The 72,089-nt window shown below is 26.8% G+C and overlaps 4 protein-coding genes and 1 non-coding gene across 23 annotated transcripts in view; 2 read left to right on the top strand and 3 right to left on the bottom strand.

Moving 5' to 3' along the window:
• Window positions 1-4,923: 4,923 nt before the first annotated feature.
• Trnap-ugg (transfer RNA proline (anticodon UGG)) lies at window positions 4,924-4,995 on the bottom strand. Its single transcript has one exon. It is a non-coding gene; the product is annotated as a tRNA-Pro (tRNA).
• Window positions 4,996-30,539: 25,544 nt separating this feature from the next.
• Window positions 30,540-43,446, bottom strand: LOC126904224 (BTB/POZ domain-containing protein 9). Of its 13 annotated transcripts, none has more exons than XM_050683017.1 (13): window positions 43,328-43,446; window positions 40,864-41,026; window positions 38,054-38,285; window positions 37,407-37,490; window positions 36,794-36,923; window positions 36,461-36,691; window positions 36,122-36,398; window positions 35,832-36,048; window positions 35,523-35,761; window positions 34,833-35,022; window positions 31,242-31,428; window positions 31,078-31,182; window positions 30,540-30,971 (listed from the first exon to the last, which is right to left on the bottom strand). In XM_050683017.1, exons 2-13 carry the CDS (start codon window positions 40,877-40,879, stop codon window positions 30,912-30,914), a joined length of 1,968 nt encoding a protein of 655 aa, XP_050538974.1. In that variant the 5' UTR covers window positions 40,880-41,026; window positions 43,328-43,446; the 3' UTR covers window positions 30,540-30,911. The 13 variants fall into 13 exon arrangements, with proteins under 13 accessions (XP_050538974.1, XP_050538975.1, XP_050538984.1 ...); XM_050683018.1 differs by having other exon boundaries at window positions 38,054-38,282; XM_050683027.1 differs by lacking the exons at window positions 40,864-41,026; window positions 43,328-43,446 and adding exons at window positions 38,517-38,599; window positions 39,068-39,086.
• A 3,321-nt stretch (window positions 43,447-46,767) lies between these two features.
• Window positions 46,768-64,599, bottom strand: LOC126903921 (uncharacterized). Of its 2 annotated transcripts, none has more exons than XM_050682495.1 (23): window positions 64,018-64,599; window positions 63,713-63,952; window positions 62,241-62,383; window positions 62,095-62,168; window positions 59,584-59,648; window positions 58,365-58,757; window positions 57,956-58,055; window positions 57,708-57,775; window positions 57,595-57,648; window positions 56,496-57,010; window positions 56,050-56,211; window positions 55,804-55,977; window positions 54,174-54,353; window positions 53,953-54,110; window positions 53,830-53,888; window positions 53,319-53,429; window positions 53,032-53,238; window positions 52,176-52,282; window positions 49,791-49,879; window positions 49,289-49,383; window positions 48,430-48,655; window positions 47,865-48,364; window positions 46,768-47,316 (listed from the first exon to the last, which is right to left on the bottom strand). In XM_050682495.1, exons 2-23 carry the CDS (start codon window positions 63,907-63,909, stop codon window positions 47,076-47,078), a joined length of 3,918 nt encoding a protein of 1,305 aa, XP_050538452.1. In that variant the 5' UTR covers window positions 63,910-63,952; window positions 64,018-64,599; the 3' UTR covers window positions 46,768-47,075. The 2 variants fall into 2 exon arrangements, with proteins under 2 accessions (XP_050538452.1, XP_050538453.1); XM_050682496.1 differs by having other exon boundaries at window positions 46,771-47,316; window positions 62,104-62,168.
• A 1,034-nt stretch (window positions 64,600-65,633) lies between these two features.
• LOC126904697 (mitochondrial ribonuclease P catalytic subunit) lies at window positions 65,634-70,103 on the top strand. Its single transcript, XM_050683918.1, has 7 exons — window positions 65,634-66,057; window positions 66,496-67,021; window positions 67,082-67,454; window positions 67,704-67,947; window positions 69,325-69,461; window positions 69,539-69,731; window positions 69,858-70,103. The coding sequence occupies exons 2-7, from the start codon at window positions 66,520-66,522 to the stop codon at window positions 70,005-70,007; spliced, it is 1,599 nt and encodes a 532-aa protein (XP_050539875.1). The 5' UTR covers window positions 65,634-66,057; window positions 66,496-66,519; the 3' UTR covers window positions 70,008-70,103.
• A 1,526-nt stretch (window positions 70,104-71,629) lies between these two features.
• LOC126906109 (afadin) overlaps window positions 71,630-72,089 on the top strand; it is a 53,227-nt gene continuing 52,767 nt past the window's right edge. For 4 of the 6 annotated variants that reach the window (XM_050686389.1, XM_050686388.1, XM_050686387.1 and 1 more), the window contains exon 1: window positions 71,639-72,022. The gene's annotated coding sequence lies outside the window, so the exon portion shown is untranslated. Of the gene's footprint in view, window positions 72,023-72,089 lie in introns of all 6 variants that reach the window. The other 2 variants (XM_050686392.1, XM_050686390.1) reach the window with 1 other exon arrangement.

The raw sequence follows: 72,089 nt of genomic DNA, 5'->3' as shown, positions 1-72,089 counted from the left end.
GGAATTTTAACTAGCAATTTAGTTTTATGAATGAGAGAAAAACTTTTCCCGCCTTTTTATTATTATTTTTTTTGTCCCTTTCTCACTCTGAGCGATTATTTCAAGTTCGCCTCACGACCTACCACTACTATGTGTACAACAGCAACAACGCAGATCATGTGCTCGCGGTAATTTATTATTTCTGCGATCTCACTTAAAAAAAGGAAATCTTCGATAAATATTTTTTCATAACCCAACTTATTTACTTGCTTTCGCAAATCTTTTTTAGTTACACACCTGCAGGCTCTGGCGCTCATAATTTCAATCTTCTGCTTGCTTAACCACGTCGCTCATTTTAAATAACGTTTACTTCCTGTTATGCCCATAGAACATTCACATAACTCTTTACGAAAACTTATGTTGTCATCTTGAATTTATCTTCAGCCATTTCATAGTAAACTTACTTAAAACTTTCGTCATTTATCAAAAATAATAGAGTGGATTACGCTTATTTTTTAAAGGTAAAGGTCTGTAGATTTCAAATGTGAAAAAAATCTTGTCGTTGTATCAGTTGACTTCATTTTTGCAACCATAAACCGTATTGTGATGTCTCGTTACGCGGTCTTTTTATTATGCACAAATTTTGAATACTTATTGGCTAAAGGGTTTGTCACCTAACGAGCGGCTCTATAAAAATAAAACATCCCGTAGGGACGAAAAATATAATAATAAAAAAATACAAATAATGAGATACACAAACGGAGAACTAAAAAAAAAGGGCAAGAGACAACAACAAAAAAACAAAATTCACCCGTAGTTTCAAAATATTTCCGGTCTAACGATGGCCTTGTATGTTTGGATCCCGTTGATCTTTTTCACACTTAGATTTTTGCATACAAAAAAAAAAAAAATCAGGGTCGACACATAAAAAATGAGGCCTACCCTGGCACCGTTGTATCCGATTTCCATTCACTGCAAAAAAAAAGTACAATAATAACCTAGTTATCGTATACAACCCTTAATTTTCAAAATACATTCTATTCAAATTGCAACCATCCCTTTTTAGGTAGTTTATATTAACATACTCCTGGGGTCGTGTGTGTGTGTGATGCATGCATTTTTTTCTCCCTCGATAGTCTCGCGATGTGTATATAGTTTATGTAACCCTTTCGCAGGATGTGTGACAGTGGCATGTTTTTTCTTCTCAAGGAAGACAGGTTTTTTATACCCTGAACCCTTTCATTTATATGCGTATATTATGTATATAATAACATCGACGGTTGTCTGCTTTTTTTTAAATAATAAAAGGTGTGTATGCTGCAACGGTCCATAAATCGATTCCTTAGATAGAATGTTAATAAATAATAAAGGGAAATAAATATTGAAACCCTTTCGTGACTGTCTGCGGGTCCAAGGGATCGACGGCAGCAGTACAATACCGGCTCAAATTTTATGAAATAACCAAATAACGGTGTATTTGAACATTTTTATTTTTTGGTTTCCTGTGCATTATTCATGCAAAGGATATCCGTCACAGTACGTTAGTGTCTTAAAAAACTGTTACAATGTTTTTACATCCGATAGTTGTACTCTGCTATGTTAAAAATCTTTAAAGTTTTTCTCTTGTAGAAGAATACCATTATTTATTGAATACATATATATGACTAACTTTTTTATAATAATTTTGTAAATTCCTTGAAAATTATTACAAAACTTGAGTATTCAAAGCACATAAATATTAAGCAAAACAGTTTATGCAATAATCGCGCAATTTTGTGAAAACATAACGTGCTTAAAATTATCCTTGTAAATTAAAAAATACTGTTGAAAATGTCTTTCCGTCTTCATTCTGATGATCCCGTAGTCCGCAAATTATATCTAAACAACGTGTACGATTATTTTTTTCACTAGCTTTATGTGAAAGGTAATACAATGTACGTAATTTAAGTTTCAGCAGCCGCTGTCAGCTACTTTCTCGCGTCAATACTATAAATGACGGTAGTTGATAAGTTCTCTGAAACAATAACTCAACATTTTGGCGAGCGCATTATTATTTTCTTGAATTATTCATGCGTTATAGTGGTTTGAAAATTGAATTTCTTCGTGCTCTAGAAGTGTTTCCTCTCCGCCACTCGCGCATTTTACGTATGGCCGGTAGTTGTGTGGGGTGCGGCAGTGGTAGTAGTAGTTTTGTATGTACAGAAGCTTAGGGGTGATATGCATATGTGTTCGTTGCGGTTACATATATATATATATTATATTCCTATACGTATATACACAGAATTGAACTTTCCGATGGCTTCGGTTCCGGTAGAGGGTCCGGCTGTCGTTCGCCACGGTATCCATGGTAACCAAGGCAAAGGCCTCACGATAGTATTCGACCGATGAGAAATACTCTCACCCCTCCTTTTCTTCTATGTGTGTATGTGGTATAGCGAAGGAGAGAGATGAATTCCCCCTCAGCTTTTCCCGATAACACTACCAACATCTCCTGCAAGCGACATTCTTCCGTATCGCTTTTGGCTGCTATCCAAGTCAAACACCGTATCCGGTCCTATGTGTTTATTCCCAGTCGCTTCCCCCATTTATAATCACCTCTGTTACCGGCAGCCAGCGACTTCCGACTTGGACTTCCGGCGATTCGCCCTATACTACCTACAGTATAGTCGCCGTGTAATTTAATTTATTGATTATTCCTGAGAGAACTACTTTTGTATTAACTGTTTACAATAAAGTGTCAGAATAATATAAGCTCTATTTTGTATATTTGAAAATTGCAATTTATCATTTGTAGAAGTTTTCCGTACTTTGAATTGAAAATTATTTATTAGCAAAGCTCGATTAATAATTATAAACTTGAAATATTTGATGTTATAAAAAGTCTTGGGTTTCCAAAATGTGACAAATTACTTCAAAAGTGTACTTTGGCGAAAACAATAGTTTTTCAAGAAGGTGAATTATTCATGTGCGGCTTTGACTTTGACAAGTATTTCCGGTACTAAGTTGCAGATGGTTTTATCTTATCAAAAACGACCAGCTGCGCTACCGATAGAATTCCGAAAGCTCAATTACGTCCCACGGTTAGCTATTTCGTACAATGGCACATGACAATCATTGCGCATCAGCTGCCTCTAGTTCTCGTCTATCTCGTTTCTACTATATTTTATAATAGTCAAATGTAGAAATATTATTCCTGTCTTAGTCATTCAACCAAAGTCTGAAAAACATTGTTTACAATAAACACCAAATTAAGCGTATTTATGTACTGTCATCCATCTTTTATTCAAAAAATGGTTTACATCTTATGAACTGTAACTTACTTGATGAAGAGAATTTTATTTCAATTTAAGATGGAAAAATCAATTCTTAAATGTATATTCAATAAAAAAGTAATTGATATATCGATTAAGCAATGTAAGTGTTTTAAGTGTAATTTACAGAAAAAAACTGATATTAAAAATATTTAAGGCTCAAAAATATGGTCTTTTCATCCAATTTTACAATTGGATTAAACCAACTACTCATACATAATTATTTCACAATTAACTAATATTTATTTTTGATGTAGCCACTTTCTCTTTCGTTATTCCAAAAAATACACATAATTTATCAATCCCATGTTTGACGTCAACGGTAATTAAGGTTGGTAGATTATTACTGAAATTGCACGTTTATATGGTATTGTTATTTTATCGTGACATCAGAAAATGTTTTTTTTTTTTTTTGTTGAAAAGCCGATAGTGTCGTTGACTTTGTTGTCGATGTACAGAGGGTTATAGATGAAAATTTGATGAGGATGTTTGTGGTCTGCAAGCAGATAAAACAAGAATTTAGGGGACGCGCAGCGAAATAAATCACCAGTGCGCTATTGTGTAGATACTTGGTAATAATGGTATAGGAAGAGAGACAGAGAAACACCTTTTTGCCACTTCGGATTAACGAGGGATTATATTGCGTAGTTTTACGGACCAATTCCAAAAGAGGGTGTAAGAAGAGCACTCTCTACAAAATAATACATAATCTCGATGTTTATCTAATTTCCGTTGTTATTGTGATTGAAATTACAGAGTTTTCGAACCGAAAATTTAATTGCCAATAACACCTGCGTTACTCTCGAGTTTTAACTGAGGTCCAATTTTTGTTCTTAGTACTATCTAGAAGCATATTTAAAGGGGAGAACTTTTTGTTTAACAAAATTTTAATGGCAAGACTCAAAATACACCTAAATTACCAATAATACTTTCTCTCTTGGCTGATAAATTTTATTATTACGTTTACCAATGATATCAAATATTAATATTATCAAAGTCAATTATGCAAAGATTTAAAAGTAATGAATATTTGAATAATTACAAAATTAAATGTGATATTTTATTTTTTTCAGTTTTATTTTACAATGAAATTACAATATGTTTAATACATAGCTTAATAATCATAGTTTGTATATTTAAATGTAACTTGTGCATTTATCGGAATTCAACCTTAGTTTATACATTTATTTTAAATAAATCTCAAAGTTTTAATTTTCCTGATAATTTAATTCGTTTTGAGGTCAACTAATCATTTAATAATTTGATTTAGTTTTGACCTAAAAAAATTTAATTCCACCGAGATAATTTATTAAAATTTTGATGAACCATTTCTACAAAATTAAATAACATTTCATTAAATACATAAATTATTTTAAAAAAAATTATGACAAAGTATATCAAAAGTTGTAAGAGTTTTCAGTTAGAACTGGCTCGCTATATATAGACTTATGCAAACAATCATAATTAAGTACATTACAGTTGTTTAATAAAACATATAATACGTTTAAATGACAAAATTATGTTTTATAAATCTTATGTAACATGTGCATTACTTGAATTATTTAAATTATTCAAAGTCACTCAAAAAATAATTCAGTTCATAAACAAGCAAAGACAAAATTAATAAAAATTTGGGCCTGTCCGGGATTTGAACCCGGGACCTCTCGCACCCAAAGCGAGAATCATACCCCTAGACCAACAGGCCGCGGTATTCAAGTTGAGTGAAATAATAGCTGTTCATTTCAATGATATATCGTATTGCAGTATTAATGAGTAAAATAAATACTAATACTTACAACATTATTAAAATTTATTATTCTCATAAAACTTAATATGCAAATCAGATTATTTGATTATACATGAATATAGATCTATATTAGTAAATATTTTTCATACTTGCGAATTAAGAACTAATAATTATTAACTCTTTGCTTTTGAAAATTAATAAACTTACAAATTTGATTTTACGCATTTTTTATGTGATAATTAAAGTTTCTGGAAGAAAAATAAACATTTCCAAAATGTTCAGACAAAATGTATTTTAATTTAAATTATTAACAATTTTTTAATTGTTTAATCTTCATTATTTATTTGGTGTTAATTTAATCAGAACACATTTTTTTATCTAGAAATTAAATTTTTGTTTTTATTTGGTCTGTTACAAATATTTTTAGTATTTGTAAAGTATAATAATAAAAGAATTTTATATACTTAGAAATTTAATTTTAGAGTATGAAATAATAAATACTCTTTTATGGAATATTTTAATATAAAACTAACATTTCATAAAATATAGTGTACTATTTTTTGCCTTTGTACTAAAAAACAGTTCAATTTTTTAAAAGTTTTCTTTGTACAATTAAATTTTTTTTTTTTCAAATAAGTAAATAATAAAAGGTTGACAAAATTAATTTAATTAATCGTTGCATATTACTTGTTATATAAATCAAAAAATTTTTCGCAAAATGTTATCAGTCGTAAAATGTATAACAATTATGTTATCAAAATTATATTCTAAGTACTTTTACAAGAATTAATTTTAATTTACTTTTCAATAATTTGAAAATTTATTTTATATTTAATAAAGATTTTCTGGATAAAAATTAGTTATGTAAAAAAATATTTTTCGTTTAACATAATAATATTCTTTTCTGATTTTTTTCAAACTTCAAAAAAATTTAGTTAATAACTAACAATGGTAAATATTATAAAAACATGTTCATGCTTTAGTGAATATTATCATAAATTAAATGGTATGTAGTTGTTATATAAGACGTTGTCAAGATTGTTCTCTCATTTTCGAGTTTTAAATTCAATAGAAATATTTTCATACATTACATTAATAGATTTTTTTTAAAGTCACATTATTGATAATAATTAATTTTGGCAAGAAATTAACGCTGTTATGCGATTGTTAATTTATTTAATGTGTTTATCATACATTGTAAAAATAATACTATAGATATTTGTTTATACTACGATAACAATATTAAACTATAGTATTTTTTTTTTTTTTTTTCGTGTATTTCGACATTGTGTTAACATTATACTTATTATAAAAATTAAATTGTCAACTATAAATTCAAAGTATTACTTAGACACTATGCGGTTTATTATATCAATACTTAATTGTGTACAAAACAAATTTGTTTTTCGTAAATAAAATAATGTCTATATAATCAAAATCTTATGTAAAGCACATTAAGGTCCCGTTTTCAAATTTTAACTAATGTTCAAAACAAGGTTGTGTATTTTTTTAATGCTTACAACTTAACTCTATTAAACCAAAACTCCGAAATTCTTTTTATGCATTTAAAATTAAAGCTATGTTTTCGATTAAATATTATAAATAAATATCTTATATTAAGACTTAGTACATATAATATTTTTATGCGAATTCGTTTACTTGAAAATTATCGTACTAAATATATCATTTCCGTTCAAATGGTTGATAGAAATGCTAATCATATATTTATATTTATTTTTTAAACATTACAATACTTATGGTGACAAAAAAAAAATGTTTAAATAATTTCATCTTGTGATTCTTTTAAACTTTTTATTTCTGAACAAATAGCGGCATTGAGTTTCCAGATAAACTTGCGTTTTAAAGGACTTTGTGCGTGTAAACTAATGATGTCCGGGTGTGTGGGTTGGAGGAGATAGGAACCGAAAAAGTACTTTGCTTCCCTCTTGGAAGAAACCTTTATGCACGCACGTGCGTCGGTCACGTCTGTGGACTGGCAAGGAACACCTATATGTATATATTAGTGCGTATACATATGCACTACACACATAAATCAATAAAACGACTGGAGGGACGTTTTCAAAAGAACACATACACACGCTATCGGCACACCCGCGCCCAACCACCCTTGGGGGCATTTGTTATTTACCGTGAGTTAAGGGTAAAACACCCCCACCCACCCTGTCGAACGATCGGCGGGTGGTGTCCGCCGCCGCCCATATATCATCCCCTCAGCCCATTGGGCCCCGCAATCCCGCCAATCGGCTTCCTGCACTAGGTAAACGCAAACACATACGCTCTTGTATGGATGAATTCTAGAAAATTGGTTTTACCAACCTCTCCAGAAAAAGCAACCGCTATGTCGTCGACTTCTACTTTCAATCGTAAAACGATCTTCATGCATTCATTTTTTTTTTTATTATTACATTTTTATCTTTAACCGATTAAACTTACGCTGCACACGTGTAGTAAAATATAGTTGAATTCAAAAGAAAACAAAATATATTATTCTCGTGTTAAAAAGTAATAACGACATAAAAATAGAATATAAAGTACTGTAACATTAAATTTAACGATGCCGTGTATCAGCTATTCAAATTTAAAACATATAGAATATAAAACATTGTTATTTTTTAAGCTATTAAATATTAGTAAAGTATTAAATTGTAGTAAATTATAAAAAGTATTTATGTAGTAAAAAAATTAGTTCATTTATAAGATTGTCATGTTCAAATAGTGTGAAAAGACTTTAAATACCTTTTTAATATCGATTGTATTTTAAATACTGTAAAATACATTTTTAAGTAATCAAATTAATGAAAATAAATATTACTCAAATGTATTAATTAATTTTAGTCTATCACGCCTGTTCATAAAAAATTATGTTCATTCTACTTGCTATCAAAATGATTTTTAGATAGTTTATCAAAAAAAAATCAAAGTTAATAAAACATGTTTTGTATACATTATTATAAAATTAGGCAATTCATTTTGCGCTATAGGTTATATTATAGTTATTTTGTTCTTAGAATTTTTTTAAAATTGTTTTGTATATTTTTTACTCTAAACAATAATTTATAAGTTTTTTTAATCAAACAATATCTTTATTTTAAATTTACTAAAAATCGTTGTAAAATTATTAACAAAATAATTTTTCTGTATAATATGTGGTTGTGATTATATAATTTATATTTATTATACAAATAATATGCGCAAATTTAGAAGGGGCTAGAGATCTTTAAACTACACTAAATTTCTCATAGATTCCCTAAAATTAAACAAATATTGTACGTGTTGTTCTGTACTTGACATATATTTTTTATTTAATCTATGTAGGAAAATGACAATTTTAAGGAGTTTAAAAATCTCTAGGACCTCTTGAATTTGTGCTTATGATTGTATAGCCAACAACTTTAATTTTACATAGTTACGCATGTTTATTTTCTATGAATACATAACAGTTAGTTATATTTGCGCTTTCATATTTTATACAGCATTAACTTCTTCGAGAATTTTTTCTTAAATCCTTTAAATATAAAATTAAAATGGTATTCGAGAAAGATTCTGCAGAATCGTCACAATATGAATACTTACCGCGCTCTGTGGCGATAAGATGTTCTCCTATTAGTTTGTCTGTATCAACTAACAGTTGCAGTTCAAACGAAATAGATATTACTCAAGTCAAAAAGGAAAAGAAACTCGGAACTAATCTGAAAACGACAAAGTTCAATTACCCACCGCCGTTTCCATCTGTGCCACCTTTTTTCAACAAGCCCCTGTGGAAGAAAGTTCCTCCAGCGCCTAAAATTATAGTGCAAAGCGACGGGCTATTTGCGACCGTAATTTGGGATTTAAAACTGAAACGGTCACATGCAAAGGTAAATGCATTTGAAATCTATGTGTATAAAGAAACTGAGTGTGTCCCTCATGTTTTTATGTGGGAAAAGCTTGGCCGTCTTGACTATTTAGGTTTACCCATGAGAAGCCGTATAGGTTTAAACGAGTATGGTCGGAAATATTATTTTGCAATAAGAGCTATAGATGAACATAATAGACGTGCGCCTTTTGGCTTACAACATGTTTATGTGGACGACGTTGACCAAGCCAAGTTTTCCCAAGGCATCGAAATGTCGGGTGACACTTCTCAGAATAACGTTTCGCATCCGTATAACGAAGGAGATACTTCAAATCAAAGTACAGCGGCTCCTCCTTCGTCTGATTATAAATCTCATCTAGGCTCATGTCAAAAGGATGCAAGTAAGTCAAGTTGCGAAGATCTCAAGGCAAAAATCAATCGCCAGAGAAACAAAAAAATTAATTATCTGCTAATGTCGTCTGAGGTACAATCTGTCAGAAAACTGTCTGATCGTAAAAAAACCCCGCCAGTTTCTAAAATCGCCAAATCGAAGAAAGATAATACAATTTTGAGTTCACGGAGTGACTCTAAGCAAAATAAGAACGGCGAAATGTGCGAAATATTTGATTGGTTCGATGTTCTGCCAGACAACACAATATGGAAACAAATTTTTATACATTTCTCAGTTTTCTTTTTGATTATATTTGTGTTATTTGTGTACATATATTTATTTTGTACGTATGTTTGTTACAAATGTTTCGGTCTTCTAAAATAAAATATTTGTTTGTCGCGCTATTCCACTGTAATAAATATTGTTGTAGCGTGTCTTTTAAAAAATTCAACCCTCGGGATAATTTTCGAAATTTTGCGCAGTACGGGGTATTTAAATAAATAAATTATAAAAGGGCACACGGTGTTGAGTTGGTCAACTATACACGAATGAAATAAAATCAAAATTATTAATACAGAGATGTTAAAAACGAATATGGTATACAATCAGTTGAATTTTACTCGGTTAATATTTTTTTAATCGATGGCACATTATAACCGCGACCCCTTGCAACGATTAAAAACCGATTCCGGTCTATTCCGGAAATGTATTACATAGACAGTCGGCCGGTGCTTTATGTGGCGGCACAATAAACACGACGGTCGTACACAATCGAACGGACAACTGTTTGTGTAGTCGCCGCCGGACGACTTGAACTACACACCGTCTCTGACACGGAGACTCGATCGACCGGTTCGGTCAGAAAATCGTCCAGCAGCAATCGATTGGGGCGTCCGGCAATCGAGGGGCACGCGTCCGCCAGAGGCGTCTCTGGTAATTGGACGGTGGCAACCGGTCGGGTATTTATCGATCGGGGTCAGCGCCGTCGGTCGCGTGTATCTCCTGCCGACACTACAATGCAAACGGTCATCGGGTCCACCGGTAACAATGGACAGCGCGAGATTTATGGCGTCCGGTTCTTCTCTTCCGGGAACAGGGCCAAAGGTCAGCGGCAACACGGGCGCAAATTGATATTGAACGTTATTTAATTGACATTGGACACGCCGACTGTAGACAGTCGGAGGGGCTCTATTAATACGTTAATGATTTTATTAAAACCAACGGCGTTTCAATTGAGAACGAAAAACACTCGATATTTCAGTTGCGTTTTTACGGTGTCGAAAAAACGAAAAATGTTAATACGTCGTGCGATTGCCTTAATTGTATTTCCGGCGGAACGGACGAATGGAAAAATCGATCACACGCGTCACATGCCAACAACAAATTATAATCGTATTCAATAACGGCATTTCCAACACCCTTTTCGTTGATTATGTAAAGATCCAACACCTTGCCCAACGCAGCAACATCCGCATCCTTCACACACCGTGCGCATTCTCAGGTACCCGACGTGTCGTTTCGTCAAATACGTTCAAACCCTTTTGTACTAATACGTTTCTACATAACAATGTGATTGACGATAACAAACATTCATTTCCGCATATTCTAATCCTTTCAAACAGAAGCCCCGGGGACCGTTGAGTTCAATCGCTAACATTACAATACACTTATATCACTACGTAACAACGAGAATATCGACACGTTATTTTAATGTAACGCGCACGTTTTTTTTTTTAAACCGCACAAGGCTTTACACATAAAGAATGTTGACAATTTATTAGATGCTTCCACTACTCTCAAAACTTTAAATATGCTTTGAAAGTTGTAGAAAACTCTGACCTATCCGACTAGTCTTACTACACTCAACCGACTAGTTAAACATAAATTACTTTTATCAGACCAAACTAAATTTACATACAAGTGAGCTTTGTGCGCTTTTACTTCCCACTACTCATTATTTATTAATAAACCTAATGAATTATTATCTATCTGATTTATCGGCGAGTTAAACATTTTAACAATGTGGATTATCAGAAAATTAACAAGCCTGGATAATCAACGACAGATATTGAATTAAACATGCTATTGGCTGAGCAAATGTTTCGATAAAACTGCTTTCCGGGTGTTATAGAAATTTAATAATAAAAAAATATTCGGTACTGTCGTTGGGTTTTTAATAAACTTATGGATAGAAAAGATGATTGATACAAAAAACCTATCGCAAGATGGGAACTGTAAATATCCTATTTCTAAACTAATATAGCTGAAGCACACGATGACGAATGGCTATGTGAAACGAATGGAATTGCTTAGTACATATTAACTCGGGTGTAGTTTGTCATTCACAGGAACACTATTCACGAATATGAAACTTAAGGCTGGCATTTCACTAATGAGATTCTTTTTTAAATTTTGCCTCTTTCCGAAAATTGCAATTTATATTTATTTATGCGAGTTTCCATTGCTAGAGTTTATTTTTCGTCGCTCGAGTAGATTGTGTTGTTTCGCTTCAGTGGGACCTGCCGGGGCCGGAGGTGTAAACATTTTTCCACTCGCGTCCTCGTTTACCTCGTTCGCCGACAAAAAGCGTCAATTTATATGAAAAGACAGAACGACACACATCGAGTCTGAAACACGTACGCTTTTATTGGAATAATGAACGCTCAGGGGAACTGACGTGGCGTGTGCGAGTCTCTCTTTTATTGTCGAGTCAGGCCAAATTAACTGTCACTGCCGAAAAATATCGGAACAGATGGCTGCTGCGGTGCCCGTGTGTCCTCCAATACTTCTTCACGCGAATGTTTGGCGTTATCAAAAAAAAAAAATTTTTTATTTCTGGCAAACAAAAAGTTAGACCGCGACAAATGTGACGGAACGAGGGTAGCAAACGAGATGTGTGTTTGAGCTTTTAAATTGACAATCATTTTGCCTTGTGTGTGTGCAAATGTGTGTTTGAACTTTTGTTCGCCCGAAAAGCCCAAATTCTCGTCTCGTTGAATTATGTTGTAATATAAAGAGTACTATTTAGGGACCGTGCCGTCAACGTGTCACGCGTTTGTATGATTTTATGCACAATTGCTTCACATATCCTTCAAATAATAACACAACACTTATTTTAAATGTGAAAAACCGTAACACAAAAGTGTTCTGTGGAAAACTAACAATTTCGACGTCAAACGGTTACTTAAACAATTGAACAAAAAGTTTTCTCCGTCGAATTAGAAATTACAAACTCAACTGTATAGCGTTTCACAGAAAAGTGATAAAATACCAACATTTTAACAGTTATAATCGACTCAATATGCAAATGATAATTATAAGAAGTGTATTCATTTAGGTTTACTGAAATTATGTCACTCGCCTAATGATCCAATACCGCGATGAACTATCACTCATAACAAACATAATCAATGTAATGCATTTATTATTATGTTTGCTATACTTGTTTATCCATTTGGATTAAAATTTTTTTTTTGCCACACATATTAATAAAAGTCCAATTAGAGAAGTGTCTAAAAATTAAACTACTATTACTATTATTATGATTAATTAAATAACTATTATTTATTTTTCAGACTCAAACCTATGCGTACTGAAATGCAGCGATAAACTCGATTTCGTCGTATAAGACTAATAAAAAAATATCCAAAAACTACTTTAAACGAGTACATTTCATACTCAACATACTTCAACTAACACACAACGTAAAAAATATGGTAATTACGACTTTATTATCGTGTAATTATGTTAACATGATAATTCCAGTAATAGCGTATCCATTGCAATTATTACTTTTTAAATGATATAATTGCTGAACAAATAATTTATTTACATTATTCTATCTATGTTAAAACTGTATTATGATTTCCAGAAGACCTCTCTAATGAAATGTTGTCAACCAAATTAAAAATGAACTGAATGATGCAATTGCGACGAATGACTTTGGAAAAAGTTCAAATCCAGTCAATAGTCTAGGCGGCCATCTCGTTGGTTTGCGAGATAAATCATCTCGTATTTACATAATTTATGTGGTTGAACTGCGTTTAAGAGAACGTCAATATTATCGTATCGTAAAGATTGGACTACAAGTGCAAATACTCAGCACACCTACTGGGAACTTTACCGAGAACGAGTAGATTAAATATCAGATCCAAAGCAATACAACTGGGAAAATGTCAGTAATGCGTTTTTATGCATGTAAAATGAATACTTTTTCAACATGATGTGTGCAGAACACTTTTTATGTTTCAAATGGTTACCGCGCACACCACCAGATGCAATGAATGACTTTGGAGTGCACTCCGCGCCCATATAAACTAATGAAAGAGCCCTTTGACCAAACACCCCCGATGATATCGCTGTCGGTTGGCTGCGCCCAAGTGGTTTATTGACCAATTAGACGGCCCTTCAGTGAGCACTTGACTTGGACTCGTAATAACAATCTCCTTGAATTTTATCTGAACACCAATCTAATGAGCCGAACAATTCAAATTATTTTTTATCTCGACAGCATCGGTACAAATATAGATTGCAAGAAGCATCTACAGAAAAATCATGAATACTTCAAAACCGACAAATTTAAACAGTCGTAATAAGGGCAAAATATATTCACAAAGTCAGGATAATGGTTACACGCGGAGATAATTTTTTTAAGGATTACATTTATGTACATCCCTTCGCCAATTAATTCTGTTCGAGGGTCGTCGTCGTCAACAGAATATAATTAAGATGTTTTTCTATGAATAAAAAACCGTCATTAATAAATTGAAAATGCTTACAATTGTCAACTAGGTATGCGTATTTCGAACTCTAAAGATATTCTTCAAATCCGAAAATCCTCTATTTTATTAAACAAACTACAGAGTACTTAATTATAGACATATCGGAATCACTAAAATCTGATCATATTATTTTATATAGTTAATTATATCAATTCTTTTGTGCTAATTTTTTTTTGCAAACAAATTTTTATTCCGTAAAACTATAAAAATATTCCATTGAAAGTTTATATGTGAAACAATATCATACATTGAAAAAAATTCATATTTTCATAACAGATAATTTTATATATATATATTTTTTTTTGTTATACTCGAGGCTAACGAAAGCAAATAATTTCTACTTAATGAACTGTCGGAAAATTTTCTAAAAACTTAGACTTTCTTTTGTAAATTTACCTTGTTGATAAATTTACCATTGTATATTACTATTTCAAATAATATGCAAAGATGTTGTTCAAATAAAAAAAGCACACAAATAGCTTCTGAAATTGATAATACAAATACATACCCGCGTAAATAACTTTGGTTACTATTATTTGATTCAATGATTAATAGATAAGAGGTGTTTTTTATAAGAGTCCTTTTAAAAATTAATTTTTCTTATTGAGGTACATCTGTCAGTTGACGTTCTTTGTATATTTATATTCAATATATTATTTACACGTCTCACTAGCTCATGAATTCCAAACTTGTCCAATTTTATATTATTTAAATAGCAAATTCTTTATGTATAATATTTACATACATTTATTATTATTATTATTATTATTATTATAATCTTTATATGATGAAATTTACATTTTTTGCGTTAAACCTGTTTTCAGAACTGTGTACAACGGATCAATACTGCCGTTTCAATTTATCAAAGGATATTATGGACAGTATCTCCCTCGATACACATCCCACCCCTACCTTTTACTGCCCGGAAACAAGACGTTGTAATCAGGGCACAGAAAAGATCAGAGAATGGAGGCGTAGAGGGTCTTTAACGGATTAAAGAGAAACAGTATGGAAAGACCCTGCAAATGTAGAGAATCGAATGATTTAGAAACGACACGAGGAAGAGGGTAACCGCCTGTGGGCTTTGGATTGTATATAGAAGAAATATGGCGTCCATTAGACAGCTACAGCGACCGGCTTAACTTGGGCGTTCAATTATTTCACCCGTGACACTGATAAAGACTAAACTTTACAAGGTTTCCGGACTAGATTGAATAACGACTATAAACTTGTGTGGCCCCTCAAAAGCCGCTTAATGTTCTTTATAAATCCTTGCGTGTATAAATTAATTTCGTAACAATATTTTTAAGCAGTCGATAAGCGAAAGAGGTAGAAAAGCTTATTGTTGTTAGATTAAAAAAAAAAAAATCTGAATATTTATATGCACGTACTGATTGTTTTTAGCGCATACGATATTAGAAACACAATTTTGCTGCATATTAAATGCGTATTTTTTATTTCGATACTTTATGTCGAAATTACACTACTTGTGTGGAAAACTGACTTTTTAGATCATTTCTTACAATGTCGACTGTGAAGAACGACTAGAATGTGGTCAATTATAAAGTAAATCATACAAGGAAAGTTCCATCAGTTTCAATGAATTTGATCGTTTCAACGTTTAATTTTACTCATAAAATCTGAAAATTAACGTTATGAGTAAAATATAAAAACAAAGATCTGATTTTCTGACGAACCACTAATATTTAAAAGCACATTTTCAGTACAAATATTATTTCTGAACTTAACATATCCGCAGTGATATCTTATACAAGACGATCACTTAATAAGGTTCAAAAAAGGAAAACCGGAATCACTGAAAACCGGTACGAGAGGGTAACAAACTATCGACAATGGAGTTCATCCCTGGGGATTATTGGGGTCACTTTGGAGAAAAGGTTGAGTTGCACGGGGTCTGTCTGTTAATACGGTCAATATACATATTATACGTGCAGGTGTTGCTCTGGAAAGGGCTATCAGGTTCTTCCGGGTTTGCGCATACAACTGTGACGGTACTTAGACCCGGAACCAAATATCAATCCCGAAATGTTCCAGTTAAACACATTTAACGGCCATAAACGACACTATCTGCTTTATTGTCAAAAGGGAACAACCCGCAGTTGGTACTGTGTAAAATATGCGCATACGTTAAAATCATTACAATTGTCGGAAAAAAATGTCATTTACAAATTCGATTATTTTATACAATTCACGATAATGCAATGTTTGTGTCAATGCTTTACTATTTTGTTTATTTTTAATAATTAAAATAACTTATTATTTAAATATACTATATTCTACGGTTTAATAGATATTTTGATCCATTTATTATGTTTTTCATTATTGTATCTTATAAGTCTTTAAGTATCGCCTTACATCTTTGCAACAGCACAGCAACAAAACTGTCGTCAACTATTATTTTAATCAAAACGTTTTCACTACAAGACAATAAATAATTAGAAACTTCATTTTACTAACTAAATTCCGATTCAATTCACAGCACAACTGTAATATGTATTAATTTTAAATTTATTATTATTTTAATGAGCGTTCGTGAAGTAAAATGCGATATAACGTTCAACATAAAAGTCAAAGATTTTTAAAAACCTCGCGAATCATTATCAAGAATTTAAATTAACTGTATTTTGTGGCATAGATTTTTACATTTAACGTAGACATTCATCCTCAAAAAACATGACATTAAAAGAGATTAGTTAATTATTTGAAATAAACAGTCTTAGTAAGTTGTTATTTGCTAAGTACAGTGCATTCATTAAGTATAAACTATTAAATTTAGCTCTTAATTGTATTTCAAGCTTATTAAATCAATATTCCATTGACGATGCACTACTCAAAAACATACGGGAAACACTCACGCAGCATTAAAAAATATCAATATACGAATGCAAAACGGCATCAAAATACTCTAGTAATTATTGTATTTTAGTCATTTATAATTACCAGAACTACTGGTGTACAATAAATTTACTGAATTTTATGAAAAATTTCAATTTTTTGAAAAATATTGCAAAAGCGATGCAAAATGTTCTGTCATTCAAAATAACGAAACAATAATAAAACAAAAAAAATTACTTTATCCGTGGCAAATTTTTTTTACCATCGATCAAATGTCATATATTTCATGGAAAAAATATTACATAGCTGTGATTAATATAGAGACAAGCCAATCTCATATAGTTTAGCCAAGTCCAACTGAAATTACTAAATAAACGTAGTTATAGTTGGTTTAACTATATGAATAGTTCTCTTAACTATATAATTGGTTTGTTGCTATACTAACCATATTTTTTTAGACTAATTCTGGATTAAAGTTTTAATGAAAATATGAATAAATGTTAAATATCGTGTCAAGGGGAAGTTTAGGATGAACCCAAGTAATTGAAATAAATGCGAGGAAAAAGAAGAAGAAGAAGAATGAGATGGATAAATGCGAACTAGTCTGTACAGAAACCATTTTGGACGTCAACTTAACTGTAATTCTCCTACAAGAATCAAATTCAAGTTGTTTAATACATTGTTTAGCATTGATATTTTAGTTGATTATTTATTTAACGATCGAAAAGCAATATTAATGGTGTATACACAGACTGAATGAAAATTCCACCACCAGCGGTCAAAATAGAAAGCGTGCGTGGCAGTCCCATCAGTGATTTATGACCGAGGGTCACAGGCGCTGACCAATGGGCAAGCACCCTTTAAATTGCAAACTACGGCAAAGGGTCGAACCCTATTGACTATGTTTATTTCCTTGTTAATTCAAATAAGGATAATATTGTATGCAAAGTGGGCACGTCGCCTCCGGCAGGGGGACACTTGAAGAGAGCCGACAGTGGCCAAAAATGCAGGGACCACCATCTGAACGGGGTCTCCTCATTTGTCCCTATTGTTTGACACAAAACGGCGTTTCCCTTTTTTTACGACAGCTGCGGGTCAGCGCGTACGACATCGTGAACCGTAAACATGCAAAGGTACGTGTGCTCAAACCCGTTAGTTTTACATTATAATAAACTTACTGAACTGGCCAAATCCTAAGGTTGTAAAGAATTTTGAACTGTGATAAATGATAATTTAATGTCTAGTAGACCAACTAAACAGTGTATTTACAATTAATAATTCAAGAAATAAATTACATATAAATGATCCATTAAATTCCTTGAACTTAATTAGCGAAAAATAATATCGAGAATTTTTTTGTTTTTCTTCAAGTAAATGGTTTTCTAATTTATCAATCGTGAAATATTTTTTATGTTTATCTCTTATCTTTTATAAGGATGGTAACTTTATTTTTGTAGATGGAAAAATACGTTATTAATTTAATAGATAATGGTCTAATTAAGAAAATTATCGATTCATAACAACTTTTGGACTGGTGTTTCGAAATTAGTGGCAATTGAAAATACAGACTAGAGGTGAGACGCGGGTGTTGTTATTTTTATCATTAGTAATTTGTTGGCCGCACTTTCTCTCCCGCCTGGATATAAAAATGTCAATAACATAACAAAAAAATTAGATAACTACGCATGTTGTCATTTGAAAAAATAAAGTCGACATTTTTATAAGGAATATGAAAAGAACATAAAAATACTTCATGATTGATAAATTATGAAAAACGTGTACCCAAAAGAAACCAAAAAAATCATAATGTTACCACCTTGTTCGAGAAACTATTTTTTTTTAATACATCATTATTATGGATGTGATCTGCTAATAAACTCAATATTGATCCATTTATTACTTCTTCGCCAGATAGTTTTATGTTAAACTTATGTTTCGTGATATTTTGTAAGCCTTTTACGTTTTTTATTGAAATGTTTAATTATGATAATTAATAGTAATTTGAAAACTACTAGTTGCTTATCAATTTTTGATTTTGTATACATAATTAATGCTCTATTGAAACTGCTGTACTTAATATTTTTAAAAACTAAATTTCATCTATTGTAATTTCATAATTTGCCCATTTATAAAATAAAGACATATCATTTATATTTTTCGACTAATTAAGTGGTTCGTGATTTATGAATCGCTCTATGTGTAAATATAATTCAATTTAATTGAATAATTATTACGATTTTTTATAGAAAGATTTAAATAAAACTGTATAAAAGTTTTTAAAAATATATTTTAATTTTCTCATTAAAATATTGTGCCAAGTGATAGTAAAACGACTGCTCTACCTAATACGTTTTACTTTTTTTTTAGATTACTTGTTTTTGAGTCATCAGTCAAAATGATGAACGTATATTTTAGTAACATAACATTTGAAAAGCAAATGTGTACTTTTGACAACCATACCCAAGGAATTGTCTAATTGTTAAGTGTCACATTTCGTGTTTTGTAAAGGTACTACTCATATGATTCCAGTCTGACAACTGACAAGGTTCACGTGCAGTGTAGGTCACCAGGCACGGGTCGTTCCCTAGACCTTTTATAGCTTTAAAGGCGTAGTAAATCCGGTCCCGGGACTTTAACAATAAAAATAACGAATCGATGATTCATGTAAAATATATTTGTATACATCAATTGTACAATTTATTTAAAATATGTTGTCGAAACGAACTGTTAAACAATTTTTTTAACTTCTGTATAAAAAAAAACAAAATTTTTAATTTAGGATAAAATCCTCCAAGGATTTTAATGATGAAAAAAACAATTTTAGGATTTTTTGTATTGAAAATTGTGTCATTTAGATAAAATTATTTTTCTAAAACTTTAATACCTATTTATAGTATTTAAATATACTTATACTTTCGATTGTATTATCAAATAATTTTTATCTATATCATGAATATAAGATAACATCACAGAGCTGTTCAGCGTGTTTGTTTGATTTCGTTAAATTTAATACACCAAAATGTAATTAATATGTCGATAGAGTTGAAATATTTGACAACGACCTATTTAAAAATAAAAATATATATTTTATACATATTAAAAAATCACACATACATTGTTTTATTCGGTTCAAGAATTTCGGTGAATGTTTTTCCAAACGAAAATTTCCACTTAGTGCACGCCCCTAGAGGGCAAACAAATGTCTCAAGCTGTATTTTCTGAAACCTGACAGTAAGCGAGTGGTAGTCGAACACGAACGGGGTTGTACTGGCAGCAAGAGGTGGTGGGTTAAGTCTTTACTCTCTGCCGTCGTTGCCCAAGAATATCCTTTTAGAGAAAACCAACGTCATTAACATAGTGAATGTGTGTGTGTGTGTGCATGTCATGTAGGCTTACACCCTCTTACCCTTACATCCTCATCGCGTACAAAACCATTTTCTACTTTCTCCTCTGCTCGCCATATTCAGTTGGTGTTTGTCTACAGGGCAGCAGCCGCCCCCAGGAATTCCTGTACATCACTTTTACCCAAAAAACGAACCGTGCGTTTCTCTCGCCCCTCTAACGTTCCTTCCGCGTATACATTCCTTTGCCCGCTCCTTTGATCCATGCATCCCCTGGCCCTCGCTGCCATCGCCTTTACACCTGTCAAGGGAATTCTAATAACTCAAAGTTTTCTACCATCCCTTTTCTCTTTCTCCCGAACCTCTCGCTTGTCGACATCCATCTATACCGCAATAATTCTGTGAGAATACTTGCTTGACTTGCTAACAACGTATATGTGCATCTGATATTTCATCAAGGTTTTAATTTATTTCCAATGAGTTGTTCTATTTAGCTAAGTCCTATCGCGATCTGATGAAATTTTTAAAAAAATTATATAATGATAATTATATTATTTATACATGTTATGAATTATGAGTCTCGTAAAAATCTTATGATTAATATAATATCTATCCATTGTCGATAAAATTGCAGTAAAAAGAAAAAAAAAATAATAACTGCTCTATTAAATACAGTTATATTTATTAGTTTGGCCATTGAAGTAATAGTAATAATAATAACAATAATGTTATGCAAATGTCATCAAGCCATAGAGTAGGTTAATTAAATGTTTTAATAAATATTTATCATTTAATATTATATTAAATTATAGAATTAATAGGAGTATTTGCATTCATATTTGTCTTTAAAACTTTCTCGAAACTGTTACCATTGGCTTACTTTAATTTATTTTTATAATACATAAATAAATATCTTAAGCACCAAGTTATTGTTATGTACACATTTTTGTTATTCATATAATAAATAATCAATTTCCAAACAAAAAAATAAACGACAAGAGAAATTATTGAATAAAAAAAAATGCATACATTACGTTATTGTGTTCATAAAATCTTTATAAGACTTCGTCTTGAGAATTTAAGTTAATGAATCGGACAGTTTAATTTTTTCTTCTGAAATTGTTTGTGGTCATTATTTTGTAAACAATTCCTAACTATGCATTTTTAAATAATGGATTTAAACTTAAATTTAATTTTAAAATTAAACTATTTACGTAATTTACTTGATAAATAATAAACAAAGAGAAAAACTTATAATTCATAGGCTAAAAGCGTTTTGTTTTTTATTGTTAAGTAAATAAAATCCACAAGAATAATACATCTAAGATTTCAACAATACATCCTTTGAATTCTTCAAAAGCATTTGTTTTCTAATTTTATTTGTTAGTATAACTAAACTTTTTGATTTTATAAAACGAATCATCAAATACAGAGTTCTTTCGACAAATGTATCAGATTATCGCGAAATTAAGTAAAGTTAAATGCGACAAAGTATCCAATTCGATCAAACAGAATAATTTCACAATAGATACTTAACATTCTACTACACTGTGGTGTTTTCCAATCGATTTTCGTGCTCTGTGTACTCGCGGGCGTAAAGGAGGTGTGCTCTAAAGATATTTCCACGCGTGGTCAAAGCCCTCTCCCTATTTCCCTTGTCTCTTCCCTTTTGCTTTGCTGTTTGGGTCAAACTTTTCCAGAGTCCAAAGGCGGTTGTAGTTTTGCGCACACGCGTTTGTAGCCACAGCTACCAAATATTCTTCATTGATTATGCAAACCCATTGTACTTTACCGAAAAAAGCACTTGGTGGTTTCTTTTCACACATACCCTCACTTACTAATGATACGTCAAATTTGAATGCGAAATCAATGTATTCTGTGTTCGTGTTAATCGATAAATAACATTTCAAATATTGCCAATCACTCAGTATCATATTTTTGTTAATTTTCTTTAAAAAAAAAATCGCCAATAAAGAATAAATATAATATAAGCTGATATTTGTTCATTTTTCTATAAAATATCAGTTTTGCTGTTGTTTTACTTCACACTTCAATATTAATACTACCGTTGCATGTTATTTGTAGAAAATTTCGTTTAAGCAATTCAATGTGCAAATTAATTTCATTAATTTTATTGAAATATGAGAGGAGCTCATAAATCCAATTTTGTACGATTTACATAACATAACAGTTTTGTGCCGGAATAAAATTATAATGTTGTTTTCACTTTTCCGACTTATATAAGTTTAATAAACATCGTTTATTATTTAATGCCACAAACATAATTATTATTACATCGTTTCAGTAGTGAATAGTGTTGATAATGTTATTTAACGCTCAATAAAAACAAAACGTGTTCATGTTAACGACTATAAAAAAAAAATGTAAATAAAAGTTTTTTCTTTGCTTTTCTCTCGTAAACTTAATTATTATTCTTTATTACTGTGGGAACAAAGTTTTACCTCTTGATAACTGAATAATTTATAAGAATATGATAAATTGTTTTACTTTTAATTGATATATTTACATTAGTTGCGTATTGAATTGAACAATTTTTATTCATATTGAAAAATTATAAAATTGATCAACATATTCAATAATATTTATTACACTGAATACAAATATCTAAAATTATCTTTTGTTAAAATTCTGAACAAATTTTTATTAAGTTATTATGATACGAAAAACTTATCAAAAATTATAATTAATTAATTGCTTTTTTTTTGTCATAAATTGAGCATCACAATTAGCATAATATTTTCCAATAAATAATATTAAACATAAATACTGATGACTTATCAGACGAATTTATTGCTGGACATTAATGAACTTCACATACACATAAAAATAATCATATTTAAGTTCATTTCGTGCATTTGATAATTAGCCACTAACTGTCATAACAATATATTATAATAAGCGTCTTTACAAACATTAAACATATCAGAATTATTTTTTTTTGTACCTTTCACAAGTTTAGATTCATTAGCTTTAATTTTAAAATTTTCATAGTTAAGTCGGCTATGTAAACAAAAAGCGCATACTTCAAAATTCAAGAATCTAAAATTTGAATAGAAAAAGCTAGATATTTGTAAAAGAGAACATATTTTTTATACAATGATCAATATTTTTAAATTAATATAAATAAACAACATTAGTTGAGGAAATCTTGGTTTTTTACATTTTAGGGTAGTCATAACACAAACCTAAACTTTTGACCGGTACTTTATGTGATAGTAAACTTGTTAATGAGCACTACCGGAGAAAAAGTTATCTGCTAAAAGTTGTAACAATAAACAAGAAATTAGAGAGACTATATATTTTAAAGTCAGTTAAAACCGTATGCTTTTGTTTCTACTTTAACTCATGAAAATTCACTTACACACTACTAATAGTGTGTTATTACATAAAATAATTACTTTGTGTTATTATGCTCTTACGTTGTTTAATTTATTTGAAGTATTTAACACGCAATTACAAAAACTATTTATATTGTATTTTGAGTTACTAGATATTTCAAACTAGTTATGATCATTGTAATTTACACATTAAAAAAAAATACACATTAGTTCAGACTGTCCTTACTCTGATTAATCAATAATTAGAACAATAATTTAATAGACTTAAATAATTTAAGTCTATTCGGTTCTCTTTTTGTTACATTTATAAAAATTTTTGGCTAATAGAAGTATTCGATGTTATTAATTCAATATGACACATATTTTTTGTGAATTAGAAAAAATAAAATTTCTAAAAGTATAATTAATTCAAAAATCTTATGAAATTGTTATATTTTAATAAATACATCAAATGCGGATAGACTTAGGAACATAGCCCAACTTTAAACATTAGTTTTTTCAAGAGAGAAAAAATGATTTTTTTTAGTTTAAATAATTTTCTCTTATTTTTAAATTATAGATAATGATTATAAATGACAACTATTAGATGGATTCCTAAAATATTTTTTGGGAAAACTATTTAATTTTGTTAAATAATTACTTTGATTTAAACTTTGTATAAACTGTTTTTTAACCATAGCAACTTTTAATACAAATTTTAAGCCAATATTTACACAGTGTAAAATGTAAACATTTTGAATTAATATAAATAAAAGACCATTTTACAAAAAAAAAATGTACGAGTATTCTTTAAAGTGATTTAAACTCTTATATTTAGATTTTTTTTATTGTGACTAATTATTTTGCTAAACTTTTAGCTTCCATGCGAAGCTGAGAAGGTATTAATTTTACTATGATGTGTTTTTTTTTTTTTTTTAATTTTTGTGTCTGTTACCATTTTTTCTCAGCTCTCACCGAACCGATTTCTTTCAATGATACGTCAAAAGATCACAAATCGTATCTAGTCGAAGACATTACCCTTAAAAATTTCCCTCGTTTCCCGTAAATTGGGGAAACCTCCAAAAAAATTACAAATTTAAAAATCGCTAATTTTCGAAATTTTTTCAGTTTTTTTAACTTAAAACTGCCATAACTTTTTCAAAAATGATTACAAATCAATATAATTTTTTTTTTACATAGATGTTTGATGTCTTTACCTATCATTTGGTATATTTTTTTTATAAATTTAACCTTTTACCAGCCCACAGGGGGGATTCAAAATGACAGCTTTTTCACAAAAAAAATAAACTTTTTCAACTTAACTTTTGAAAGTGTTCTGGAAATACTGACACTTTTATATATATATTTAATGAAAGCTTATGTAATATAGTTTAATATTAAAAAAAAAAATGTCGGACTTTATTTTGTTTTCATGGTGAAAACAGTCATCAAAGTTAATAAAAAAAATACGATTTTTGTAAAAAAATTCTTTTTCATATTTTTAACTTTATAACGCTATAAATCTTTGAAAAATGTATGGATCAATACAATTTTTTTATGAAAAATAATATTTATATACTTCTTTAATTCGACATATTTTTTTTTTAAATCGGACCATTTCCCTTAACACAGGGAGGTTCTAAACATAAAAATGCATATAGAAAGTAGAACTTTTTCAACTTGACTTTTGAAAATGTTCCAGAAAGTCTGACACTTCTATATATATTTTAAATTAAAGATAATGTAATATACTTTATTATGAAAAAAAAATTTTGACTTCTGGGCTTGTCTTCGTGGTGAAAATGGCTACCAAATGCTATTTTCGTGTGAAAATTCTTGATTTTATTTTTTACATTTTTAACTTTATTATGCTATAACTTTTTGAAAAATGTATGGATCAACACAATATTTTTATGAGAAATAATATTTTTAATAATCCCTTTTTCATTCAGGATATTAATAAGAAAATAGCAGATCATGTAGCTTTTGGAATAATTTACAAATTTTTTAAAACTAAACACTATCTAAAGATTTGCATCGAAGCGTTTTTTTTTTATAGTGATTTTAATCACTGTCAGATATCATTATACTTGATCCAACTATGCCACGTCACCACTGTGCTGCGACCCCCCTTTTTTTTAGTAATTCATTTATACTTGGTCATATAATTGCATACCTTACGTCCGATAATAAATGCAAAATCAGAGCATTTTTTCTATGAAACCCATATTTTTTGTAAATATTTATTAGAGTTCTATAATTCTTAACTCTGTAACACCGAGTAATATATTTCATAAAAAAATAAATGATATTACATCTTCCAGTATACTTAGTTCGAAGTTTTTTGATGGTCCTATATTATTATGCGTTTACATTTAACACAAAATTAATATTAATTAACTAGTTGTAAAAGACGAGGGGATAATTTGGGAGACCTGATGGAAAGTGGTGGTAAGAAGCCAGAGCACGTTGTGGTTTTTGGCTTTAAGAAAGGAGACTTGAGCGATGACGGCGGCGGTGGCTTATGCGAATAGGTGAACGACTCTAATGAAAAGATAGATTAGAAATTTCCATACATAAAACCGCAAAAAGGGAACGAAGGGAACCCGCGGAAAGACCGATCAGCGATAGGACGTAATATTGTCGAGGGAGACAGAAAAGAGGCACATTATGGATACATTAAATCTAAAAGCCGGTAAGGAACGTGGAAGAGCAGTTGCTATGCAGGAAAATGGATGAGCAGCTGATAAGAGGGTTAAAATCATCATTCAACGTCTACTGACGACGATGGCTGCACCCCAGGGGGATGCGTAGGAATAGGGGTGGCTGAGGGAGGGCTCAGATAAGAGACTTTAGTACCCCCCCGGTGGTTTTCGCATATGAGGTCTTTGTGGTAATCCCGCAGGACGGCCGAACGACGGCAAAACTTTATCTCTTCTCGCACTTTCTCCGCACATGGGCCGCATACTCTGTCAAGCACACGACGCACTCTCATAATACTATCAAAATTACTATTATGTGTATGGGACACTATGCCTTAAAATAGGTATGTGTATCTGTTACACTTATACGGTTGTACGCCATCTTGAAACATTTTCGCAAAAACTTCTAAGATGAGCGAAATTGGCCGTTCCTATCTTAAAAATAATTCAGATAATTTTTTTTTCGAAATATTTACTAAAATATAACGTTGTCGTAGTATAAAAGAAGACTTATCAACAAAAAATAATTATATTTTACTCATGTGCACCCATAAAAATCTGATTTGAAGTTTATTAATTCATAATAAATTTATTTATTTAAAAACACAGATGCAAAAATGATACACACAAAACAGAAATTGATGTTTCTTTTTCCGTGTTAATTAATTGTTGAAAAAAAAAATAATTTCCATTAAAACATAATCTACTAAAACTGAAATAATTTGTTTAATGATTTTATACGATCGCATAATCAGTGAAATGACAGTATATCATTATAAAGGCCGTTGTTATCGTTATTATTATTAAGTTTACGATTTACGATGACATAATAACATTAAATCAAGAACACGGGCGTTATTAGGTTAAAAAGCAATAGACTCGATTTAACGCCACATACTAATGGAATGTTAAAATCACCTCCATGTACTCTTCTGGGAATCCTTCCTTTGCACCCCCGTGAGTCGTTTGTTTCATTAATTACCCTGTTAATAAACCAAGTTACACTGGATTATCCGTTTTTCTCATTAGTTTCTCGGCACTTTAACATTAGATGCATACATATGTAATTTGAAATAACGTATGCAATTGCTATATTATTAATTTGATGGCAGTCTTTCTTCTTCAGGCCTAATCAATTTAAAATAACTGAATTTTTAACTCTATGAAATAATTAACATCCATTTCTCTACATTTTTTATTTAAACTTGAATATTTTAATAAACATAATACAATATAACTCGTATAAAATACTCATGTAGATTTTATTATATAATTTTCATAAAAAAAAAAAAATTATTATATATTACAGTGAAAATTAAAATTAAATTTATAGTGAAACTGGAGCCGATCGATATACACTTTTGCTAACCGAATCATACTTTAAACAATACCACTTCTCGCTAAAAGTCGGTTAATAATTATCTAAAAACTTCAATGAAAATTAATTTTTATTCGTAAAAAAATAACAAAAAATTAACGTATTTCTTTGTTACCAATCCGCATAATCAAATACAACAATAGTTTTTTAATTCTACATTACATAAATAAATAAAAATGGTAACCCAAACAGATAATTGCAAATCAGTTTCCAATAAAAGATTATTTAGTTTATACTGTTTACACGTTGATTTCTAATGTTGTAATTCTAATTATTCATATGTAATTTTGAAACTTACAAATGAACGTTTAAAGAAAAAATGTCTGATAATCGCCATTTATTTTCGTCTACTACAACTACTACGATTAATAGAGTTTCAACTCAAATTTCTTATCCAATTAGTGTAATAAATTTTATTCAATATTTTCAAAATCATTAAAAGAAAATGTTCTACTTAGTCTTTTTTTATATCAAGTTCAATATGCGTGAGTCATTAAAACTTTCCAAACTGATTGGCCAATCATAAAATTGCCTCACTCTAGTAAGATCTAAAATAACACAACTAATTCAATTATTCATAAAAATTAATTAGTAAATTAAAAATAAACTAATAGTTAGTTAAACAAATCAAGTTTAATTCTAATTTTTAGACATAAATATTTAGTGCAACATCGAATTTTAGTAAAAATCATAAAAAAACATGTTCAATTTAAGCGTTCTTACTAAAACTAGGGCTCTTTAAAACTTTTTGCCAATAATATTTACATAATCTTCACTACTTTATAAGAATTTTTTAATTGACAAATAATAACTTGGCCATTTGAAATTAATAAGTGTCTTTAAATATTTTTGCTGGTTGGCTATTATATTTTTAGTTTTCTTAGTTACTAAATAATTAAAAACTTAAGAAAAAAACATTTGTTTTTTCATCACTCCTAGAGTTGAATTGGTGCCTACATATTTTGCTATTGTAAATTTATGAACATTTTTATTGTTTAAATATATTAACACATTCAGACAATCGTTCTTTTTGATTTTAAACGTGTAAATGTTTTACTTGACGTATTTCTAATGAGCTAGTTGTTGATGAACACTTTGATGATATGGAAAACCCTTTGGAGATGATANATTCAGACAATCGTTCTTTTTGATTTTAAACGCGTAAATGTTTTACTTGACGTATTTCTAATGAGCTAGTTGTTGATGAACACTTTGATGATATGGAAAACCCTTTGGAGATGATAGAAAACGGCAATGAATTGCCAGGTGAAAATGAGAATGACAGTGTTGGTCTAGTGAGTGAATTCGTTTTCAGAAACGGTGTTATTATAGAATATGTTCCTGTGGTTAATAATGTCTTGTACCCGGACGCAACACTAGTTCATAAAATAGGTTTGTCTCAATGCGATTATAGAGAGGACGGTACTCTAAATGGAACTCTACACATATCTGTCACTGCTGATGAGTTGATAACGGCATTCATCCCACAGAAGGTTTGCGATCATGATTGTTATGATGGGATCATCATCGAGAGATCTGTAGTTGATCGTTTATTGTATCCGTTAAATCCTAATCGTTGAAAGCTAATCACAAACTTCTATGCATCAAACTTAATAATTTCATATAAAAACATAAATTTTAATTCCATAACAACTGATGTGACGTGAAACTTCAATTTTGTTTAGTTATACTATGGAAATTATACACAATGTATCTTGGTAATACCAATAAATACTATTGAAACTTTAGTTTCGTTGTAGTTTACAATCAATTTATTGAGAATACGTTTCCCTAGTTTAATTTTAATTTTATTTTTTTATCGTCATTTCATGTCGATTTTTTTTTTATTTTTAAATCATCCGATTTATTTTGAATTATTTTTTGATCTTGTAATCACTACATATATTTTATTAAATATAGTATTAGAATTTTGTTTTATTATTTTTACATTCATTAATATACTATACCTTTTGTTGAAAAATGCTTGTGTTTCATTGGATACAAATTAGATTTAAAATTATTTAAAAAAAAGTTCAGTTAGTTATATTAAGAAAAAAATAGTGGTCGACAGATCCATCAATCTTCTATGTATTTTAAAAAATACAATGTCTCTGTAATTTTTGTATGCTACCTAAAATAAATATTCAATTAAAACTTCTCAGGATTTGTTTCCCTAGTCATATAGATTATTATATACGACCTGTGTAAAATGTATTTTGTAAATAAGAATATTTATTTCATTGGTTTTTATTTAATTTCGGAAAATATTTTTTATCTAAAAAACTATAGAAGATATAAACAGAGAAATAATATATTATAATTTTTACATACCCTATAAAATATATACCAAATACTTAAATGTATACTATTAAAATATTTTAAATAATTTGTTGAAAAGTTGTTTTGTATAATTATTTATACATTTAAATTAATTATAAAATCACCAATAAAATTTTAAACTCCAAACCAAATTTAAAATCTATTGTTTTTTTCTAACTGCTTTACTTTAAAAACACCCTTAATAGTTAAATATATATGTCACCTAACCGACATGAGTATTCATTACAAATAGCAACTTATCATTGTTAATATATACTAAAAATATCACACTATATATATATTTTTCTATTTATATTTTATGGAAATGTGTTTTATCAATATATTGAATAATACAAAGAGATCATATTTTCTAAAAATAAAATCATTAAAATTTAATTATTTTTTAATTAAATACATTACAAAATAAAATCTTTGTGTAGAGAAATAAATGTTGATTATAATATGTTGGAAATAAAATTTTAATTAAAAATATACATTTTACTGAGATATTTTTAAAAGGTAAATAATTAAAAAATACCCTCTATAACCTTAGCTTAACAAATTTTATAAATAAAAATAAAATTAAATAACACATATGAACAAAGATTTCAGTATAAATATAAAATTATATTCATAATTTTAATAATAAATAAAACTATATGCAACAATTTTGATTAAAATATTATGAAGTGAAAAAAACAAAAGTAAAAATAACAGAGAAGTTAGGGAAATACAATTGCAATAAAAAATTACAAAGTGTAATTAACAAATAGCATTCTATAAAAATACACATCCATGATAAAATTAAGGAGTATGTAATGCATGGGTAATGTAATAACATTTTCATAACATTTGACATAAATATCAGTCTATTAACTTAAGGAACAGTGAATTATGATCTTAATGTCCAATTTAAATAACTGGAGCATCAGCAGATGTTTCTAATACTGGGTCTTCTGAGTCATTATTTTCCTAAAATATAAATATTAAAATTTATTTTAATTAAGTATATAGACACAAATATGTGTATATTTTCACTGAAATCTAGATATTAGTTTAAATGATTAATTTAACACACCAATTTTTTTGTGATTTGTAAATTTTCAACAGCTTTTTCAACCTCCAAAACATCTAACTCTAATGGTACCTGAGCAGGTGCCTCTAAATGTACACAATGAAAAACCTATAAGACATTCAAATTAATAAAGTCAAATGTTGACAAACCCATTTATTATAGTTTACTTCATTTGCTGAATTATAAACACCAGTAATTCGAATAAATACAATTGGTCTAGGTTTAAATTGCAACACTTGCCATGATCTTACTAATTCTTTAGACTTATCGACAATTAATTCCCAGTCCCACATATTTACAGATACTTCAATATAATAACTATAATATCTGTCATCACAATCCCAAAGCAACATTCTGAAAAAAAAATATTTCTATAAATAAATATAAAAATTATCTAAGATTGATATCACAAATATCAAAAAATACTTAAGAATAATCAAATTTATCACTTTTCAAAAAGTAACATATATTTTTAATTTAATAACATTTTTTGAGGTTTTATTTTAATAGTAAATATTGTTTAGATATTTAACATGACTTTACTTGTTTATTAGATTTAAAACTTTAAATTTTCAAATTTTTGAGTTAATATAAATGTTTTATTCACAGATACATAGCGTTTTTGTCAATAATGACTTCATCAACAGATATGCTTAAAATAAAGTATTACAATATAGTAAGTAAACATTTATAAATACTTCTCAACTAACAATACAAAAAAAATATATCTTTAAATATTTAAAGTTTTATAACTAATAAACAAATGAAGTTATGTTAAAAATTCAAATGTTATTTACTACTAAAATAAAAACTCAAACATTTTATTAAATTCAAAATAAGTGTTAACATTTAAAAAGTATTATATAACTTATAAATTGAAAACAAAATGTACCTAAAATTAATTTAAAAAAAAAATCTCAAAATTGTATTTATTCTTCAAGTAATTAAGGTATGATAAAAGTCATGCTGTATAATCAATTTAAATGTAAAGATCTAATCTACATATAAATCATAAGCATTCTTACGGGGAATGATATGGAGATAGAACTTCTCACAATAAAAATAAAGACTTGGTAAAAATGTACTTTGGAGGTAGTAGTAAAAAGTTTGTATATCTCTCACAAAGATGAAAGCCTTAGTAGTGTACTAATATAAATATCACTTTTACACAATCTAATGATTGCTGTTATAGTAAATATAATTTTCTTAAAAGAAACTAATATTATGTATGTTTCATTAAAAACATCAACATATCAAAACTGAGATAAGTTGTTGATACAATAATGATTTCAATTTAACCAAACAAATTAATGAATTAATGTACTCTTTTACATAATCCGAAAAAAATTAGTTGGTACAATAGGATTTAAAAATTATAAACAAATATACTTATACAATTTTCAACTGTGGTTTTATTTTAAATAAGCACTATTCTTAATTTACTTAAAAAGTTGTAAAATTATAAAGATAGACCTTATACTATTAATCGCTAAATTTTCAAAATTTTAAAATAAATTACTTAGAGAAAAATACAAAATTGATAGTGAAATTAAATATCAAAAAGGAGATTTCCATAAAAGATTTTAGAAATATCAAATATTAATAAATACAGAGTGCGGCATAGTTGTCTCCCTATTTTCAATACAATCTCGTAAAGCCCGGTGGTGTCGCAGAAAAGTTAGGATAGCATAAGTACAAGCAGCAAGGTAAACAGTTTTATCTTGAAACGGATTTAGTCTGAACCATCATGTGAACTGACACACAGCGGACTTTCGCCGTGGAAGTGTACATCCGTGAAAAAGTGTCCATCATCACTGCGCAATGTGCGTTCCGTATCAGATTTCAAATTCCTCGTAATTAACGAGTCCCGGACCGAAAATCAATTATTTTGTGGATAAAAAACTTTAGAAAAACTGGATCTGTTATTAAGAGTGAGGGTAAACGTCCACGGACAGGTCGGACACCCGAAAATATCGAGATAGTCAGGCGCTCAGTGGTACGGTCGCCTACACGTTCTGCACGCAGACATGCGATGATTCAGAATTTTTTCGTCCCAGCTCTTGCAGACCTTTATGTGCAGAATGCCTAGTTTCAACAGGATGGGGCGACATCCCGAGCACCATTGCAACTCTTGAAGGAAATCTTCCCCAGATGATCGATCTCCCTGAGAGGTGATTTTCCATGGCCTACACGCTCCCCAGATTTGACGCCTTGCAACTTCTTTCTGTGAGTTATCTTAAAGCTCAAGTCTTCCAACATCATCCAAGGACCCTACGAGAACTGCAGGACACCATCCATCTGGAAATTCGGCGAATACCGCAAGAAATGCTGGCCAAAGTGATGCAAAATTTCAGAAATCGCTTGCGACAGTGCCGCAATAATGATGGCCACCACTTATTCAAAATTATTTTCAAAACCACATGAAATAAAACTGTTTAGTTGTTGCTTTCAACACATTCAAATAAAAGAATTGTATTTCAAATAGCATTTGTTTTATTAAGCTTTAAGAATAGGGAGACAGTTATGCCGCACCTGTATAAAAATATATGATTTGATTTTTAATGCTTAAAATTTAATTTTCAACTTTGTTTCATTCCAAAGAATCTAGAAAAATTGTCAATCTCAGCATTAATATAATAATTGTCTATAAAAATTATGTTCTTGAATTTTCATAATATTATTTTAAAATTAGATTTGTAATATACCGTTTCCATTATCACAAAGAATACTAAATATACCTTAAGAGTGATTGATTAATTGTTAACTACTAGACTTTTTCTAAAATAATAATAAAAATGAGAATTTATTTTACTTATTTAAGCAGTGTATAATTGTAAAAGTATAGTGGTTAAATACTTTTTAGGTTACTTAAACTCTAAAAGTTATAAAAACCCAGCATAGTGGAGATATGGCATAGTTGGACAAGTATAATGATATCTGACAGTAATTAAAATAACTATAATAAAAAAATATTATATCGATTTGATCATTTTTAAAAAAGTTATGGCAGTTTTAAGTAAAAAAAATAAAAAAATGTCAAAAATTAGAGATTTGTAAATTTGTAATTTTTTTTTTCTATTTTAAGATTTTTCCAATTTACGGGGAACGAGGGAAATTTTTTCAATTTTTGAGGGTAATGTCTTTGACTAGATACGATTTGTGATCTTTTGACGTATTGTTGAAAGAAATTAGTTTGATGAAAGCTGAGAAAAAGTTGTAACAGACACAAAAAAAAAACACATCATAGTAAAATTAATACCTTCCTCAGCTTAGCATCAAAGCTAATATTTTTTTATCTAGGTGAGAAAAGTGCAACAGAAAAATGCATAATGATAAACCCCTCAACCTGCACCTCGCACCAGTCTACATTTTAAAAACTTACTAAATACTGGTTTAATTTATTATTGACTCATCATTTTTTTATATATAGATTATTTCTATTATTTAATCTATTAAAAATGTGTGTTATAATTAAAAAAATAAAACCAGTTCCATAAAAAGGGATAAGGGATAGATCAAAGATATATTTAAAAACTTATAATTTGAAAAATAAATTTTATTTAACATAAAAGAATTTTTGTATTAATGAGAAATTTAATGGTCAACAATAAATCAATCCGTCTGTAGATTAAATATAAATAAACCTATTGTTTTAAGTAAACTTAATTAAAAGATTTTAGTAAATTTAAAATTTCAATTTATTTCTGAGTCAATTTCATATAAATTTAAATGTAATTATATTTATTAAAAACAATCACCTAATTGAATTAAGCATATATGGTTGTCCAAGTTGAACCAATATACATCCTGATCCTAATTGATGACAAGTATAACCACAATCCCAGTCATAATCTTTGTAATTACCATCCAAAAGTGAATTCCGACTACGACTTACTCCATCAATGACAATTGCATTCATCGACATGGTGGCAACATTATATTTTGGAGCTAGGATTTTAAATATCAACAAATTACTATATATAAGAAGAGACATATAAATTAATATTTTTTTCATGAAATATTTAAATTATATCATTATTAATGTATTTTATATTTTAATATTTGCAGCATTCATAACACATCATAATTAATTATAAGTAATTACGTTAATTATATTCAATAGTTATGAAAGGTTGATAAAAACTCACAATGTAAGTTAACAAATTTTTAATTTAAATAAAATTTAATTTTAATAATTTTCAACTTTAACTTTTATGATGTAAAATTATAAAACAAAAAGCCAAATATTTGACCAATTATAAAAAATGTTTTCATTACATTGATCTATGATAATCCTAAAAATTTTACCACTTCAAAATTATATATTAATTTTTAACTTTTAAATGCTTTAATTTTTCCATTAAACTATAGTTTGTATTAAAAATTTAAATATAATTTAGTATATTTTTCATAATTTTAAATAGTAAATAATGTTTAATTTTTCTTACCTACAAGTCCTTTTTCAATTTCTACTAATTGCATTTCTTCTGTATTATACATAACTTCCATTGATACAACATGAAAAGTTTTATTCACAGTGTTGTTAGTACCAACAATGCGAATATATCTAACTACTCGAGGTTGAATCCACAACCTTTGAGTTGATCGACAATAATAATTTGAATAATCAATAACTCGAACCCAGTCATGTTGGTCCATTGAAACCTCGATGTAGTAAGAATATGATCTTAATTGAAATAATCATTTTAATAACTAAACAGTTTTTACATTAATTAAATTTAAAGTAATTATAATACCTTAAATCTTTATCCCATAATTGCATTTTAATATAATTAATTATAGAAGGATGGCCCAATTTTATCATAATTCCACTATCAGTTTCATTAATTAAATGTCTAGTACAGCCTCTTTCATGATCGTGTACGTTAGTATCTGACTCTAAAAGAGCAGATCGCATTTCCCCTTGCATTACTTGAGTTCCTTGTGAAGGATGAGCAATATTCAAATTTGGTTCTACATATAAATAATTTTAATTGGTAGATGTCTTTTAAAAATTTACATTGAATTATAAGTTATTTATGAATACTTAGTTGTCCTCGAAATTTGAGTTTATGTGATGGTAAAGTATTTCTTAATTGAATGGCATCCAAAATATTATCTGAACTAACAAGCTGAGACTCTCTAACAACAGAAAGCAGTTCATCAAGACTCATTAATGGGTATCTTACAGCAGATAAAACTTTAATTTTAGCTTCAGGATATTCATCATCTTGATTTGCTTTAATCCAACGACAAACTGCACGAAATATATCTAACTCATAAGCATATAATGAATCACGATTAAGGATTTCTTGTAAAGCTTCCTAAATTCATTATATTAAAAATTAAGGTTAAATCTTTAGTTTTTTTTTAAATTAAAACTTACAGGGGATAGTGAAAGAAAAGCTTCAGATTGCAACACATCATGAGCATGATTATCAATAAAAATAAGTGATTCCAAAACTAATTCTTTATGTTGATAAAGACGAGCAGCTGCAAACATAGAGCAAACATTATGTACATTTATATTGCTACGTAAATACTTAGACAGAGAAAGCTCTAGATTTGTGAAACCAAACAAATTTGAAAGACTAAATATTTCTAGTATCACTTCGTCCTATGACAAAAAAACATAATGAGTATTGTATATATATATATATATATTAATAATCATTAGAGTACTGAAAATATAAATTAATATTTCCATATTATTTATTACCTTTAATATACTTAAATTCATTCGACCCGAATAAATGTATTCAAGAAGTTTTTTGAATGAGTTAACAGATGCTTCACTTATTTCTACTTCTGATTGGTGAGATTCTTTGAGGCCACCATATAAAAGAGCTCTTTAAAATAAATAATCTTTTAAATTAAAAAATTAAAAACAAGATAAATCGAAAAATATACTTCTATAAAATGCTTGTTTAATTTAATGCATTCTTTCCCATTAAGAGTTATAATTGAAATTTATATTCTCCTTTACTTAAATATGAAATACAATGTTCATTTTCTTTTCAGTGTGACTTTAAGAAAAAAAACATCACATTTGATGTAAGTTTTTAGAAATTACTTTAGATGCTTCAAAATTAAAGCAAGGGCTGGGATCTATTGATTTGATAATTTAAAAATAAAAAAACCTTACTTGCAATATCTAAGCTAACATTTGTTTTTTTTTTTACCTATTTTAATATAAGTATTTAATAATATAACCCCTAGACTTTGGAAAATCTCTATAAATAAAATAATATAAAATAAAACAAAACACAGTTAAGTTTTTACATTTTTATCCATTAAAAATTTCTTCTAATAAAGTGGAATAAATTAAATACCTAAAGTAATCACTTCGTGAAGCCAATACAACTCTATGAGCATGAAACCTTTCACCATTTACAAGTAAAACCACATCAGAAAATCTGAAACATAATAATTAAAACATTTTCAAAAAATATTAAATTAAAAGGTTCATCATTTATCTACTAAATATTAAATTTTTCAAATGCAGTTCACATAAATAAATGTAAAAAAATTAATATTACCAAAAAAGTATTAAGTATTGAAATAGTTGTTGTTATTCACTGAAAATTTGAGCTACTATATAAAAAAATACTTATCTATGAAATGAGTCATCTATTGCCTTATATGCACATTATAGCCTGCTTATTGCACGCAACTAAATTCTTTCATTTTTAAAACTCATTTTATAGAAACATCACCAAATTTTTAATTGATTAATAGAAAGAAAACAAAATTTGAAAGGCTTTTAGATTAAATAACACCGAGTAAAGATAGTCATTTAAAGTTAACTCTTTTTGTTTTCAAAATTCAAATAATCCAAGTTAAAAATGATAAATATCAACAATTAAATTTGCACCAAAAATAAATAATGTGTTATTTAATAACACTAATAATTTTCATTGAAACTAAAATAAAAATGTTTTATTTATTTACCTGATAGTGAATATAATATAAATCATACCTGTCATTAAGATATAGAGTACCAATATCGCTCGCTAAAAAATGAGCATGATCTATTTGTTCATAGCTATGTTGTTTTGCAATGGATAATGGAGATTTACATTCTGCAGGACTATGATCGCCGCTTGCACTACTACTACTGGTACTACCAGCACCTCCGCCACCATCGGCCACTTGCTGGCCACTCATAGCTCTATTGCTACGGTGAGTATAAAAGAGATGTCCGTAAGCTACTGAAACATATATAATTAATAGGATTAATTGATAAGGTATCATTTAAAATTAAAATATAAACACACTCATTATTTACAAAATTATCAAATTGAAATTGGCAAAAATAATGTACATTTATTACAAATACTTTGAATGCTACTCGAATGAAGTGCAAACCACAAATGTACAATATGGCCATAGAGACGCGTTAACTGCATAATAATAAATAGTAAATATTAGACGACCATTACCTTCAAATTCCAGTGAACGACAACAATAGTTTCGAAGATAAGGCAAATGTTATAAATGCGGCGTAGACCGCTGAACTCGATATCTATGTAATCAGATTTTTCTAATTAATCGAGCGAGCACAAATAACACAATAGCTAAGTGATTCAATAATATGAATAATAATAATTAATTCATTATATATTTATAGAGATAACAGACGAATAAGTTATGAGAGTAAACAAGACTGAAGGGCAAAAACGTAAATTTAATCACTCCTCTACAATTTTTCTTGTTAGCACCGCTGATCACAAACACAAGAGCATTATCAGCTTATAGTAACAACAATCGATGACAATCTTTGATAAAAAATTATTGAAGTGATAGCATTATTGATATAAGAGACGGTGTTAATTTAACATATTTTATTAGTTCACATACGACACATTCATTATTACAATGTTATTAAAACTATAAAAACTAATAAATTTCTATTAAAAGTATGCAAATAATCCAATACTCTGGATATTAAAATTTTATTATTTACGTACTAGAATATGACTTATTATGTTACCTAAAGCAATGCAAATCCATAGAATTTTAAACAATAACAATCAATACTAATAAATATGCAGCATCGTTAGCGTGGACCAATGTAAGACTACTATTCTAATACTAGTATTCAAAATTGTAGATATTTTGATACGTAGTATTAACTCCCCTCTTTTTCATGAAATGGATTAGTTGGTTAAAGGGAGTAGGTGAAACTGGTCTTAACAGATAGTAACTTTTAACAACATATCTAATACGAGAATGTTTACGTATTATGAATACTTTCAGGAATATTGTGCAATGTTATCTATTTGTCATATCAATTATTGTGTCCCAAATAATGCATAACATTAAAAATTTTATAGACTTGCAAGTTACTCAAACGAATATAAATCTAAATGTTTTCAAGAAGAGGAAACATTTAAATGAACCCCTCAAAAATTTGAAACTATTCACGCCTTTTAATTTTTTATTAAATATAGATGAATAAAACACTAGTGATTAAATAGTTTAAATAAACATTTAAATATTGACATTAAAAAATGTTTTAATCTTTATTGTTTATTTGAAATGCTCACATTGCTCGCAAATCATGTTATATCATTGATATAGAAAACAACTATTTTATCGGTCCCCTTGATTTTACTAAGTTAAAAAAACTGGTAAAGTTATTTTTATTCAGTGATTTTTAGTCATTATAAAAAATTAGGTAGTTTATTAACTTTACCTTTTCATTAACCTTGAAAACTATCTAATTCAATTTATGGAACATTCAAAATCAAACTCTTTAAGCAGAATAACTTTTATTAAAATAAAAATCCTAATTTAAAACTATGTAGTAGAAATACTGAATAAAAAACAAATTTAATCTTTGGTTAATAAAATTTACTAGGTTAGAATTGATAATATAATAACAATAAACATAATACTATGGAATAATTACAAGATTTTTTTTTAATACAATTATTTAAGTAAATTTTAAAAGTTAACCAAAATCTTTCAGCTAAAAATATTTTTATGGGCCATCATTTTTTTGTCAAATTTAATAGAGGGGGTAATAATACTTTATTATCAAGTATATTGACTGGGTCAACTTCCCATTACCACCGTTTGCAGCATCACTGATGACTGGTCTTTAAATTCCAGCTACAATTGTAAACTGAAGCTAAAAATTAACTCGATATCAATTTTAATTAATACGTTTACAAACATAATTGACAAATAAAAAATGTCAAGAAAGTCTTCGTTATATTATGATTGTACTAATTTATTTTTTCGGAGAATAATTTATAAAAAGTCGACCTTAAACGATTCATAAAACCAACTAAGATTATGGTACTACCATTCAAAGTAGTTTTTCATCGCTAAGGACATTACAATCCCATTTTTAGAAAAAAATCTAAATTCAATTTAGTAATTGACTTAAGTAACTTAAGTATCAAAAAAATTTGTTTTAATTTTTGTTAAGCTGAACCGAATTATTTTTTATTCTAATTTTCATTCAATATGTGTATATTGAAAAAAAATATGAAAAAAAAATTAAATCAAAATTATTTAGTTACATTCTTTTTTCTTAATTATATTAGAACATTTTTATTTGAGGTGATGATATGTAGAGTTTTTTTCTTTATGTAAATAAAAAAACCTTTATCATATTTTCAACTTTTATAAATAGATTTAAACCTATATATTCCACTTCCTGGTCTAGGTACAATTGTAGTGTTATTTAAATAAAAAGAAATACTTAAGTAAAAACTTATATCATTAAATGTTTAAATAAAAAACAATTAGTGATAACATTTAAAACAAATGAAATACCTTTTAATACTGTCATTAACTCATTGTTTTAGACAACGCCGATTTTGAGTATACTAAGATGTGATTGAATTAGAGCCTTTTAATGTTTTTTTCGTCGCTTCGTTCAAAAAAGTTGTTTTTTTTTTATACCACTGTATAATTTATATAAATCCTTATTCTAAAACTTAAAAATATTAGATTAAAAACATTTATTTCATATGTTAACATATTTATTAAAGAAAAAAAAAATTAATAGTTAATAAAAGTTTTTTTAAAGAAAATATTGATTGGTTCAAAAACCTCTTCAATAATATGTAGTTATATAATTTTTTTTCATCCTTTCAGGAATAAAAAACTTTAATTTTCATAGATAATTAGCTATTTATTTAGTGTCATCATTTATCAAAAATAATTCATGCCTATTAATAGACGCATACTATTATATTCAATGCATATTTAATATCATACATTGTTCAATGACCGACGTGGGAAATTTATTTGATAATTACTATAAAAATAATTTATGGCACATTTACAACTCCGGTTGTACGAAAACCAATTAATGGTGAATTTGTATTTTAAATCCAAATTTTAAAACACAAACAGTAAATGAGATGAAAAAAAATACAGGAACACAATTTTTTCTATCATATCATCAATACACAAATAAAAAAAGTTTTTGAGAGAATGAGTGATTTCTCCTTAATTAATTTTTCAAAATACTCTTTCAACCTTTTTTTCACATCATCGCTGTTAGCACTCTCTTGTCATCCTTTTTGATACACCTTACATTGTGATAATATTTAGACAAGATTTTTTATTTTTACAAGTCTATAGACTTCTTTATCACCTTCCTTTGTTCCTAACCCATCATACCTCTAAAACATCTCCTTGATTATCGCATACTTGGCTTCTTTACACAAGCGTTTGTACTCCATTCTTCTCTCATTTTGCTTTTTTGCCATACTTTAAACTATTTTTTCATCTCACAACCAGGTTTCCTTGTTTCCTGGCATTCTACTTCTACTCTCACCAACAATCTCCTTTGCAGTATTCTTTACACAACTAGCAAATCTATTCCACGCATCACTTATGTCTCTCTTAACATCCCACACCATTCTCTCTTTCACCGTCTTAATTCATATAAAAATATTTTAATATATGGTTTTTTATTGTGTTTGTCATTAATTTTTCTCAACTCTCATTTGATCAATTTTTTAAACAATACGTCAAATGATCACAACTAGTGTGTCTAGTTAAAGATATTACCATCTTTGCTTTTGGAATAATCCACCAATTTCTTAAAATTAAACACTGTATACAGATTTGCATCGAAGCGTATTTTATGATGGTGATTTTAATCACAGTCCGATATTATCTTTACTTATGTCAACTATGCCACGACCCCACTGTGCTAAAATTTTTTTATTTATAGTACGTAACATAAGCTTTAATTTAACACATATTTAAAGAATGCAGTACTTCCGAAACATTTTCAAAAGTTAAGTTGAAAAAGTTGCTATTTTGAATTCCCGTACGGTTAAGTAAAGGGTCAAATTTAAAAAATATATATCAAATGAAAGGGAAATTCCTAAAGTATTTATATAAAAAAAATTATTTTGGTATGTTTTTATTATTGATTTGACATTTTCTTTACTCTGTTTATAAATTAAATGTAAAATTTCAATTTGTTTTAATAATATTAAGTCTTTCTCGTTTATTTTCTAAAGCTAGTCCAGGAAAATTTTTTACATAATTTTATAATCAGTTACAGTGTCTAACAGACATATTTATAAATAAAATCATAAAAATTGTATTATCATTTCATTGAATTGAAAAAATTAATTCTGTGCTTTAAGGTGGTTTAAAAAAAAAGAACTTAAAAAACATATTAAAAAGTAAAACACGTCAAGAAAAAAAGAACCAAAACATTATCATTACTCACATTTACCTCGCTTTTAACATATTATCTATATTAGCATATGAGTTAAGCACGGTGAGAGGGGTATCTCCGAGCCAAGTGGTAACAATGACCCTAAGCCAAACAGCCGGTTTGACACATCGTATTATTAAATGTTATTAATTAAAATTTTATTAGTAAATGTTTGACATTAAAAAAAAAAAATCTAGGCGATGATTTTCTAAAACTAAGTTTTGAATTTTATTTATTAATGTTATATTTTTATTTTAAAAACATAAATATTATATATTTTATGATCGGTTAGTAAAAATCTTACTTATGATAAAACAAATAATATTCGATTCATTTTTATCGTTATGTTTTACTCAATAAACAAAATAACAAATGATTTTCATTTGTTAAACTTTACTATTTTTTATAATACACCATGACTTATATTTTGTGATAAATTAGTTTATCCGAACGTGATCGGAAATTTATCATTTTTTTAAGAATAGATTTACTGATCTCATATACCAATGTTAATTAAGTTGAAAAAATAAATAACATTCCAAATATATTTACCTGGTTTTATTTCAACTTTGGCAAACATTTTTTGGAATCTATCATCGGTCAATGTGGCCCAAAATTGTAACAACGACCTAGGGTAGTTACCACAGGTAGTCCCTTATGTAGACATATTACACTACTTGAACAATAGAATTTCTTAGATAATTTTTAATTAATTTCAGTTTTGAAAAATATATTTTAGCTGTAGCTAATGCCTCTGATAACACTAAAAATAGAATGTAAGCTCCTAATACTTTAGAATAACTAGTAATAAAATCATTTTGTATTATGAATGTTGGCACAAATCCTAGGTGTAATAAGGGTGCTTTGTATCCTCAAAATTTAAAAAATTACATTAATGATTATATAAAAAATATTTTTAAATAGGGTGAAATTACATATAGCTCCATATAGCATATAACTCCAAAATTGTTTTACTATTTGCGTCTATAATTATAAATATTGCTAATTTATAAAATATATTTTTATAACTTTTATAAATAAATGAATCAACTAGTAAAATCACTGTCAATGTATAATTTATACAGAAGAACAAAATTATATGATTTATTAACAATATATATTTTTTCTGATTCAACAATTGATTTAGGCTAAATCAATTCGGGTTTTGGGAGTCAAAACGGTTATATAACTTTTTTATTCTAGATAAACAAATTTTAAATTGACCTAATACAATATCAACTATAGGAAGAAAAAACTTATTCTAACATTTTTTCAGCAATTGGTAATTTGTCATTACCATTGTATCATCAAATTATTACATATGTAAACGACATTAATTATTATTTTATATGATATTATTTAATACGATAAGCAAAAAAATCATCATCCAATTATTTTAACAAATTATCTATACATTAAAATCAAAGTTCTTGAAAGTAGTAACTGAAGGAGTCCCAATATTATAAAGAGGCCATTCAGTCGGGACATTGCACCCGCTACCCCTGCAGTTGTTGTGATAATGTTTATATATCAAATTCAAACAAAACTGTTAATTGAAATATATTACAATTGCATTTTAAAAATTAAAGTATAGCAATACAAATATTTGGTAATATTATTTCGGTTATATAACATAACGCCAGTGAGAGTCTGGTTTATTTAATAAAAAACATGTTTGCCTCAATAAATGCTGTATGAACGAGAAATTTAACACACCACCATAGATTTTATTTCCACCTTACACACATTAATTATCTGTTTAATAAATAATTGTTTATATCTATGATATCATTCTGACCAACTAATAAAATACTCTTATTTGCGTAAGTAATTATTTTTATTTTAAAAATGTAGAATTGTATATTAATTCCTGTCGCTATAGTTCACTACTTTTATGTAATGGTTCTGCTGAGAATTTAAGATTATAATTAACTAATTGTTACGTGGTCTTGTAATATTTCATTGTAAACTTACAAAATATATTTTAAAATTTGGAAAAACAATTGATAAAAGTATTTAATAAGTACTTATTGTAATATGCTTAATTTAACAGTGAATAGATAAATCTATCTACGTATAAAAATGAGAATAACATCAAAAGTACTTGTTGAAAAATTTTTAACGACCAGTCATTTTCTAAATTAGATTATTTCTTATTTTATGAGCTAGTTAAATATGTATGTTATCTTTAAAAAAAATAAATTTAATATCCCTTTAAAATATAAGAGATGATTTCTAAAAAATAATTATTAGTTTATAAATAAAAAATTTAACTAAAAGAAATCAAAAATTATTTTTCCCATATGGTATTTATACTTTGAGTAATCGAGGATTTATGATAAACCGATCAGCCTGTTAATATATCTATGATTCTACCAATAATCGTGTTTCAAACCTTGCAAATCATTTCTAATTGGAGCTATTAATGTTATAATTTAAAAATTTTAAAACTATCACTCAACCCACTTAGTAAAGGAAAATATCTCAATAAATTACATTTGTTATAAAAAAAGTCTAATTAAATATTTTTAATTTTCATTAAAAATTTAAATAAATTTTTGAAAACTGGATGGATCATTATAAAATTATTATTGATAATACATTTACCTGGCCGATGATATACTTTTTATGAATGACCAATCATTATCTAAAGAAAAGGTATGCCTTAAAATAACTAATATAACTTTTTTTTTAATTTTTGATATTGTTCTTAAAGATTTCTTTACAACTAAATCAAATTAAAGTTTTTTTTTATGTAATTTTTAGGATATAAATAAAAATAATGCTTTATTTATTTTTATTTTATGAGTAATTGCGATTACATGATTTTCAACTTTAGAGGTCATGACCTTTAAGTTGGAAAACATTTAATTTTTATTGATTCTATGATTTTTTTCAAATTTGTATAGAATTGTTTAACGGCAATATTTTTAATTACTGTCACATTATTATAAAATATTATTGACTATTTCATATATTTCTTTTTTTGGAAATGCTTATTTTTATAGCTCTAGTATAAAATTAACAAAAAAAAAAATTCAAAATGTTTTTTTTTTTCAATTAATTTTACAATAATACAATAACGTGGATTGTGATATTTGAAATACAGATATCACAAGAAGTGAAGAAATATATTTATTTATTTAAGATCAATTAGTTTTTTATATTTTTTATACTTGCTCATAATGTTGATTATAATTTAAGTTGTATGCATAGTTTACCATTTTATTATACTTTTGGAGAGTACCAGCCATTAAATTTTATTAAACTATGTTTATTGAGTATAAATTTGCAGTTTCTTTTTATTTTTACGAAGTGTAACAGGTTTTTAAACTTTTCATAACATATGTCCTCAAAATATTTTTAATTTTCGTGTGATTAGACTTTCATAGTTGCTTTAGTGATTAATTACATTACTATAATGCCTAAAAAATATAACGTATGAATGCAATGTTGTACATAAATTAACTTAAATTTGCAAGTTCAGTTGATTTTACATTCCACTAAATAATATTTTTTTTTAAATCAAAGAACATGAATACATTTTTGATAATTCATGTCTGCTAACAGAGTGTAAAAATTGACTTAGTAATAGGAATATTTCTAATATCAAAGAATAATTTGCTTATATTTGAATCTCTTTATAATAAATAATATTATTATAAAGGGTAATGGGTAAATATAGAGTTCATTTTCTGAGTGTTTAAGAATGGAGGTACTTATAAATTTGCAATGGCAAATCAAGCACTTAAATTAAAAAAGACTATACTAAAATTTAAGTAGTGGCCATTGAAAAGATAAATTTTCTATTTTACTTAATTTAAAATAAGTTTTAGTTTAGATACTAGTTTTAACGTATACCAATATTTTATCTTACTTCTCTATTAAATTGTAATAACTAAACAAAATATTTGAAATAAGCAAAGAAAATTTATAATCCATTACATACATGATAATATTTGTGTAGTAACAATAAGTTATATTGAATATAAACTCTTAAAACACATTCAATTATATACATATAATACATAAGTGTCATAACAATGCGGTCGAAGTAAAAATATAAAATTATCAGTAAAAAATAAATGTATTAATCATTTTTAGGTTATGGCAATATAATTAAAAAATTTTTTTTATTTTATTTATATCATTGGTTGTTTAGTTTAGTTCTTACTTCAAAATTCTTTAAATGTACATTATTTGAAAGCAAATTGCTTTTATTTTGTAAAAAATGAACATGTAATAATAAAAAGAAACAATAATTTTTTGTTTTCGTTACTTTAAAATAGAACATGCAATGCTAATTAGAATTTTTTTTATTAAAACGTTGAGACTTTTGAATTTGTCTTGGTGATAAATTTTCATGTTCATTTTCAGATTCTTGGTAGGTTCTAAAGTTATCATTTTCAGAACGTACTCTATTCTGCTGACTAATATTTCTATGATTACTTGAACTATCATCAGATTCATCTTCATCAACTATAATATTCCTTTCAGGAATAACTTGATAATCTGATAATTCTTCCCTATTATATTCTCGTCTAAAATATAATAAATTAAAAAAAATTAATACTACAAAATGAGAAAAATTTATACATTAATTGCACTAATTTATATTAGGTTATTGTTTACTATGTTCGATTTTTAAAGACCATAAGAGAACATTGTATTTATAGACTGAGCTTTGTATACAATAACTAAAATCAATTTAACCAATAAATAACTTAATTATATAATAATAATATATTCAAAAAGCCATCAGTTATATTAAAATTTTTTATAAATTTCCATTTCCTTCGAAACTAATAACTTTTAGTATCACAAATCTGTACATATATACCAATCATAATATTTTACAAATTATAAATAGTTAGGCTATTTGTCTTACATTAGTAATGGTTACATTATTAGCACTAACAAAATTCTCTATGTAAATTGATTTTTATTTAAAATATCAAAAATCCGATAAATTTTAGTTCACATATTTGATTTAGATAAATTATTCAACTATATGTTTAAAATCAAATTTATATACTTATTTATAATAAATAATTAAATAAGAAAATACATTTTATTAAAATGAACCTACTCATTGTGGAATTCTTCTCCTTCTGTTTGAACTTCAGACCACTGATCATTTTCAGTAAATGATTCATCATTCTCTTCCATTTCTGCATAAAATTCTCTAGGATCAGTACCTTTATAATCATGATAGTCTTCTTCCTCACCATCTTCAGCATAATCATGGTATAGATTGGACTCCATGTATTCATCAGATTCTTCTTCATAAATTTCATCATCTTCACCTTCAATATCAGAATCTTCTTCACCACTGTCCATTTCTTCATAATCCATTTCTTCATAATAATGATTATATTGATGGATACCACGGTGGTGCGCAATAGTATTAGAATTACTAGATGAAACAAATTTCAAAGTTGGTAGATCAACTTTACGTCCTTGTTCATTCATTATATTAAGCACTATTTTCTGGAAATCTTTTCTTTTTTTAGCATTGCCTGTTACATCATCACAAGAGAACCAATTTTGAAGATGTAAAATTGGAAAACTAAAATCTACAATGGGACACTGAAAAAGTTCAACCAGTTATGATCAATCAAAATTAATTTTTTTAGTAGTTATAAAAAACGTACTTCAAAAAATTTCTCAAAGAAATGTAATACAAAAAGCCCGCAATCAAAATAATTTGTTTGTTGAGGAACTTTAACAGCAGCACCTTTCAATATAGACTTTGGAAATACTCTACGAGCACCATTATGTTTTGCTTGGTACTCTTCTGCTAAATATTCACGCAGCGTAGCAACAATTTTAGCTCGGTGTGTACCACCATACAGAGAGTCAAAAATTAAAATGCAAGGCCTGTAATGAAAATTTATATTATACAATATAATTGTATTACTAACACATAGAGTAAAATACTGTAATTCATATAAATCCTTATTGTATTTTAAGGTTAAAAATTATGGACAAAAAGATATTTGTTAAAAAATTGTTTTTGTTAATGAATTTGATTTATATGTGAATATGTTCATGTTAATGTTTCCAAAATAATATTTTTTAAATGTATAATAAAAATATGTTAACTAGATAAATTTTTTCATTTATAGATTTTGTTCAAAATGTGTACTGAACCATAAGTTATTACTTGGTCTTAATACAAAAAATATAGACTAATAATTTATAAAAAATTAATTATTTCTATCTTTATTCTAATAAGTATAAAAACCTGATTTAATTAAAATTTCCTTAATATCTTCATAATCTAAGTCATTGGTTTATTATTTACAAAATTTTATTTTTTTTTAGTAAATATACAGATATTTTTATAATTAAATAACTTTAAAAAAATTATTTTTAATTATATACTTGAATAGTATACAAGGTGTTTAATTAGTAAGAAAAATAGTTTCTATTGCTATCAATGTTTTGTAGTAATTGATATATTTATTTCTTAAATACAATGTATAATAATAATCAAAAAACTGTGCATACTGTTTAATCAAAGGCCGATCCATTTTTTTTAACTCTTCAACATCCTCTTCATAAGAAGAACTATTCCTATTATCACTAATACAGTCATAGTCAATCTAAACAAAATAATAAAATACCAATGACAATAAATACTGATATTATATTAGTATTGGAGATTTTTATCTGTGAATATTTAAAAAAACAGTAAATAATATACAGGTGTCCTTCCAGATTTTGACATTTTTAATAACTTTAACAAGCATTTTATAAATAGAATAGGTATGTAGCACGGATGGGTACAGATAGTACTGGTGTATATTTATAATGCATTCCCAAGCCATGCTACATATATGATCTATGTATTAAAATGTTTGTAACTCAATTAGTATTTATTATAAAGTTAATATTGACTCATCAAATTTTTTTTGCAAAAGAAATGCTATAAAATAATTATTTTTAAATATTAAAGAATAAATAAAATTAATATAAATTCTATTTAATGTCTTAAAAATAAAATTCTTACATTAAAATATTTAAGATCTTCTGAATTTCCATCCACTTCATCTCTATCTGTATTTTCCATGCAAGGTGAAAGTGGACGGTCAATTGGTTCTAAAAATAAAAAATTAGACATTTATTCTATTAGTTGGGCTAAAAATTATATGCATTTTTTCATTTTGTTTAAGCCACTTTGTAACATCAAAAGTGTGTCCAACTTTATATTAACATTGTATAGTAGGGTAAAAATATTTTTTGATCTAGGGAAGTTAATCCCCTAATACTTCCTAAACTATAACCTCAGTAACAACACATTTAATATAAATTTTCAATTAATTATTAATATAAAAAGAAATAAAAATTTGTACTGGCTAAAAGTGTGTTAAAAATAACTTAACAAAATTTATAAATGCATATAATTTCTAGGCTTTTTTATTAGTATTAATTTATAAACCAATATCACTAAAAATAAATATTGTACATTTTTATATTATTATTATACCCTAAATTTGAAGTAATAAAGATTATGGTATTATTATAAATTAGGAAAAATAACTTTTTTATTTGTTTTTATATTTTCAATAAAATATGGAACTTTAATTGCTACTAAACAAAATTTATAGAACTAACATCAATAAAATATATAAAAATACAAATTTACAGAGTGATCCTTTTAACAGTAGTCACTAAATTTTTCTTAAAATAATTAGATTTATGAAACTATTATTGTAATTTATTATCTATATATTTGTTATAAAATAATTTTTATTTTAATTTCCATCCTTTATATCTTATAAGGTAATCAATTATATTTTTTTAATGGGAAAATACATAATAAACTAGCTTACATAATAGGAAATGGTGTAATTAAGAAAATGACTGATTGATAATATCTTTTAGACTAATACTCTGTATGCTATTAGATTTTAATATATAGAATGGAGGAAAAGTGTCGATCATATTTATTTTTATCATTAGTTCTTTCTCAGCAATATTTCTTCTGCTGCCTAGGTACAAAAATTAAAATATCTTCTGAAGTACTAATCCAAGAATTGTTATTGATCAATCATTTTCTTAATTAATATATTATAAGCTAAATTAATATGTATGTTGGAGTTTGAAAAAATAAGTTGACACCCATATAAGATATAATAGATGGACCTAAAATTTATTTTATAGCTAAAAAATAAAAATACATATGTAATAATATCAAAAAAAAAATATTAAAAAAACTTATTATTTTATGATAAATTAAGCTAGCATTAAAATAATTACATTATATATATATATATATATATACACATATACAGAGTGATTGACTAACTATGCCTCGTGAGACATAGTTAGTCAATATAGTTGAGGAAAAAGTTAATTAATCACCATATATATATCAATATAATTTTATAATTGAATTTCATCTAAAATTTTAGCTGTAAGAAGAATAATTGAACTTAAAATATATACTACAAATTTTATTTTATAATTTCTTTGAAATAAATATATTAATATTGATGTATTAACACTCAAAAAAAGTAGGTGACATTTTTGGAAATAAAAATGATATAAAAGCAAAACTTTAAACTGAACTGAACCGATAAAAAACTCTTGGTTAATAATGACATATAATCATAATTTGCTTCAACATTGTAAATATTAAAATTGACTTTTAGTAATTCTATATTTATCTAATTAAATTCAAAACAAAACAAGCTTATTAACTTGTATTAAAAACTTTTATGCGGTTAAATAAAACAATTTATTTTATGAATTTATGATACTGAGTCACAAAGATATAACAAATCCAATAACTTTTTATCTTGTTCATATTATTATATATGATAAATTTTTAGTCTACAATTTTTACATAATAATTAAAATTTTTAATTTATGTAACAAAAAAATAGTAATTGGAAATTTATATAAAATGTTGAAAGACAATATTAAACAGCCATTTTATAGAATAATAGTATCAAAATTTTCTTATTAATAATTTGTAGTTAATTATGAGAGGATTTTAAATTTTGTAAAAATTATAATTCGTTTGTGTATATTTTACCATCTTAAATGATAATTATGTTATTAAGAATAGGATAGAAGTATATGTAATAATTTCATACTAAATTTTGTTGAATAATTAGTTAATGTTTAGTAAATAATTGATATTATTGGATTGAAAATTTATAAACAAGTTTAAGTTAAGGTAAACTTGCATAAACTGTTGAACTAAACCGATTAAAAATTAAATAATAAAAAATACTTATATTTTTTTTTCACTTATATGAATAAAAAAATATATAAAAAATGTTAATACATTTGGTAGAAATAAGTTATTTCATAGTTATAAATAATCTACATAGTTTTAAATGAACTTAATGAATAGTTAGTAAAAACCTAAAACTAGTTTATTTACCAAATTGATCAATTTCATCATCTGGAATGTCAATAGGTGTTCCATCTTCCATATTAATTGGGCCAGTGAGATATGGATAGCATATTACTGCCAAATACCAGTGATAACTATAAAAATAGAAAAATTTGTTATTTTCTATGCATAAAAATTGTTATGAATATAAAATTTTAAAAAAGATTAAAAAATATCTATTTAGAATTTGTAGAATCTGAATATAATCTAAGAAATGCCCATAATAATTTTTTTATCTTTTTGAAAATATATGCATTTTTTTATTTCCATAAGCTTTTAAATATTATCCACAATATTTTTTAATAAAATTAACAATGCAAAATTGTTTTATTAACATTTTTTTTTAGTTTAACTTACAACATTTAATCATAATAGTAATTTCAATAGTAATTAACAATGATTTTTTTAATTTAAAAGAATAAAACTTGAAACAATATAAAGAAAGTTATAGAAAAACACAATAGAATCATAAAAATAAAATAACTGAAGAAGGAAAACTGAACTACAAAGCCTGCTTAATCCTCTTACAGTTAAACACATAATCAAGAATGCAAGTAGTACAAACAAAAACACCTCAAGTATAAATCTCAACTAACATAAAAAAAGGCATTCGCAGTGAACTTACAAAGCACACAAAAAATAATAAAATGTATACAGACTTCAACTTAATTTAAGTATTTTAAAACATTAAGGAAATATCATTGTAAATATTTAAAACATTATCATTGAATACAAACTAATGAGTGATGTTGATACCCAAAATATAAAACATAAAAAAAAAAAACATCATAAAACTACTTTTCCCTTGTTTTTTTTATTATATTACAAAATAAAATATGATTACTTTTCATTTATGGGAACAAAAATAAAATCTTTTTCAAATATATTGACATTTTTGGTCCATTTCTTTACACGTTCATGGCGACATTGTGCCTTTGATTCAGCTTTATCTATTCCACCTTTGGGTGTAGTTAGTCTTGTATAAAAAAATGTACTAAAAAGATAAGATCGCTTTTTGTCTTCTTCAGATACATGTCTTGTAAACCAATATCTAATGAAATAAAGATCAAAATATTTATTATAAACATAAATAATTTAGTTACTAAAAGTAATTAAAGATTAATGATTTACTTTAGATAAAAATCAACCAATGCATCATTTAGATACTCATCAACACTTAAACCAGTATAATCAAAGATGCTAACTCTACAATTATTATTATCAACATTAAAGTTTATAATCCTGTAATAAAAATAAAATTATTTTAAAAAACATTTAGTAAAGAATATTTGTAATTTTAGATTGAAACTATAATAAGATAGGTTAGATAAATCTATAATTAAAAAAATTATGGATTGATACTTGTGTTTTATTATTATAGTAAAATAACATCTATAAGGTCAAATTATTTTACACAATTTTCTAACATGTAATGTTGGAGAAAGAAAGGAATGAATATACATATTTTATTTATAATAAAATTAGCAAATATTATAATTTATTTTCAATATAACATTGAGATATCAAAACAAAATTTAATCAAATTATAGTACTTTAAGAAAATTAAGTTATTGATTTATGCTATTATTAAATACGTAAATATTTATAATTGCTACATATTTATATAATTAAAATAACTCACTCAGTATTATTGTAGTCTGTGTTCCTAATTTTTTCTATTTTTTTTTTATATTTTTTATTCTAAAAGGAAATTAAAGATTAAAATACTACAAAAAAAGTTAACTTTATTATATAAATTACATACATCACGTTGTACACAAGATGCTACAAGTAACTCATTAGCTTGATCCATTGTCATTGGCTCATATTTTCCTTTAGGTAATTTTTGTAATAATTTTTCTAGATGAATTCCTTCATTTTTTTTTAATCCAAAAGTCCATATGATTTTTTTTATTGTGTTATCTATTTATAAATATGAAAAAGTTAATCAGAAAAATCATTATTAAAAATTTATGTTGTACTGACCTTTGCTGGTAGGATCATAATAATAACTTTTGTCATTATCACTCATAGCTAATAGATGTCTAATACCAGTAGATGCTAAATATGTTGTGTATATTATAATTGTTGGCATTTTTTCACCATAAAATGCCAATATTTTAACAATATTTTCCATTTGCAAATCTATTGTCACTGGACGGAAATCTAAAAAATTAGAAAAATTCAATGTAATAAAAATAATCTATTGTCAGTAATAGTTAATCTTACATTAATTCAGAAAATAATTAGTACTCTAATAATATATTTTTTTAAATAATGTTATAAAATTATCAACAGATATGCTTAAAGTGTGGATGTAGATATCTCACATTGTTGTGAGATAATATTTATAAATACACCTACTGACAATACAGAAAATATATTTGTTGATAGCCATAACTGACAATAAAGGCTGCGTAACTACAAATAGCAACATCAGAAAAAACAATTAGCTACCTGTATTTGTAATCCCTAATATATTATAAATGTATATTATCTCAAAAATTTGATACTTTATATTAAATAAAGTTATGTTAAAACATATGCTATGACATTTACTATTAAAATAAAACCTCAAACTTCTTTTTCTTTGCCTTAATCTATACTATTTGGGTTTGGTTACCCTTATCCTAAACTTCTACTTGAAATGATCTTCCACTATATCTACACACACATTAGCCACCCTTATATTATATTCAATAACATCCCTGCATTTCTATTTTGGTCAACAACTACTTCTTATTCCTTCATTTCTATAACTATTCTTACATTCTCTCCTTATAACACGATCAAACCATCCAAGTCTATTTTTTCTCATTATATCCTCGTCTGACACTACATCTATACACCCACCTTATATGTTCGTTCCTCATCCTATTTTCTCTAGTCACTCCACATATCCATCTAAGCATTCTCATCTATGCTATACTCATTCTCTGCTCTACTTTCTTGTCAATCGCCAAACACTCTGAATCATACACCATAACTGGTTTCACTACAGAGAATAATAGACACTAATTTCCATACTTACTAAACACCCTATATACTAATTATTAAGTTAAAGCTACGACAGCTAAGCAATTAGCTTAAAAAAAAAACTAGTATATGAATTGTGGCAGGGCCAAGTGATCAAGGTACCGAAAATTAAAAAAAAAAATTTTTTATTATATAAAATTAATCTGTATATCCATGCTAATACTGGTGTATTTAGGTGAAATTTGTCAATACTGTGAAGAAAGTCAACTTCTATAACTTTTTATAAATTGTAAAACGAATATCCAAAAATGTAACTACCAATGGCTTCTTATAAGAAAATGTCATGTTTTATATTGATTTTGAAAAAAAAAAAAAATGTTGGTACTGAGATCTATTACGCCTCATATTTTGTCTATAATTTAATAACTTGAAATTATTTCAGGATAATTTTGACCTTTGAGATAAACACAAAAAGCAACATCAATATTGCTTCTACATTTTTTTTAGGAATATTGAAACAAAAATTACAATAGTTATTAAAAATTATAATTATTTTAAATTATATTCTTATCACATACAATGTTAAATTAAATAATTTTTTTTTTACTAAATTGAAAATTATTTATTTATTTATATTTACCTGAATCATTAATTGCCATCCTTATACCATGTAAACAAATAATGACTTCACCTACATGGTGTGGAGTGGTTTTGAAGTTTCCAATACGAATAGAACGGCAATTTTCAAACTTAAAAACATCTTTGATATTATATTCAGTTTGTGATAATTTATCTTCCAAATGCATTGGATTTACTTAAAATAAAAACACAAAAAATATTATAATTCATGATGCAATATTAAGCTCATATTATTAAAAATACATACAACTTATTTTTGAAATGTATTCATTTATGACATCAACTGACTCCACTTTATTAATGACTGGTTCCATTGAGAATGAAATTTCTTCACTTTCGTTTAAGTCCTCTTCTTCATCTTCAGATGATAATAATATAACTGAACTATCATTAGTTGAAACAGGTGTTGCTATAAATAAAACATTACAATAAACAAGTCATTTAGTTAACAAAAGAAAGTACATTCAAAATATTTATTTTTGCTTTTTCTTGAAGAATTAGCTTATAACTAGGTAGGAAAAAGCAAAATTACAAAATAAATGTTCGGAAATGCATCCTTTAGCAATTTAACAACTCATTTATGAAACATAAAAATAATTATACAATGCAAAACATAATATTTATAATTATTCATTGATTAAATAAAACATTAATACATAGGCTAGCTAAACATAATAATCAAATTATGATTACCTGGAGTTTCAATTCTGGTCACAGTTACTCCTTTCAAATGAGAAGATACGCGACAAGTAGTACATAAATCATCATCAGATATAGCCTCACATTTACTACATTTGTTTAAATTTGATGTAATAGATTGACTCAATACAATTTGTTTAGATTTATCTATACTCGATTGTTGTCCAACGGTTCCTTTGTTTGGAAGTTGTACAGTGCCAGTTGTAGGAACAGTTAGTTTTGATGGAGATGATTGAGTAGTTGTAGTAGTGGTAGTAGTAACTTGTTTAGAAACAATTGGAGCTTGAGGAATTGTTGATACAAAAGTTTTTGATGTTTGAAACTGGCTGTTACCCAAAGAATTTACTTTAATATCATTATGCTTGGGAGACTGTGCTACTTTTTGTGAAACAATATTTGTTTTAACTATTTTTGAACACAATGACATTTGATTATTTAAAGATGATTTTGATGTTGATGGGTGTTGGTTGCTGACGAGTTGTAACTGTTGTTTGTTGACTTGATTTACCCTAAATAATGTTTTTTTTTTAGAAATGCTAAGAAAATATATAAATAAAATATGACAGTTTACAAATTATAACAAATAATTGTAATTATAATGAGCTACATAGACAATTTTAAGATTACCAATTAATTATTTGAAATTATGAAGATTTTTTAATTATGAATTAAAACACTAGACATTTTATAGAAAATTTATATTTTTTAAACAAGCTATTACATTAGAAATATCCTGTGATGGGGATTTTCAAATATTTTTTATGCAATCAAATTATTTATTTTAAGTATTAACTGTTAAATTAAAAAAAAAAACTATCTGAATACACTAATGAAAATTTTTAAAATTATACAAATAAAATATTGAAGAGTTTGAGTTACTATTCAATATTTCGTTTGATGTTTTAATTTTTATGACTAATGAGAAGTTATAGAAAAATAAAACCCATTTCTCCTTCAAGTTAGAATATTATGATTTAATATTTTTCTAATATATATTTAATTGACGAGGTTTTAAATAATAATTAATGATATCATCAAATAAATATTACTCTTAATTTTATTAATTATAAATTAATACATATTCATTGCAAACCTATTGTTTAAGTTTGGTGAATTTTGTTTAGAATTATTGCCATACTCCAAAGACCTAGAAAATATATTTAATTAAAAATACTATAGTCAGTTATTTATGAAAGTATGTTTTACCAATTGTGCTCTGGAGAATGGATAATATTTGATTCTTTTACAGTATCATAAGCTTCTTTAGTACCATACTATAAAAAAATTAATTCATAAATGAAAATAACATAGTAATAATTAATTATTGTGAAAATCTTGTAAATGATTCAATGAAATATTTTTAGATTATTTTGTTAATATTATGTAAAAATGTATAATAATGTAAATTTAATAGCTAATTTTTTATCAATTAATATAAGAATAAATTTACTTACTTTTTTTATACCTGCACCAATACAAAGTAGTAAATTATCAACTAAATCGGGCTCTGATATATCAATAATTTGATTGTTCTTTAATACTAAAATTGCTTCACTAAAAGTACAAAAAATAAAAATAATTGATAATAAATTTACCAGTAAAAATATAAAAACGTTTTTTTGGGAATCAACAAGGATATATGTACAATTAAATTTAGTTATTATCCTAAAATTAAATTCTTAAACTTTTTAAGAAACTAAACTATATTTGATCTTTAATTTTTTATAGACTTTGGTGGTAAATTGTCACTAAAAAATTATGAATTATTATTATTATTTTTTTTTTTTTTTTGTAAATTATCAATAGTTAGACTTTAACCTATATATGTTTAAATCTCTATAAAAATTATATCGAGCTTGTTACCTTTCACATTGAACAGTAATTTTATTTTCTTCTTTTTTTATGTTTCTTTGATTCATAAATGAACCATTGATAGTTACTTCAAACGTTTTTATTTTTTCACATGCATTTTTTTCATTTTCCAAACTAGCTGCATTCTTTAAGACATCTCTAGTTAAATTAACTGTTGACTTAGTAGGAGTATGAGGAACTACTCGATTAGTTAAATTAGGCAATGATTGCTTGTTGATTTGAATGTTGGAGAATTTGGTAGGAGAACTCAATTTCTTTGTGGCATCATTCATTGTACTAGTTTTAGTGGTTTTAATTGGTTTTAGTGCAACTTTTTGTTCAATTACCTTATTGACTTTTTTTTGCGATAACTTAGAAACAGAGAGCCTTGGAACTTTAAATGGTCTTAAATTAGATAAAAATACATTAAGTTAACAACTTATTTATAATTATAGACCTATAGTCTATAGTCTATAGACTATAGACATCATAGTTTTATAATAAGACTTAAGAATATCGTTGTGCTCAATTTTGTATTTATATAGTTTTATTTTTCTTAAAATTATAACTAAAAAAATAATTATGTCTTCATGATGGATATAACAAAAATATTCATTTTACTATTCAATAACTATTCAGTTATTGTGAGCTGATAAAAAGGTACAATTTTCAATGAATATTCAATATAAGATAAACAAAAAGTTTGATGACCAATATAAGCCTATTATTATTGACTTTCAAATTAAGAATAGTAACAATTAGTATGACTTCCTAAAAGATAAAGACACTATTTCACTAAAACTCCCAGGATATAGCAATCCTTTAAAATAACAGTTTATATTTATTGAATTTAATGTAAATAATTGATAAAATAACGCAATTCAACTTAATACATTAATTAGTAATGTTCAAACTAAACTTGGAGTGTTAAGTTTAGTTTGTAAATCAGTCTTAAAATTAAAAAAATTAAACTATCTCTTTTTAAATTGGTTTCAAAATGGAACTAATATAATCAAATATCACAATGAATTCTTTGAATTGTGATATAAAAATGTTTTGTCTGAAAATGACTACAATTTATGTATTGGTTTGGGTTTAACTAAAAAATTAAAAGTTCAGTTCGGTATGAGTAGGGCTTGAAAGTTGAAAGGTTGAATCAACATAAAAAAACAGGGTTTGAATAATTAATAATAAAAGTTAAAAATTATTATTAAATTTCATAAATTCTTACTTATCATCAACTGTATCACTTATATTTCTTTTGGAAGAAACTTTTGGATCAGTATTTTTCTGAATCTACAAGTTAAAAAATGTATGTATTAATAACTAATAAGTTTAATCTTAAGAACAAAATTATTTTTATTTTTTGGTTCCATTAATAATAATACGCATGAAAATTACAAATCGATCCAAATGTAAAATATGAGACATAGAAAAACTAAAAAATGAAGAAACAAAACAAAGTTCAAAATGGAATAATAACTGCTGGTACAGACCCTCCATGGGAGGAAGTAGTCAGCAATATTTGTTAATCTGCTGAGGAATCAATTGGATTAGGAAACTGAATCTAAGGAAACCATGGATAAAAAATGAGATAATGAACTTAATAAAATACCACAATAAACTAAGGAAGACTGATGATGCGATGTATAGAATAATAAAGAACAGCATTATCTAAAAGTGCAGAGTTGAAAAGAAGAAATTGACTGCAAATAGAATGAACAAAGCATATGGAATGATTAAAGGAATGTCAAGATTACTGAAGCCAAGAAGTAAAACTGTTAAAGGTAAGAATGGATAACTGATTCTAGATGAATATGAAATAGCGACGAGATGGAAAGAGTATATAGATGTGTATGAAGGATTGATAGGAGAAAATGAAATGAATATCAAAAATAAAATTGAGTCAAACAAAGAAGGCATAGGGCCAGATATTACCAAAAGATAATTTGTTAAAGCACTAAGTCAATAGAAACAAGCTAAAGCGACAGGAGTAGATGACATCCCGATAGAATTATTAAAAAACGCCGGAAAAAATAACAGGTATAAGCTATTTGAAATGATTAAGAAAATGTATAAGGATGGAAACATCCCAGAGGATATTGCCAAAAGCAAAATTGTACTAACCCCTAAAAAAGAAAATTCCATAGAATGCAAGACTTACTGAAAAATAAGTCTCTCATCACATGTGTCCAAGATACTACTTATCATCATAAAAAATAGGATAAGGAATAAAAACGAAGAAGAGCTTGATGAAAACCAATTCGGTTTTAGATAGGGCATTGGTACAAGAGAAGCAATTCTTGCCCTAAAGGTACTCACGAAAAGAAGACTAAATGTAAATAGAAATACATTTATAACTTTTATTGATTTAGAAAAAGCCTTTGCACACAGTTAACTGGGCTATACTGATTAACTCTATGAAAAAAACACAAATAGATTGGAGGGACAGATGAATAATGATATTACTATACAAGAAACAGGTGACTTTAATAGAGGTAGGAGAAGATAGTACAACAGCAAAAATTAGAACAGGGGTAGGACAAGGTTGTTCGTTATCACTTTATCTATTCAATCTATTTGTAAAAGAAATCATAGACACGTATAGGAGAAACTCTAAAGAAATAAGCATAAATGGAGAAAAGATCCACTGTATATGATTTGCAGATGACATTGCTTTAGTGTCTAAATTGGAAAAAGACATGCAAAGATCTTCAACCACTCTCACTAAAATATTGCAGGAGTATCAAATGAAAATGAATGCAAATAAAACAAAAACAATGGTGGTGACAAAAGTAAAAGAAATTCCTTTAGTGAAGTTGGAAATAGATAATAATTTAATAGAGCAAGTCTAACAATTTAGGTACGTAGGAAGTATGATTACTAGTGATGGTAGATGCTCAATAGAAATTAGACAAAGAGAACATTTATGCAAAAAAGGGAGCTATTTATGAACAGAAACTTAATATAAAGATGAGAAAAAATTTTGTCAGAAGCTATGTATTGAGCGTATTATTATATGGCAGTGAAACATGGACCATCAATGGATAAGAAGAAGTTGGAAATCATGGAAATGTGGCACATGGCGTAGATTGCTGAAAGTCAGCTGGACAGAAATGAAAAGTAACATAGATGTATTAAACCAAATAGGGAAAAAAAAAATCTGTTAAACACCATAAAAAAAGTGGAAAAATGTTTGGTCAACTACTGAGGTAAAATTCGTTTATGAAAAATATAATTGAAGGACGAATAAATGGACACAAAGGTAGAGGCAGACCAAGGAAAGCATAGAGGAAATGATAAGACAAGCTGACTGTAGTCAATACATAGACATGAAAAGACTAGCTCTTAACAGAGGAGAATGAAGAACTAGACTTGCAATGACAAGGCAAGGCCTTTAGTTGAGAAGAAAGGTTCCATTAAGAACCATTGCCATAACTATTACAGAATAGCATTGTTAGAAAAGGGCCTAATGTGTCGTAGGCACATAAAGCTTGCAGGACCATAGATATAAGTTGGGGCCCACAGCTAGGCAAAGCATAGTAGTCATATAAAATTTTAAATTTAAATAATAAAAATAATTAAGAGTATTAATTAGCATAACAAGAATAATGAAATAATAATTTCAAATTCAATATTTTCTTCAAATCTCAAATTGTTGGGAAAATGAAATTACTTCTTTTACTTCTAAATTTCTTGTTTTATAAAATGTATATAGTACAATCAAAAACTTTAATTTAACTGTACATACTATTTTATCATTAATAACAGTTTGTTCTTGAGTTACTGGAACTTCAGATATAGATGAAGATGTTCCTAAATAAAAACAAAAAAATAATTTTTTTACACTTAAATGAAATATTATTTAATATTTTTTGAGAAATTTACCTCGTGACACTTTGTTGACTGAAGATACAGGAGATGGTTTAGTAGATGTGTTAGAGCTTTGAAGATTTCTTGCTGGCAAGATTGATATATTCGGATTGTTGATTAAAAACTGTGGCATAGGAACAAGCCTTGCTTCTCCACATCTAGATATATAAATAGATTAAATTGTATAACACTTTTATAATTTAACTAATTAACAAATATTAATAAAGGATGTCCCCCCCAATTTTGACATTTTTAATCATTTTTGATACAGGGAATATTTGTGTTACTTATCTTTTTAAATAATTCTCAATCAGAACTTTTATACATTTTTAATTAAAATACTATTTGCTATTTACATTAGTGGTATTCACTACTTAAAATTTGTCAACAAATAATTGAATACGAATTTCAAGTTTTTATAACCAGCAATACAAACAAACTGAAATTATGTTAAAGATTGTAATTTTATTAAAACTTATAGACACTATATTTTTATTATCAATTATTTTTAATTGAATACAGAGTGTCCCAACAGGTTTTGACATCTTTTATAACTTGATCCAGCAAATATTTTGTATCACTTTTTTTTTTAATAATTTTTTTAGTTTTGTATTATGTCAAGAGAAATTTTTTTTATTTTTTCTAAAATTTTAAAAATTATTAGAGTTTGTTTTCTTAAAAAGTTTTTTGATGGAGCAATAATATTTTTATAGTAAGTACTAACTGATTTACAAGCATTTCAATATGATAAGTATATATGTAGTGAAGATTGATATAGTTTGTACAAGTCTATATTTAAATAGAAGTACAAATGTATACTTTGCCCACACTGCATAATCATTCTATATATTAAAATGTTTCTAACTCAACTATTACATATTCTAAAGTTATCAAATTCGTTTGTAAGAAACAATATTAACAAGACTTGAAATTTTGAAAAAATTTATGTATTTTTTTCTTATTAGAGACAATTGATAAAAAATATACTTTTAACATAGTTTAAAACTGTGAAAATTAGTTTAAAAAAATAAATAACACTAAAATACCATCTGCATTAAAGAACAGCAAAACCTGGTAGGGCCTCTGTATTTAATTTAAAATAATTGATAACAAAAAAAAATTTTTTTTGTAAGTTTTAATAAAATTTAAATCTTTAATATAATTACAGTTTATGTTTATATTACTGGTTATGAAAATTAAAAGATTGTCTTCAATTATCTACAACAGTTGATAAACATTAAGTAGTGAATATAATTAATGTAAATGAGGATTAGTATTTTAATTTAAAATGTGTAAAAGCTTTATTTGAGAGTTATAATTTATTCTGACATTTCACTATTTCTAAGGCTATAATTCAAAATCAACATTTTGTTTTTTAATTACATTTTAATGATCATATTATTGATAGTATAGTTTCTAAAATTTACAATAATTTCACAAGGGTTTTAAATTATATTTAAATAATTATAGTAGAAAAAAAAGTATACTTTTCACTATTCGGATCCATATTAACATCAAATTGTATATCTATCAAATTGATATTAGCTTCGTCAAAATCAACGTCAATTGAATCGCTGGTTGGTAACCGAAATACAGCACTATGGAAAAACAAATTAGATTGCTGAACTATTTCGCTTGATATACGAAAAGTTTCGCCTTCATGGCTCACACGCGCAGTGAACATGATAAGTATTTGTAACCACAATCGTCAATAGCACTCTTGTCACCTACAAATAAAATCACTCTTACAAAATTGAAATTACAATATTACTTCTTGAATTTATTTGTTTACCTTTTAGTAAAAGTCCGGAGCTCATATTATGGTTTCAAGCATGTCTGACACGATAAACGAGTCACATATTTAATGTTCATTGATCATTATCATTACTAGTACACACACTCCAAAACATTTGCTTAGGTGATATAAAAAAGAAGAATTATTCGGCTTTTGTGTAGTATGCTAAAGAAGTAGTTCAACATATAAAAATTTTAACTAACGTGGAATACGTAATGAAAAAGAAGCTAACAAGATGTCAAACCGGCAAATGAAAAAATAGTAAACTTGAATAAAAGTGCCGGTACTTTTTTTATAATATCAATGGATTGACAAATACTAAATAGGTATACTTAACGCCCGAGAGATAGTGTTCATATTAGAATATAAACATTATGAAGAACGATTAACAACAACACGATGGTACATACTACGTTAACGCCGATAACACATTAAATATATATTACGTTACTAAATAACATACACATTATTATGGTAGAACATAAATGTTGTATAGTATACAAAACTATATAGATAAAGTGTATGAGCACCAGTTAGTATAAGAAAACCAAACAAGAGTACCGCTACCGGGAACTAATCTGATACTGGATAGCCAATTCTTACTATAACGTCAGTGTATCCATCTATAAATTAATATAATTTACTTTTATAATTTACATGATAGCACTGTTGCAATTTTGGAATTCAAACAAATTTCTTTCTTAGTATTAAAAAGATTTCTATCACCTATAATAGTTTTGAGTATTTGTATTTAAAATGCAAAAGAAAAAAAACGATTAATTAGTAATATATTATTGATTGTTTTTTCTAATTCTAAAAAAATCTAATTTAAATCCTTCACTCTTTAAAAACTAATTTTGTATATTTTAGGGAAAGTTACATTAAATTTTTGTGGTCTTAGATTTATTCAAGCCATTCAGTGACATAAGTAGTCTTAAATCTTTATAAAAAAAAAAAAATTAATATATATTTTAATAAAAAAATTTGAGTACTTTTAATAGTACTATACCTTTGATCAATGGCGTTTACAGTACTAGCAATAAGGCTACGTAAGCTAAAAAAAAATAGATCTCAAATGAGGAAAATTAAAATAGTCTCTACACATAGAAAAATAACTATAACTGTGGGAAAAATTCATTCCTCTGCAATTTTTTATTGAGATGACCTACAAAACATTTCATCTATGACACAATCATTCATTTGAATTATTAGATTAAAATATTTTGAGATTGAAATGTATCATTTTGATATCCCTAATTGATCAGTATTTTTAAAAGGAAGTAGAGATGGACATAATCAAATAAAAAGAATGGAATTATGAAAATAATCAAAATTGATATCGAATACCTTGGATTATTAAAATACGTAAATAATTGGTATAAATGATCGACAATAGACCATCTATTACTACTTTTGACTATAGAGTGATTAGTAAAATTTAAACTCGATTTAAACATTGGAGGAATATAACGTAAAAAAATTATTTTTAACGAGGTAAAAAAAAATGGTAGCAGTTTAAAAGGACTTCATTTTTTACAGCTCTCGGTTTACTACATGTATTCTTTACTTTTGCTCGTTTTCGAAAAGAATGTTATGTACCTCTTTGTGTCATAGAATACGATACATTTAGTTATCGTTTGCTTTAAATATAATTACGAAAATATAATTATTTGTTGCAGGTTTTTCTGTGAGATCCCGCCTAATAAGAAACAAACTTTTGACGAATAGTGCATAGTAGCACTACTTTTTTTATCTAAAACTATGGTTTTATCTGAAATATTCTTCTTGATAATAAATTGTTATTCACGTGATAAGTAAAACGTTTATGCTAAAATTTTCTACTTAATAATTTTCATTAAATTGTTATAAAAATTTACAAATTTAAAATACTGTAGGAAAAATCTAATTATTCTGATGTCAATTATTATTTTCTAATATTAAAGAAATATCAATTTCATAGTTTGTAATTGTTGTCTAAGGACCTTACTGTACCATTATTGGTTATGAAAATACTTACAGGGTCAAATAATTAATTAGGTAAAACGTTTAAATACTTTTAAGAATTAAATATTTGTGTTCATTTTTTGGAGAGTTTTAAATAAATTAAATATAAAATTCAGTGGGTTTTCAACATTATTCTGAGGTGTTCTCAAGAATAATATAATATATTATTATATAAAAATATTATTTAACTAATAATTTTCTTGAAAATAAAGTTTTATCACTATTAAATATCAATTTTTTTAGTTAAAAATTTTTTTTTATATCATATTTAAATTTAAGAATATTTCTTTATAAAATGCTAATGGTAACACATAGTTTATAAAAATCTGTGATTAAGTTTTTTGGTATCTACTGAACTATTAGTAACTTTGCAGCATGTGTTATTGCAATATTATTAGCAATATATTTTTTTAATTTCTAGCTATATAACTAACAATGATTAATATGTAGACACTTAATTTAACTTTTAAGGTTTTCAAATAAAATTGTTCAGCTATGAATTTTTTAAGAAAACAACAATTATACATTTTACTTCATAAAATATATTCTTCAAGTGAGCTGAAGGGTAATCAAAAGTTACTATCATCAACTTTACCTCATGAAAATTCTAAAGAACCTTCAAAAATAAATGGTAGAGCTGCTAGTATTGAACAAAAACGTATAATTACAGATTTTGTGAGTAATAAAGAAATATATGATTGGGAAATAGTATGCAATGATGTATTGGCTATATCTAAGGGATATATTAATCAAAAAAATATAAATGGATGTATTTTAGAAGCTTGTGCTCATAATAAACGTTTAGATTTAGCTAAAACATTCATGAAATATATTAAAAAAAATGAAAAAATCAATATAGGAATAGAACTATTATTTTTTCGTGCATGTTATGCATCAAGAAATCAGTTGACAGATGAAGAATGCAAAAATATTGAATCTCGTTGTGATTATTTATTCAAAAAATATTCAAATTTACTCAGTGGTACTGTTTTTGAAGGTATTGTATTATAGTAAAGAGCAAATATATCTTATTAAACATCTATATGAATTTTTACAGGTTTAGTGATAGGATTGTGTTGTACTTCGTCTTGGCATAAATGTTTTGATTATTTAAAATCATTTAATAATAATAAAGATATCACAGGCAACACATATAGTGTTCTTATTCAAAAAGCTTTTGAAGAAGGAGAAATTGATTTGGGTTGGAATTTAATCAATCAAAGTTATAATCCAAACATTGAGCACTCAACTGAAGTATTTCAGTCATGGTTTAATTTATGTAAACAAAACTTAAATATTGAATACTGGAAAATATTAGATTTTTTAAAAGAAACAGAGTATGTTATACGTGAAGACTTAGCAAATTTATTGAAAAATAATCTTAAATCATTAGGTTGTACAGTCAATGATACCAAAATAATTCATCAAATGTAAGATTTTAATACCTATATATATATATTATATAAGTAAACATTTTAAAATAATTTTGGGTCTAAAATTACTTTTTAATTTTATTTTTTATAAAAAAACAATTATTTTCAAATTTTCTGGCAAACTATGACAAATTTTAAATGGCCTCTATAAAATTATAAATTTGTATGAATTAATTAATCTTCTTAATTTTAAATCTAAAGAACAAGTTGTATGTTTAATGTAATATAAATGAAAAAATGTTTTAGAGGCCAATGTAATGTTTGTAAAAAAATTTTGAAACCAGTTGAAGTTACTAATAATGAATTCAAACAGTTAAATGAATGTTTCATGAAAAACGTGATGATTCAAAACAATATTTTCAAAAATTCAACACCAACAGAATTGCAAACTTTTGAAGATTTCATTAAAAACTCAAGTCCATATGATGTAGTAGTAGATGGCTTAAATGTAGCATATGCTTATCGTGGAAAATTAAATAATAATTCTTTAGTAGGTAATATAAAGTGGTAACAAATAATTGTTTTAAATGCCATTTTTGATTCGGTGTTTCATTAGTTTTTTTTAATAGATTAGAACAATTTTTTATCTCAATATAGCTCATATCAAAAGAGACATAGTTATTTTGTAGTTATGAAAAATTAGTTTTGTATTATATTTGAGTTAAAAGACAAATTTATTTATAAATTATAAATTTTATTATAATTTTATTATTTTAAAAGTACCCAAATTGATCAAATGTATTTTTGTACTAATGTCTCTATAAACACAGTAAGTGTATGAAACAAAAAGCAGTAGACCGCCAAAATATGCATAATTCATCTGATTGAACACCTTTATAATGTACAAAAATTTTCTAATGTTTAAAATAACTTAAAAACTAAGATTTATTTTTTTATAATTTTTATATTTGAGAATAGAAAAACAAATTGAAAATTAATAATATTATTAAAATGTTAATTTTAAACTAAAAAATACTTAACTAAAAATATTACTTAATAAATATTAAAAATTTGCGTATTCATATTTTGGGAACATTGTTACCAACATCAGTATTAAACATATAGTATTTTTAGTATTTTACACATTTTTTAGTTTGAAATTATTATTTTAAATAATATTAGCCAAAATTGATCAATTTTTATTACATAAACATAAAACTTTAAAAATTTAATTTTTAGTAGCTCACAGTATCTATTATTTTATATTGATATTAATGCTAATTTGTATTTTTTTGATAGGAATGCTTATTTTTTAGTTATAATTATTTTTGTAAAATATCCCTATAAGTTGCTGTATATTCTGATCACAAAACTATGCACATTTTATAGCGCCCCGTTTTCAAAAATGCAGAGTATCCAGAACTTTTTGAAAAACATGAGTACACAAATTGATTTATTTGAAATTTTTTTTCACACTTCTTAAGAAAATTTGAAGTCAAGGATGATGACATGTCAAAAAAATATTTTGTTCTTGTAACTCTTATGGTCTTGTATATAAAATTATTTAAAAAATAACTTTTTTATACACATATTTTATTTATACTATATTTTGGCATTTTATGATATTGATGTTATTCATTGTCAGATTTCATTCTGTAATGATTTTCACTGTGCTAAATCACACTTTTTTTAAATTTCATATAATTGTTTAAAATAATTTTTAATTAGTCACTCTATTATAATTAATATTAAAAATTAATAGAGTTAAAATTAACTATATGTATAAAAATGAAATTAAACAAGATATTGTTCTGAAAGTAGCATTATGAATTCATTCCTTCTATTTTATATATCTGTGTAGTATTAAAATTTATATTATCATATATATTTTTATTTAACTAAGTAATAAAATTTCATTTTTTTTTAGATTACCACTGTTATGAAAATACTTATTGATAAAAAGTTGAAGGTACTTTTAATTGGTCGTGCACATTTAATCCAAAATCTTGGAAGAAACTTGGATTATATAAAGAATAATGCTCATATTTTCCTAACTAATGATTTGTTAGTAGCTATATTATTTAACAGATCTAATTTGTTGGATAATTTGATTGACTTGTAAATTTATATTTGTGTGTTAGATCAAAAGATGATCCATTTGTGTTGTATGCAGCTATGTATAGTGGTCTTGGAACAAAAATACTGACAAGAGATTTGATGCGAGGACATAAATTTCTTTTAGGTGAAACTGTAATGAAAAGCATTTTTCAACGATGGTTACAGAAACATAGACTAGGATTAAAAATTCGCCCAGGGAATAATGTTAAAGTGACTGTTAGTATATTATGTAGATAGTATTAAAAATGTATTATCAGCTTGTTTATTATGAAACTTTTCTATTTTTGAAGTTATTCATTAGATTACAAAAACTACTGTTATATTTCTTTAAATACTTTTTAGGAACCTTTATTTTATTTACAAACTACTCAAGTACATGATGATGGAACTTGGCATGTACCCTATAATGAAAAAAAAAAACCAGGGGTATGGTCTAAACCAGATTCAACACCTGATAAATGGATGTGTATTCAAACTAAAATAAATTTATAGTTTTTATTAAATAAATTGTATATATTATATGAATTGTCAATTTATAATAGTCCAGATAAGTTAAGATATATTTAATATAAATGATTAATATATTAACGAATTCTAGATTTCTAGCATATGTCATAAACTAATGCAACTATAAGAAAAGTTGTTTAAGTGATATATGATAAATGACTTATTAGTGTATTTATTTTTGAATCTGTAACGATTATTATATGATAGTAAGAATCTACTATCATACATAGGTATTTGTAGATGTGAAATTTAAACCTATTGTTCCTTTATAGGATTTGATTTGATAATTGGTCCAAGAATAACAAAATATAATTTACTTTGATTAACAAAATTCTAAAAGGATTGCAAACTGCAAATGTTTAAAAAAAACCTGAAACGATTGAAGAATATGTTAATAGTTCCATCCCTATAGAAAATTCTCTGACTAGAACCAATATTTTTTCTTTGTGTGTCTCCATTCTATAATTCACATTGCTGGATACCTATTAGAGTTTTCTTTAGTGCCATCTGAGTCATGTGTACTCAATGCTTCCCTTAGATGGTATCCTGCTTCCAACCATTGTTTAGTAAATTATTTTCTTTAACTTTATTTAAAATTAATTAGCACTGTAGTATCCAGTGTATATTTTTTAACATGGACACATACGTGTTCGTGTTAACGAGGTTTGTAGGAGTTACGCAATCATCTCTTTCTGGGATTGATCTGTACTTTGGTGGTAAACTATTATTAGTCCACTCTTTTTAAAAATTCGAGGTGACACTATTGAAGGGCTTCTTTTTTACTAAATTACATATCTTTCCAAAAATTCTAATCATATAAATCGTTTTTGTATTAAAATACATAGAATAATCTTATTTATTCGTTACTAATAAAAAAATTCCCTAAAAAATTAGACTTGTACAATTATTGCACTTAGTTTGTTCATTTATTTTTTTAAATGATTATTTATAATTCAAAAATGACCTAGCTCATTAACGAAAAAAATGAAATCGAAATATTTAACTAATAGTATTTTAAATGTTAAAAGCAGTGTATGGTCAGGATTTGCAATGGGGAGGGCTAATACCAAACAAGATTTTTAGTGATCATTTTTACCTAAAATAGATATTGCTTAAGCAAAGTCTTTTTAGCCTCTACTGGATACGTTACTGATCATAAGTTTACTTTTTTACGTATAATAATTATAAAATAAAGAATAGATCCAATTTATTTGGGTTTTTGACCTGTTTAATTTTAGCAGATAACCCTGGTGATTCATATCATCATTTTTGAAATATCAACTTAAAGATTTCTATGGTCTCCTCGTGAAAGAATTTTTGTTTTGTGAATTCCACAATGTGTGAAATATTATTCAATACTGTTCAGTTGAATATGTGTTGCATAATTGAAAACCCGACTTTACATTCTCAGTTCTCAATAAATCGAATGCTTAGGTTTCTGTAAGCGCAAGAAGAATCTATCAGGGACGTAACTAGCCAACGCTGACGTGACAATTGTCTAAGGAAGTGTCTACTAGTTTGACCAAACGGCAGCGCCCTAATCAGGAATCTGGTTTCACCTGGGTTGCGCATGCGTAATCGGTCGTCGGCCAGTTTTATCGTTAAGCAGTCGTCGTCTGGTGCGTGTCGTTTGTACGCGCGGCTTGCTGTATTGTTATTATTGTATTTATTATTCCCCTCCGTCCGTCAATGCCTGTACGCGTTGTGGTATTTGTTGTAAATTCGCCGCCGAGCGTGTTCGCCGTTGTGTGTTGATTGTTGTGTACGCGCGTATCACTCGCGTAGCGTGTGCGTTTAATTATTTATTTCGTGTTGTTTACTTGTGTATTTATCTTATTTTTTGTGTCACTGTGGAATGATTGAGAAAAGGTGAGAACACAACGGCCGCTGGTACGCAGTGACCGCATTTTCCCGCTACGCAGTTCCGATATGGCCCCAGGGCTACCTGTTAACGACGACGGTAATGTCAACATGACAAGGAATAGCTGCTAAAAATACAGGTCAGCGTTGCCTTTTAAGTCTGTTGCCATAGCATTTTAACCACCGAATGTCGTGCAAAAGTTGGTG

Source organism: Daktulosphaira vitifoliae, unplaced genomic scaffold, assembly GCF_025091365.1.
Source record: "Daktulosphaira vitifoliae isolate Bord-2020 unplaced genomic scaffold, ASM2509136v1 Scaffold_4, whole genome shotgun sequence".
Classification (NCBI taxonomy): Eukaryota; Metazoa; Arthropoda; class Insecta; order Hemiptera; family Phylloxeridae; genus Daktulosphaira; species Daktulosphaira vitifoliae.
The sequence above is the reverse complement of the archived record's forward strand: the minus strand, read 5'-3'. Positions and strand labels throughout refer to the sequence as shown.

Coding starts and splice junctions, on each gene's coding strand:
- LOC126904224 (XM_050683015.1), bottom strand. CDS start 38,483: ATGCAGTTAACGCGTCTCTATGGCCATATTGTACATTTGTGGTTTGCA. Junction 36,692..36,793: donor TGAATTTAAGTATATTAAAG/GTAATAAATAAT, acceptor TTTTTGTCATAG/GACGAAGTGATACTAGAAAT. Junction 35,762..35,831: donor TTATGGGATAAAGATTTAAG/GTATTATAATTA, acceptor ATTTCAATTAAG/ATCATATTCTTACTACATCG.
- LOC126903921 (XM_050682495.1), bottom strand. CDS start 63,909: ATGTTCACTGCGCGTGTGAGCCATGAAGGCGAAACTTTTCGTATATCA. Junction 58,056..58,364: donor ATTACTGTTCAATGTGAAAG/GTAACAAGCTCG, acceptor TTGTACTTTTAG/TGAAGCAATTTTAGTATTAA. Junction 57,011..57,594: donor TCACCAAACTTAAACAATAG/GTTTGCAATGAA, acceptor AACATTATTTAG/GGTAAATCAAGTCAACAAAC.
- LOC126904697 (XM_050683918.1), top strand. CDS start 66,520: ATGAATTTTTTAAGAAAACAACAATTATACATTTTACTTCATAAAATA. Junction 67,948..69,324: donor AATTAAATAATAATTCTTTA/GTAGGTAATATA, acceptor ATTTTTTTTTAG/ATTACCACTGTTATGAAAAT. Junction 69,462..69,538: donor ATTTTCCTAACTAATGATTT/GTTAGTAGCTAT, acceptor TTTGTGTGTTAG/ATCAAAAGATGATCCATTTG.